This window comes from Lathyrus oleraceus, chromosome 2, assembly GCF_024323335.1.
Source record: "Lathyrus oleraceus cultivar Zhongwan6 chromosome 2, CAAS_Psat_ZW6_1.0, whole genome shotgun sequence".
Classification (NCBI taxonomy): Eukaryota; Viridiplantae; Streptophyta; class Magnoliopsida; order Fabales; family Fabaceae; genus Lathyrus; species Lathyrus oleraceus.
The window spans coordinates 22,582,907-22,654,995 of record NC_066580.1 but is presented as its reverse complement, the minus strand read 5'-3'; the positions used below and the strand labels follow the sequence as shown (position 1 = coordinate 22,654,995).

The following is a 72,089-nucleotide window of genomic DNA, read 5'->3' as shown; positions in this document are numbered from 1 at the left end:
CAATTGTTTTTAGAGCAGTTAGAAACCTGAAAGAGACTTCATCTTCTTCATCTTCTCAATATCTTTTCTTCAAGAACATCAATACATAATCATTCTTGTTCTTTGGATTAAAGGATCAACGAGATAACGTTTAGTGGTACGATCAAGGATCTAGCTGAGGTGTTCAGTGGAACGATCGAGGATATAGCTGAGTTGAAGATTGAAGGGGGTTTCGAGGAAAAACCAACTGGTTTGTCCTTCAAGAACTGGAGTGTTCTTACGGGTTTGTTAGTCACGTTTGCAGAACAGATTCAGCCGCAGCGTAGGGTTTGGAAATCGGGTGATTTCGCAAACAGGTCGTGGAACCGGTGAATTGTTTGCAATTTCTTGCAGGAAATTCTTGATCGAGCTCAGATAGTGTGAAGGTTTTATACAAGAAGAAGATCTTGGGATTTAGAATTCTGTCTGTGTTTTTGAAACCTTGTCTCAACGAATTCGGCATTATTGATAATTACAGTTCTCAATTTCATTTGAAATTGAGAGGGAGACGTACCCACACACAAAGACGACGTGGGGAACTTCCTTACCAAATCTCTGCGTATCGTATTCTTTCCTTATCTCTCTTTTCGTTTTCAACAGTTTTGTAATTCCAGTTAGTGTGTTGTGGCTGTATTTTTCATGATACAATAGTGGCAAGAAAACCTCTTTAACTAAAGTCCACCATTGTTCATCATTGATCACATACACACCAACTGTTTGACAAAACTGTCAGCTGAGTTTTATTCATTGGAATTAGGATCTAGTGATAAGTGCATTCAATTTGATAAGATTCTGGTGTTAATAATCTTTGTCATTCTAATTCAAATCCAGCAATAAACTCGCGTGTCCGGTTTTCTAGAAGCGGTTCAGAATAGACGGAAGTCGATTCAGGACTGAAATTTTCCGCTAAGTTTCAATAACTCTGATAAAATTTTAAATCCGTTTATTTTCAAAGAGGTGATCTATTCACCCCCCCCTCTCGATCACTAGCCACACCGTCTAACAAGTGGTATCAGAGCCTGGTTCGCTGGTGCTCTGTGGCTGCCTGTAACGATATGGATTATGAACCAAAGGGGGCGTATAATAGAGCGCCGATTTTCAACGGTGAAAATTACGGCTACTGGAAAGACTGCATGCGAGTTCATATAAATTCTGTGGATAGGCTAGTATGGGCTGCCATTGAAAATGGTCCTTTTCAAATTACTATGACAAATGCGGCTGGCGCCATAGTTCCTAAACCAGAAGCTGATTGGAATGAGAAAGATGAGAAAAAGTGGTCGTGTGATTGGAGAGCTCGAAATATGCTAATTTCAGCACTTGGTGTTGATGAGTATTATCGAGTATCCCATTGCACGACAGCTAAAGAAATGTGGGATGCTTTAGAAGTTGCCCATGAGGGTACTACTGAAGTAAAACAGTCCCGTATTAACACACTCAATCAAGAGTTTGAGCTCTTTCGCATGAAACAAGGAGAATCTATCTCCGACATGCAAAAAAGATTCACTCATCTCACTAATAGGTTGAATGCACTTGGAAAACCTGTTTCCAATGAAATTGCTACTAATAAAATTCTGAGGTGTCTTAGCAGGGAATGGCAACCTAAAGTAACAGCTATTAAGGAAGCCAACGATCTAACGAGACTTACGATTACAACTCTGTTTGGAAAGCTGGAAGAACATCAGCAAGCATTAGAAAGTCTTGAAAAGTTTGAGAACAAAAGTAAGAAGGAAAAGGAGAAGAAAAGAGACAAAGAGGGAGAGAAGAAGCCAATAGCTCTTGTGGCCTCTAGCTCTAAGTCCTCACGAAAAGAGCAAAGTGACAATGATTCTAGTAGTGACAAAGATTCGGATGATGAGGAAATGGGACTGTTTGTAAGGAGATATAATAGATTCATTCGAAAGAATGGAGTCAAGCATTCCGACAAAAACCTCATGAAGTTTCGAAGACAATCTACAGATTCAAAACAGGAAGAGAATAGGAAGAGTAGAGGAAAAGGATCTTGTTTTAATTGTGGTAAATCTGGACATTATAAAACAGATTGCCCTATGAAATATAAGGATCAAAGAAAAACTCCACCAAAAGAGTACAGCAAACAAAGAAGAGCTTACATTGCATGGGAAAGCGACAGTGATTCATCAAGCACACAAAGTTCAAGTGATAGTGATGAAACCGCAAATCTGTGCCTTATGGCTCACACCAAAAATCTGTCCTACCACAAGAAGAAAATCAATGATAAAAAGGTAAAACAAGCCTACTATAATAATTTCTCTTCTATGACTTTTTCTGAACTGAAAATAGCTTTTGAAAAACTGCATAACGAAGTTGTAGATGCTTTTAAAAGATTATCTTCCGATAAACAAATTTTTTCATTTTTGGAAGGTAAAGTATACAAAGCTGAAACAGATTTAGAAAGGTTAAAAGCTAGTGTTGCAGAAAATTCAAAAATTATTGACATTGATGGATGTAGTAAAGTTAGGTATTGTGAAGCTTGTCACATTTGGCAAAAAGAGGTAAACACTCTCAAGGTCAAATTGGAAAAAGCTTTACAACCCAAGGTTACTTATGCCGTTGACTCTAGGTTGTTTAAGAAGTCATTAAATCCACCATATGCAAAATACTCTTTTATTCCAAAGGATTTAATGAACAAGAATAAACAAACACATCATCATGGTTTATGTCATTATTGTTGTCATGCTGGCCATACCATTGAGAAATGCAAGTTTAGGAGATTTCTTGTTCCTAAAGGTATTTATCAATGGAAGCCAAAAGGCAACCATGTTAGCACTTACCCACTTGGACCCAATGAAAATTGGGTACCAACTTCTCTCTTTTGATATTGTAGGATGAGTGCCTTGCTTCCGTAGATAGGAGATGGTTTCTTGACAGCGGTTGCTCAAGGCACATGACCGGTGACATATCACTTTTCATAGACTTCAAAGCAAAGAAGAAGGGATATGTTACTTATGGAGACAATAACAAATGAGCTATACTTGGCAAAGGTAGTGTAGGTAATCCCTCTACCACTACTATTTCTGATGTCCATTTAGTAGAGGGGCTTAAACACAATTTGTTAAGCATAAGTCAATTGTGTGACAAGGGGTATAAAGTTTCTTTCACAAAAACTTGCTGCATAATTGAACATGCTGAACAGAACGTTGTGTTTAAGGGAGTAAGAGTAAACAATATCTATATGCTTGACCTTTTTGATGTATCTTTAACAAGTACTAAATGTCTAGTCACCTTGAATGATGATTCTTGGCTTTGGCATAGACGTTTAGCGCATGTTAATTTCGATTTGCTTAATAAGGTTGTATCTAAGGATCTAGTAGTCGGTCTTCCAAAAATAAAATTTTCAAAAGACCACCTATGTGACGCATGCCAAATGGGAAAGCAAACGAGGGTCTCTTTTAAATCTAAAAATATAATTTCAACTTCACGACCCCTTGAGCTTCTCCATATGGATCTCTTTGGACCTTCTAGGACAAAGAGCTTAGGTGGAAATTATTATGGTTTTGTAATCGTTGATGACTACTCTAGATTTACTTGGACTATATTCCTCTGTAGCAAAGATGAAACTTTTTCTGCTTTTAAGAATTTTGCAAAACTGTCCCAAAACAAAATGAATTCCAAAATAGTTACAATTCGTAGCGATCATGGTGGTGAATTTCAAAACTATCACTTTGATAAGTACTGTGACAAGTATGGTATTGAGCATAACTTTTCAGCTCCTCGAACTCCACAACAAAATGGCGTTGTGGAGCGTAAAAATCGTGTTTTAGAGGAGTTGGCAAGAACAATGCTAAATGAGGGTGGATTACCAAAATACTTTTGGGCTGATGCAGTTAGCACAACTTGTTATGTTTTAAACAGGATCTTAATTCGTCCTATTTTAAATAAAACTCCTTATGAGCTTTTAAAAGGAAGAAAGCCAAACTTGTCACATCTTCACGTATTCGGTTGTAAGTGTTTTGTTTTGAATAATGGTAAGGAAAATATTGGGAAGTTTGATGCAAAAGCGGATGAAGGTATCTTTCTTGGATACTCACAATCAAGTAAAGCATATAGAGTGTATAATAAGCGTTTACTTACTGTTGAAGAATCTGTCCATGTTTCTTTTGATGAGTCTTATCCGAAAAGTGTCGGAAAAGGTATTTCTTTTGATGACGCAGGTGTATCTACAGAAGACATACTCAAGGAAGCTGTTAAGGAAACTGATCAGTCCAGAACAGCTGCCCATGAGAAGGAGGAAGATACTAGTCATGAAGAAGATAAGGAAGAAAGGACAGTTGAAGTGGATGACCTTCCACCAGCTTGGAAATCTTCAAAAGACCATCCTATCGACAACATCTTGGGAGATATTTCAAAGGGAGTAATGACTCGTTCTAAGATAAGTAATTTTTGTTCTCACTTCGCGTTTGTTTCACAAGTAGAACCTAAAAATGCCAAAGAGGTCTTGATTGATGAATTTTGGCTAATGGCCATGCAAGAAGAGCTTAATCAATTTAAAAGAAATGACGTTTGGGAACTTGTCCCTCGTCCGCGAGATCATCATATCATAAGTACTAAATGGGTTTTTAGAAATAAGCTTGATGAAAATGGAGTGATAACTAGGAACAAGGCACGTTTAGTAGCACAAGGGTATAACCAAGAGGAGGGCATAAACTATGAGGAAACTTATGCTCCAGTTGCTCGCCTTGAAGCTATACGTTTCTTGCTTGCCTATGCGTGTTCTAATAATTTTAAGCTTTACCAAATGGACGTAAAGAGTGCGTTTCTAAATGGTGTCATAAATGAAGAGGTATATGTCTCACAACCTCCTGGTTTTGAGAATGCTGAAAATCCAAATTATGTTTACAAATTAAAACGAGCTTTGTATGGTCTTAAACAAGCCCCTCGGGTTTGGTATGAAAGGCTTAGCAAATTTCTAATTGATCATGGATATTCAAGAGGTAAAGTGGATAATACTCTCTTTATTAAACACAAGGGAAAGCACACTCTTTTAGTTCAAGTTTATGTAGACGATATAATTTTTGGTTCAACTAACATACACTTGGTTGAAGAATTTTCTAAGGTTATGCAGGGTGAATTTGAGATGAGTCTTATGGGGGAGCTGAATTACTTCCTAGGACTTCAGATAAAGCAACTTGATGAGGGTACAACAGTATGTCAAACAAAATACTGCAGAGAACTACTCAAGCGCTTTGGAATGAATGACTCAAAATCAATTGACACCCCTATGCCTACCAACGGAAATCTAGATAAAGATGAGCATGGTAAGAGTGTAGATGTCAAAAAGTTCAGAGGTATGATTGGATCTCTTCTGTATCTTTCTGCTTCTAGACCTAACATCATGTTTAGTGTTTGTATGTGTGCACGATATCAATCAAATCCTAAGGAATCACACCTAAAAGCTGTTAAGCGCATATTTAGATATCTTAATGGAACATCTAAATATGGGCTTTGGTATTCCAAAGGAAGTGATTGTAGCTTAGTAGGTTACTCCGATTCTGATTTTGCTGGCTGCAAATCAGATAGGAAAAGCACGAGTGGTACATGTCACCTGTTTTCAAACTCTCTGGTAAGTTGGCATAGCAAAAAGCAGGTATCTGTGGCTTTGTCAACTACAGAGGCTGAGTACGTTGCAGCCGGTAGTTGTTGCGCTCAGATTTTGTGGCTAAAGCAACAACTACAAGACTTTAACATCCAACTCAAACGTATTCCAATAAAATGTGACAACACTAGTGCCATAAACCTTACTAAAAATCCTGTTTTACACTCACGCACTAAACACATAGAGATTAGACATCACTTTCTTCGCGACCATGTTGAAAAAGAAGACGTTGTATTTGAGCATGTTGATTCTAAAAACCAGCTTGCTGACTTTTTCACTAAACCTTTGGCAACATATACGTTCTTCAACATTCGTCGTGAATTAGGGATTTTAGATCTCTCGTCGTTATTGTCTTAAGCATGTTTATTCTTATCTATATTATGCTTCACCTTGGTTGATGAGATTTGTTTTAGATTTCATTTATACCTCACAAGATTACATCAACAGAGGTAATATCACTCCTTTCTATATTTCTCTTACAACTATGTGATTGTGTATGTTAGAACAAAATTCCTCACTCTCGTTTATGTGAATTTCTTTGCATATATTGTTTGAACATTGAAATCTGATTTGTGAATCATACTTGGGCATAATTATCATGACATACTTCATAATGCATATCCATACTGCATAAAATTAATTAAAATTTGGTGTAGCATCAGTATGTATCGATACGAACATGTATGTATCGACACATGCTGATTGTTTTTGGATTAAATGCATTTTATATCACTCATGGATCGCCACATCAGCAGCTCTTATCATATCTTCTCATTAAACCATCATCATTTCATCTCACTGCATTTCATTGCATATTGCTTAAGTTTTTTCTTTCGGATTAGTTGTACATTATATGTCTTGGCTTATGTAAATTTTAAACACCTTCTACTAGTTAAATGCTTATTAATTTTTGTTCACTTCTGTGGTTATTGCCTTTATTTGTCATTCTTTGTGAGTGATTCTTCACTTTTTAAGCTTCCTTCTTGGTGATTGTTAGCTTCTTTATCATTTTTGCCTTGTCCTGCTACAACATGTTGCCTTGATAAAAATGTTTCTTCTTCTTTTTGATGTTGACAAAGGGGGAGAAATGCAGATGTTGACAAATATGCACAAACTCAGGGGGAGTATCACACATCTTGCTAAAAATTTGCCATCATCAAAAGGGGGAGTTTGTGAGCAAATTCTTTACTTTGAATAAGTTTTGAATGATAGCAAATTGTGTGATCATTGTCCAATTGTTGGTTGTGCATTATTTTACATGATTCATGTGTGTTTTTAGCCTATACTATTGTTTCATGTCTATACATAAAGATCCACATTGATACATCTCTTAAAAGAACTCATAAAAACTATTTTGTGTCAGTATGTATCAATACATGTTCATATGCATCGATCCATAAATTTGTTGTAAATCAGAAAACGTTTTTGCTTCAGTATGTATCGATCCATACTAGTCTTGTATCGATACATGGTCAGTTAAAATGCTCTATGTATCGATCCATACGAGTCTTGTATCGATACATGCTTAGTTAAAATGCTCTATGTATCGATACATACGAGTTTTGCATCAATACATGCTTACATTAATTCTCTAAAATTAAACAAAGTTACAGTATGTATCGATGCATAACCTTTTGTATCAATACATAAGTCTGTTTTGTCTACTAACAGCTTCTGTCTTTCATATATAAGAAGTATTTTGATAGCAGTGGAAAGTGAAGAATTCTGAGAGGGAAAAATAGTTGAAACACCAATCAAAGGAGTGTGTAGCAGCAATTGTTTTTAGAGCAGTTAGAAACCTGAAAGAGACTTCATCTTCTTCATCTTCTCAATATATTTTCTTCAAGAACATCAACACATAATCATTCTTGTTCTTTGGATTAAAGGATCAACAAGATAATGTTCAGTGGTACGATCAAGGATCTAGCTGAGGTGTTCAGTGGAACGATCGAGGATCTAGCTGAGTTGAAGATTGAAGGGGGTTTCGAGGAAAAACCAACTGGTTTGTCCTTCAAGAACTGGAGTGTTCTTGCGGGTTTGTTAGTCACGTTTGCAGAACAGATTCAGCCGCAGCGTAGGGTTTGGAAATCGGGTGATTTCGCAAACAGGTCGTGGAACCGGTGAATTGTTTGCAATTTCTTACAGGAAATTCTTGATCGAGCTCAGATCAAGTGAAGGTTTTATACAAGAAGAAGATCTTGGGATTTAGAATTCTGTCTGTGTTTTGAAACCTTGTATCAACGAATTCGGCATTATTGATAATTACAGTTCTCAATTTCATTTGAAATTGAGAGGGAGACGTACCCACACGCGAGGACGACGTGGGGAACTTCCTTACCAAATCTCTGCGTATCGTATTCTTTCCTTATCTCTCTTTTCGTTTTCAACAGTTTTGTAATTCCAGTTAGTGTGTTGTGGCTGTATTTTTCATGATACAATAGTGGCAAGAAAACCTCTTTAACTAAAGTCCACCATTGTTCATCATTGATCACATACACACCAACTGTTTGACAAAACTGTCAGCTGAGTTTTATTCATTGGAATTAGGATCTAGTGATAAGTGCATTCAATTTGATAAGATTCTGGTGTTAATAATCTTTGTCATTCTAATTCAAATCCAACAATAAACTCGCGTGTCCGGTTTTCTAGTAGCGGTTCAGAATAGACGGAAGTCGATTCGGGACTGAAATTTTCCGCTAAGTTTCAATAACTCTGATAAAATTTTAAATCCGTTTATTTTCAAAGAGGTGATCTATTCACCCCCCTCTCGATCACTAGCCACACCGTCTAACACAACCAATAGCAGTCTTTCCCTCAGGCAATGGGACTACCTCCCATGTCTTGTTCTTATACAGAGATTCCATCTCTTCCTCCATAGCAACCAACCATCTCTCCCTATCAGAATCTTTGATAGCTTGTTTGAAGGTGACCGACTCATCATCCTCCACCGAGAGAGCATATTCTAACAAGTTTACCTACCCATAATGTTTCAGAGGCTCATCGGATCCATACCTCTGAACTGGTTTATAACCCCGCCTTGACCTAGTGGAAGCCAAGGTCTCTTGTTGTTGTTGTTGTAGCACTTGTGCATTTTCCTGCTGGACCTCCTCACGTTCAAGATCATCATATTCTTCACAATGTGTGTCATCATGAGCCTCTTGATCATGAGTAGAATCTGGTTGGTCTTCAGATTCTTCTATCTCAACTACTTGAGATTTTGATGTTACAACATCACCACCTTTGGATACATCCGCTTTTGGTAAACCAACCATGGAGTTCTCATCAAAAGTAACATCTCTGCTGATTACAAACTTAGAATCCTCTAAAGACCAAAGTCGATAGCCCTTGACTCCTCTTGCATATCCCAAGAAAATTGCCTTCTTGGCCCTATTATCAAGCTTGTTATCTTTGACATGAAAATAAGCAATGCAACCAAACACTCTAAGTCTTCCATAATCTGCATGTTCTCCTGACCACACCTTAAAAGGAGTGTCTCCATCCAATGTCGAATGTGGAGATCGGTTCACAATATAAGCAGCTGTGGCAACCGACTCATCCCACCATTCACGACCTAACCCAGAATTGGAGCGCATACATCTAGCCTTCTCAAGTAGTGTACGGTTCAGCCTTTCTACAACTCCATTTTGTTGTGGTGTGTCTCTAACTGTCCAATGTCGAACAATGCCTTCTTCATCACAAAACTTCTTGAAAGCGTCATCTGTGTACTTTGTGCCATTATCAGACCTCTAAGTTTTTAGCTTTGTACTTGTTCTGTTCTCAACCATTGCTTAAATGTCTCAAACACTTCATTCTTATGCTTTAGAAAATACACCCAAGCATATCTTGAGTAATCATCTACAAACGAGACAAAGTACCTGGAACCCCCTTTCGAAGCAACTTTAGCCAGACCCCTAACATCTGTATGCATGTAGTCTAGTATTCCTCTGCTTTTATGGTTACTTGTTGAAAATGAAACCCTGTGTGCTTTTCCATACACACAATGCTCACAAAATTCCATGCAAGGCTTCTTCATATACTTCAACAATCCCTTCTTACCAAGCAAATTTAGACCCTTCTCCGACATATGTCCAAGGCGCATATGCCAAAGCCTAGTATACCCTGTTTGATTTTTCTTGCTTCCAGCTGTTCCAACCGCTATGTCACCTGTAGCTATACTGCCAACAAGATGGTACAAATTTCTTTGGTGAATCCCCTTCATCACCAGCAAAGAACCACTAACAACTTTTAGAATCCCGTTCTCGCCAATTAGCTTGCAACCTTTTGATTCTAAGACACCAAGAGAGATAAGATTCTTTCTCAAATCAGGGACATGCCTTACATCCATTAGTGTTCTGACAATTCCATCATGCATCTTGATTCTGATTGTACCGATACCCACCGTCTCACAGCCTTGGTCGTTTCCCATCAAAACGGTTCCACCATTTATAGCCTTATAGGAAGTGAACCACTTCCTATTTGGGCACATATGATAAGAGCATCCTGTATCCAGAATCTGATTGCTTGAATATTCAGATGTAATGGAATAACATTCTCCGCCCCACTCACCTGAAGCTACACTAGCTTCGTGCTTCACATCTTAATCTCCCTTATTCTTGTTGTTTTTGTCCTTCCGTTGTACCCTCTTATTACGACAATCCTTCTTCCAATGCCCAAACTCACCACACTTGTAACAACGAGTTTCTGCTAGAGATCTAGATTTTGATCTAGACTTTCCCCTCTTGCTATTTCCTCGATCATTACCCCGTCCTCTTGCAAACAAACCTTGTGCTTGTTCATTGCTCCCACTTGTCATGTTACTAGTTGCCACCTTCCGCAAATCATCCGCTAAAAGTGCAGTTCTAGTTTCATCCATGGTTAATGTATCACCCACAAGCATTAATGTTTTAACAAGATTCTCATATGATTTCGGCAAAGAAAGCAAAAGCATAAGAGCTTGATCTTCATCTTCAACCTTCACATCAATATCCTTCAAATTTGAAATTATCCTATCAAATTTGTTGATGTGATCACGGAGTGAAATACCTTCGTCCATCTTGCAAGTATACAACTGTGACTTGATATAGATTCTATTTGTTAGGGTCTTCGTCATGAAGTTCGCCTCCAACTTTTTCCACACACCCGATGCGGTTCCCTCATCATCCACCATAAATGCGACATCTCTTTCAAGAGATAATATTATGGCAACACGTGCTTCCATATCAAGCTCTTCCCAATCACTATCCTTCATATCTACGGGTTTCTTATCCTTACCCAACAACACCTTGTGTAACTTTTGAGATATTAGCAAATTTTTCATTTGCATCCTCCAATAGGAAAAATCATTTTTCCCATTGAACTTCTCAATCTCATATTTCCCAACTTTAACGGTTCCACTAGTATAAGCCATTATCTTCCTTGGCCAAAATAAATAAATAAAGTTTTACCACTCTATAATTTTACAATTGGCTCTGATACCAATTGTTGAGTTAAAGTTGCGGAAGCTTCGTCAAATAAGGAACAGTAAAGTTAATATGAGACACAGGAATTTAACGAGGTTCGGCAAATTGCCTATGTCCTCAAGGTGAAACACTCTTTATTATATGAAGGATAATATCCGACAACTTGTACAGATCACAAGCTTGTCATAGAAAATAATATATTCTCACAAAGAAATATAAACATCTCTTTGTGTTTAATATCCTCTCTCAAAGATGAACAATCTATCCTTTGTGTTTAGAAGATGATTTGATAATGTTTCTCTTCCTCCCTTTTCTCTCTTATATAGAAAATATCCCATATCTCAATTACCAATGAATAAATAGAAAACTCCTCCTATTTTGATGTTGCTATTTCCACCGATGATGAATAAGAGATATTCCTCTTTTCTTGGCTTCCTATTCTTAACCATGAATTATGCTCACAATTGGCTTCCTATTCTTAACCATGAATTATGCTCACACCTACAATTTTTTTTTGAGGAGTAAAATTCTTGTCATTAAAATATTAGATAAAAAATATAATTTGTGTTAAGAAATGTGGTTGGACCTAACTCAACCCTACAAAACTGGTTGGTAGAGTGAAAGTTGTCCCCACTTATAAAATCATGTTCAGGTCATATATTGTCCGATGTAGGACTTTTAACACACCCCCTCACGTCCAGGACTGGACATCTGGAACGTGGAAATAAATGGAGGGTGACCCGATAGCGGAAACCATAGTAGGTGACCCACCAGATCTTAAACGAGGCTCTGATACCATGTTAAGAAGTGTGGTTGGGTTTAACTCAACCCTACAAAATCGGTTGGTAGAGTGAGGACTGCCCCCATTTATAAACACATGTTCAAGCCATATATTGTCCAATGTGAGACTCTTAACGCACCCCCTCACGTCCAGGACTGGACATCTGGAGCGTGGAAATAAATGGTGGGTGATCCACTGGATCTTAAACCAGACTCTGATACCATGTTAAGAAGTGTGGTTGAGCCTAACTCAACCCTACAAAACCGGTTGGTAGAGTGAGGGTTGTCCCCACTTATAAAGTCATGTTCAGGCCATATATTGTCCGATGTGGGACTCTTAACAATTTGTAAGAATTGACCAAACTTGTATCAATTTTGAGACGATTCGATTATAATTTTAAAGTTTAGAAAATTCAAAAATCAAATCAAATTTACTTAGGGATATTAAATGATATTAGCAATAGTATAAATATTAGTTTTATGTTATTTTTCTCTTTCCATGCATATAGGATAGTTAGTTGTATTGTTGCTTATGAAGCAAGTAACTTCACCCTATATAAAGGGTTGCTCTATGCCATGTATTACCAAGTTCATATAATGAAGTATACCATTCACCTATGAGTTCTATCAATAATGTAAAACCTAGAAGAATTGTCATTTTTCTTCCTTATTTAATCTGAACTTCCTCACAACCTTTTACAATGGCGGATCATCAACAAGATGACCACTCCCCATATCAACTCCTACCAAAAACAATAATCAAACTAGCAAAAATACACACACAAATCCAACTCTTGATCAATCTAGCCCATATTATGTTGATCCTTGTAGAAAACCCCAATGCCATCCTCGTTTCTCCGCCTCTCTTCGAACACAACTATGAATCTTGGAGCCACTCTATGAAACAGACACTCTTGAGCAAGAACAAAATCAAATTTGTCAACGACAAGATCACCACATCCAGTGAAGATGACTCGTTGTTTGATGCATGGGAACGTTGTAACAATATCGTTCTTGCATGGATTTCTCCTTCTCTTGTACCAGACATCACTCAAAGCACAATCTATATCGGCAATGCTGCAAATCTTTGGACATACCTTGCAAATCATTTCTCCAAAGGTGATCATTTTTGCATCTCTGATTTGTTGCATCAAATACACTCTATTCATCATGGTGACAAGATTGTGACAACCTACTTCAATGACTTAAATACTCCATGGAAAGATTTGGAATCTTTAAGACCTCTTCCTGCATGTACTTGTGGTGCAAGTCTTAATTTCAAGAAACAACGAGAAAAGGAGTATGCCATATGTTTCTTGAAAGGCTTGAATGACAACTTTACCAATGTCAAGAGTAATGTCCTCACGATTGATCCTCTTCCTGATGCTGCCAAAATTTTCTCCTCGGTTCTTCAACAAGAACGACAATTGAACACTTATATCCCTCATGATCCTGCCAAAATCTTGTACAGCAACAACAACAACACACCCAACTTTGGCAAGTTTCAGCAGAGGCAAGTCAAGGGTTGTGGCAAGCCAAACTTTCAAGGCAAATGTCTCTCAAATTTCAAATTCTTCTCTTTCTGTGGCAAAACTGGCCATACATTGGATACCTGTTACTTAAAACATGGTTTTCCTCCAGGTTTCAAATTCAAGGACAAAATTTACTCCACCAACTATATAAAATGTTGTGCAGATGATTCAGAATAATCCCCACAACCTAATAGTGATTTAGACACAAAGTTGGATCTCATACCTACCTTGTATAATAAGCGCATAGCCTTTCTGAGCAAACATGATGATTCCAACTCATTTGCTCCTCATGTTATCAATACATCCTCTTCGGGTTTGAGTTCTTCTCTCATTCATAATGCTCACATCTCGTTAGGTAAGCAATGGATTATTGATACAGATGCCACATATCACGTATGCTCCTCTTTACAACTCTTTTATTCTTACCATGCCATCAAACTTATTACAGTTAAATTTCCTAATGGATCACACATTCTTTCCAAAAAATTTGGCACTGTTAAATTAAATGAATATTTAACTCTCTACAATGTTTTATTTGTCCCTGCTTTCAATTGTAACCTTATTTCTGCATACCAATTATCTTTTTCTAATCAATGTAGACTGCTTTTTTATCATTGTTCTTATGTTATACAGGAACAATCTTCATTGAGGATGGTTGGGCTTACTAAAGTTTACAATAATTTGTATCTGCTCAGTCAAGATTCTTCTATTTTTTATGTTTACAATGACCATGTTCCTATGAAATCTTGTAATTACAATGTGTCCACTAAGTTTACTTTATGGCATCATAGACTTGGACACCCCTCTTAAAATGTTATTAATAAAATAAAGCAGAGATTCTCTATTGTGTTTGACTCTTCTAATACAATTTGTGATTTTTGTCATTATGCTAAACAAGCCAAAGTTGCATTTCCTTTAAGTACAATCAAAACTACCTCTTCTTTTGAGCTAATTCACATGGACATTTGGGATCCCTTTGCACCTTCATATGTTCATGGTCACTCTTATTTCCTTACTATTATAGATGACTATACTAGACATACATGGACCTTCCTAATGAAAGCTAAGTTAGAGACTAGACCTCTAATCACACAAATCATTAGCTTGGTCCTCACACAATTAGGCAAGCATGTGAAGCAAGTCAGAACTGAAAATGGAAAAGAATTCCTGATGGATAGCTACTTCAAGGACAAAGGCGTCATACATCAAAGTACCTACATTGAGACACCTCAATAAAATGTTGTCACAGAAAGAGAACTTAGGTACATCCTGAATGTGGCAAGGGCTCTCATGTTTCAATGCAATTTGCCTCAAGTTTTTTGGAGTTATGCCATCAACCATTCAATTTATCTCATTAATCGCTTTCCATTTCCAGTCTTGATCTCTCTATCTCCTTATGAGTTACTTCATGGTTCTCAAGGTGTTTGGTTGTCTTATCTATGCTTTTACCATTCTGCAAGGGTGTCACAAACTTGACCCTCAGGCAACCAAAATAGTATTTCTAGGCTATAATGTAGGTACCAAAGGCTTTGTTGTTATGAATCTTTAAAGAAGAGAAATCTTCCTCTCTAGGGGCATTTCTTTCTATGAAGACTCATTTCCTTTTATCATAAATAATGACACAAACTCTCATGTCCCCGCCAAAATCCTTAATTATAGTTTACCTTTCCTTGACATATCGAATGACAACACTAATATGGATTCTCAACATGCTAATATGGATTATAAATCTCCTCTTTCCATCATACCTACACACTCATCTCATCCAACTTCACCTCCTACACCAGTCTCAACTACACCTATAATAACTTTGTCTCCTATTTTTCCACCAATCAATGATCAAACCTCTATATCTGTCCCAAATCCCACACTTGTTCCTACCTCTAGAACTTCTAACAGAGAAATTCATAGACATAAAAGGTTTGACAATTTTGTTTGCAACAATCTCATTTTATCTGTCTCCACACCACAAACCACCATACTTTATCCTATCTAACATCATCTTCAACATCCCACCTTGTCCTCCATGACAAATCATTACATCCTTACTATCACCTCTCAGTCTGAACAAACAACTTATAAATAGGCCTCACAATATGACTATTGGAACCAAGCAATAATCATTGAATTACAAGCCCTGTAAGCCAACAATGCCTGGATTTTAACTCCTTTACCTCCATCAAAGAAAGCCATAGGATTAAAATGGGTTTACAAAATTAAACGACATGTAGATGGTTCTATAGAGCGATACAAAACACGTTTTGTTGCTAAGGGCTATACACAAACTGAAGGCATTGAATTCATTGACACCTTCTCACCTGTTACCAAAATTACCACCATTCGTCTCCTTTTGGCCATAGCTACTGCAAAACACTGACATCTTATTCAGCTTGATTTTCATAATTCCTTCCTTCACGATGATGTTGTTGAAGAGGTATACATGACACCACCATATGGATTCACTCCTTCTTACACTACTCATGTTTGCAAGCTTCAAAAACCATTGTATGGCCTGAAACAGGCCAATAGACAATGGTTCTCTAAGTTATCCACCTTCCTTCTTTTCTTGCACTACAAATAATCTCCTTCTGAACACTCTACTTTTACTAAAGTGAAAAATACCAACCACACTATCTTACTCATCTATTTAGATGATTTGATTATATTCGACAATGACTCTGAAGAAATTAAACGTTTGAAGTCCACCCTCAACACTCAGTTCAAAATCAAGGACCTTTGTAACTCCAATTTTTCCTAGGTATTGAGGTGGTTCATTCTTCTCTTGGTATCTCCATTTGCCAATGTAGGTATGCTCTTGAACTAGTTTATGATGCAAACCTTCTTGGTTCCAAACCTAGCCTTACACCCATGACTAAAACTCATAAATATACCATCTCAGATACCTATTCTCCCACTGATCTTACTGCCTATAGAAAGCTCATTGGATGGTTAATTTATATGTGCAATACAAGGCCTGACATTAGTTTTTCTGTCTAACAACTAAGTCAGTTTATGTCATCACCTACAACTCTTCATTTGCAAGCTGCTCATCGCGTTCTTCGTTAAATCAAATAATCCACATCCCAAGGATTGTTCTTTTCCTCTACTCCCCTTACAACTAAAGGCATTTAATGATTCCAATTGGGCCTCCTGCATTGATACTTGTCGCTCTATCACATGTTTTTGCATCTTCCTCGGAGACTTTCTCATCTCTTGGAAATCCAAAAAGCAAATCACCGTTTCTCGCTCATCCTCAGAAGTTGAGTAACGTGCTCTTGCCTCCACGATTTGTGAGATCCAATGGTTAACTTACTTGCTCATGGATCTCAACGTCCAGATCATCACTCATGCACTCCTCTATTGTGATAGCCAATCTGCACGTCACATTGTTGTCAACGCAACATTTCATAAACAAATTAAATACATAGAGATTGATTGTCGTGTAGAGCGTGAAAAACTCAATGCTAAGTTATTTCAACTTCTTCATGTTCCTAGTTCTGCCCAGCTTGCGGATCTCCTCACAAAACTGCTTGAACCATAATCATTCTCTTCATTTTTGTCCAAACTTGACATGTCCAACAATTATGCTCCAGCTTGAGAGAGGCTAGTAAATGATATTAGCAATAGTGTACTTATTAGTTTTATGTTATTTTTCTCATGCATATAGGATAATTAGTTATTTTGTTGCTTATGATGCAAGTAACTTCACCCTATATAAATGGTTGCTTTATGCCATGCATTATCAAGTTCATACGATGAAGTATACTCTTCACCTATGAGTTATATTAAGGGAATTTAGAAAACTTGAGCCAATTATTAATAGTAGTCACGAGGGTTGTTCATGGAATGTTTAGTGAGAAAATTGAACTAAACAGAATAAAACCATAGAAAAAATGTATTCGAATTAAACTGAACTGTTTCAATTTATTTGAAATCGAACTGATTCATAATCATTGGTTTGATATACCTTTCAAACGGTAAAAAGTTAATTTTTCTGAAATCAAACTATTTATTAAAAAACCGAACAAACTATTTTTAATTAAAAAAACTTGTTTTTAGTATTTTTCATTTTCAATTTCGATTTGTTTCGGTTACAATCTTAGTTTGATTCAGTTTTAATTTCAGTTCGATTTTAAAATTGTTTGTGCAATGTGGTTTGATTTACTAACTAAATATAACTATTTGATTATTTTAACTTCAGTTAAGTTAAGTTCGGTTCGAAAATTCGACACTGATGATGGTTTGGTAGTCATCATCTCATAAACTATTTGGTTAACTTTTTAGGACCTAAAAATGCAATATCGTAAGAAGCAGGTTGTGATAATAGCTTATTGACTTTTCCCACATAAGCTCTTTTTGCAAAGTTATCATAATCATTTGCTTCAATAGAATCATAAAAAAAAACATTCCTACTCTCTTTATTTGTCCTTTCATGAAATTTCTCAATTTGTGTTACTTTTCTATGCATAATGTCTTCATTTGATAAACCAACTTGTGCTAACTCATCTTGGGGGAGATAAACTCTTCCTCTTCTCGCACACTATTATGATCAACAAAAAGAAGCAACTAGAATAATGCACAATCCATATTTAAACTATTTGAGAATTTTAATTAGATTGAACAAGTTTGTAATTAGATCTCCCAAATTGTCAATAATTTATAATTAAGACATTTAAAATTTAATCAAATAACTAAGGCATTTAAAATTTAATCAAATCACCACGCTGTGTTGAGATGTGAAATCGTCCATTTATAAATATTAAAAATTAACAAAATATAAAAAAGAAAAACAAATATTCTATTTTCAATTTCAAAAATATTTCTATAATAATTTAAAATGTGTAAATCATATAGATATCTTGAACGTTTATTAATGTCAAAATCCTAATTATAATATATTAATAAAAATAATCTATAAAATTCTATTAAATTAATTTCAATTGATGTCTAACTTCCGACTTAAAGTTTAATTCTATAATAATTTAAAATATCTTAGTGTCTACTAAGATTAAAAATTCTAATTACAATATGCTAGCCAAAAAGTTACATGATCCCTCAATTTTTCAATAGGCATGAATTGAATTAGAGACAATTAGATATTTAGAAACCTAACTAAATAGTCCGACTAAAATATTTCATAAAGAATTAGAGACAATTAGATATTTGTAAAATGATTTATAATTTATAATAATCTTTTTAAAATAAATTGTAGTATTTTTTTTTTGGAAGGCGAGCTCATCCTCTGCACTAGGTGTCGCACAAAGCCTTAAACACACGTGAGTTGTCTCTTTTCACTAATTTGAAACACGTCTTTTCACCCCTCTAATCTGCAAACCAATGTGCATCATTGCTTTGCCATCATGTTTGGAATAATTTGCTTTCTAACATTATCATCATTGCTCATAACTTTTGTTTGGAATAATTCAACTTCAGATAATATATCATCCGAATATATGTTTATTAGCTCAAATAATTGTCACATTACAAATAAAGTTTGTAAGATTGAGTTAAATTCCATAATAAATTAAAAATGATAAGTTCATGGATCTCAATTATTAGATTCATGCTATTTGATCACCTATAATTTAAATTTTCTTATCAATTTCAATAGGTTTAGTAAGAATGAGTTAGTTTAGATGATAATTTTATAACTTTTAAATTAAATAATTAATTTTTTTTCTACTGAAGAACATGTTGGAGAAAGGAGGTATTAACTTGCCACCCTCTCACAATTAAACATGACACCCCCATATTGTGATTGTTATTACCTTTATCCCTTATTAAATTTTTTTTTGGACTTTTTTATTGTGTTTATCATAAATTTTGAGAAAATACTAGAAATTTCAAAAAAAATACCTCAAAATTTCCGGTAAAAAAATTCTAAAAACTTTAAAAATTTTGTTTTATATTATCGGAATTTTCAATAAATATGACAATTTTTAAAATTTTCAGTAAATTACAACACTTTTTAAAATTTTCGATAAATTATATGAAAATTTCGTTTCGAAAATTCAAAAATGAACTACTGAAAATTTGAACTATTATCAAAAGTTTTGAATGAACTATCAATAATTTCATTCGGATTTTTGACTCAAATTTTTCATGAACAGTTTGAAAATTTGAAAAAATATGTGTGGGTGTCAGGTTTAACTGTGTGACAGGTAAATTAATACCTTTGAAAAATGAAACTCCCCAACAAAATTTCTCATTAGGCTTTGTTTGGATATTAGTAACAGGAGTGGATAAATGTGAACCGTCTATTTGAAATCGATCGACTCATTATTATTTTTGTACAAATGGATCAGATCAGGTGTTGGATTGATTTAATTATTTAATTTGGATAGTATAAATTTGATTCGGTCAAATTTTATTGATTATTTTAGATTTATTGAAAACAAAATCCGACGAAACTCAATTAATATTTATTTATATTATTATAGAGTTGATCAATAATATTTTCAGATAATTATCATTTTAATAATATAATTATGGTGTTGTATACTCACAAGAATATAATGACCTTAAATATAAAATTTTAAATGTTATTTAGTTTGTAGTTTAAAATACGTTAATGATCAAACAATGTCAAGTGATATCGGAAATATTATCATGTGATAATCTTTTTCAATAAAAAATAGTTTTTTTATTTATTTTCTTTCTCTTAAAAATTACAGAAGTAAATGTTTGTGGATTTTATAAAAAAATTGCAATTTTTATGAATTTGACCTAATAAATATTAAACCAACCAAAGTCATTAATTTACTCACTAAATCGAATTAATATAATTTGTTAAAAACCTAAATTTCAATAGTCGCAATTAAACTTTTAGAATAAAATTACGATTTGGGTTGAATGTAAGTTTTAAGCTCGATATCAATTTAAACCGATTGATTATCCAATCATAATTAATAATATTACAAATTTCCATGAAGATTCATATGATAAAGTAAAAAAGAAAAATGTCTATTTGTGAGGTCAAATTATTGTTGACTTGACTTACCTCCATTGCCTAGAAAATGGAAGAAATTGTAATGTAGATTAAATGAACCATCAACCATGAAGAAATATTGTTTACTATAAAAGTCACAAAAGAACTAATTGTGTGCTTCCATCAGAAAGAGACGGAAAATAAATCATTATTATTATGAATGAGTCATAGGACAGAAGACTGACCCACATTCACACTTTATCTATACACACACCCACACACATAGCGGCTTGTATGACCGTTAGATCTCAATCATGTGTATTTCAATCTAACGGTTATAACTTTGTAGTTAAGCTCTCAATCATGTGTATTTCCATCTTACAAAAAGATATGTGCATCTTATTAGGAAGTCAAATGGGAATATTTGTTTGGACTATAAAGCTATTATGGGGAGAGTTTAACTATCGAACATATAATATTAGTTATGGATGTAAAAATTAAGAGGAGAGGAAAGAGAAGAAGTCACATGTGAGTGTCACAGATCAAGTGGTGACATTCACTATTAGAAAATATACATTCGGTGACATAATATCACAACGGTCATTTTTCCACCATAGCCATATCACATTTTTTACGTGCATATTTTTTTATCATCTTTCCTGAAAATAACCGTGGTCATAGAACTTGGATGACAAACTTTGAATCCCAGCATCAACATTTTTCTATTTTTTCAATAAAAATAAGCATGTGACATTTTACATTTTTTGTTATTTTAACAATGAAAATATAACAACTACGGTTGTTTCATTTAACCGTGGTTATAATTTCCATATTTCACTACAGTTGCTTCTTGCAACCGCTTTGAAATTATTTTCACTTAATAAAAACATAACAGACACTTTGTTGTGTTCATAACATACAATGGTGCCATAACAAACGAGATGACAACAATAGAGAAATCATTTCTAGAAACGAATATCGTTTCTGGAAACAAAATCTTTATCCTCTTCAACTTACGGTACAGTACCATTTTGTGTTTGTTACTCTCTCTCTCTCTCTCTCTCTCTCTCTCTCTCTCTCTCTCTATATATATATATATATATATATATATATATATATATATATATATATATATATATATATATATATATATATATATATATATATATATATATATATATATATATATATATATATATGGTATTGGTACTGCTTTCTGAAAGTTTATGTTCTTTGATGACTTATCAGCAAGTGTACCGATAATGTTGTAGTAATAAAAATGATCGAACCCACAAAGACTGCTAATTAACAAGACAAAATTGTGCAATGCGTAGAAAATACTAAATGGGGGGGGGGGGGGAGAGGGGCTCAGGTTTCAAATACGAAAGGAAAATAAGTTGTTATGACAATAAGATGAAAGTGGTCAGGTTGTGTATAGACTCCCTTATCTCTATATTGATGTTCGGTACATTACATGAATGATCTCGTCACTATAATCTCACAACGAACTTACAAGACTGCTATACCCAATCCCTTGCGGTATAACTTACTAATCTGTACTCGGAGTTGTTTATCTCTAATCCACCAGCGTAAGCAAGATTAGGCACTGCAATAGAGCGTTAATTTCTAAGCCATTACTCGAAGTTTTCTATCCCTAGTCCATCAATGTAAGCACAATAATTGCCATAGGTCCAATACATAGACTAACGGTCAGTATTCTCCATGTGCCTAAAATCAGATTAAAAGAGTATCTCACATATAAAAAAGGATTCATGCAACATCAAATCAAACATATGTCCCAATATTATCAAGATAGATTCATCAAATACAACATAACCTAGAGAGAATTAGATACTCATAATTCAAATTGCAAATGTTCATAATGGATCATAACACTTTACAAGAGGTTTTCATAAGAATTCCCTTGAATAATTGGTCTCCAATAGTTTCAAATGTTCTCCAAATATGCCTTATGGTGTTGTAAATCGTCACTTTTGGTGTAGAAACTCGTAACCCTTAAAAAAGTACCAAACTTCCCCTTAAAAGAATTCATAATGGATCATAACACTTTACAAAAAACCCATAAAAGGGTTCATCGCACGCGTGATGATCCGCATCACACGATGCAACTTTTACTTCTTCATCGCGCGCGATGCTGCGCGTGATTGTTACAGTAACTGCACGCTTTTGCTCCCTTTTTCACATGATTTTCACTAAGTCCATATTTCTCCATACTTAGCTATTTTTTCATTTTTCTTTGGCCTTTGTTCTTCAACTTTGCTCCTCTTTAACTTGTTTTGATCTGTTTCTTCGATTAAAATCATGCAATGACAGAGTGTCATCATTATTCGTTGTGGTTACGTTTCATTTCTTGGTTTATTTTTTAACATAATGACATTGTAATAACTTTGTTTTCATGTTTTGTGACTATAACTTTGTGTAGTTACAAACTCATTATTGGATTGTTAATTGTAGTCGTGGTTATGAATATGTGTTAGGTTATGGTGTTGTTAAAGAAAGTAAATGGCAACAAACACTAAGAGAAGGAAATTCTTTTATTCATTAAGAAGACATTACATTTTGGATCCTAAAGAAATTAGATAATGTTATTCTTCATACCAATTTTCTTTCATTGGATCCTTCTTCCTCTTAGGCTTTATCATTATTTTCTTTATTATATCCACTTTGGGACCCAGCAGTTGTGCCTACTCCTTCTGAGACTTCCTTGGACTTTTGAACCTTTGAAGCTTCCTCAAACTTATGCTTCTCTTCCTTTGCTTTTTTCTTCACCATCTTCCTAATATCCTTCTCAAAATCTCTCTTTTGAGCCTTATACTGCTTTGGTTTACCCATTTTAGTTGATGAGTAATGTGATCTGGATGGTTATGGAAATGTATGTTTTTATAAGAAGAAATTTTGGATAACATACAATCTTCCTTGAAGACTATGCATCTTGGAAAGCTTTGCCTTTCAAAATCTGACTTTGATTATCTTGGATATTGTGGATAATTACTTACCTTTGACTCCAGCCATTGAGATTTTATGAATATTTTATTTCTGTTTTTACTCAGATTCTATCTTATCTTTTTTTTATCTTCCGTGTGTAGATTCTTGTTCTTAAGCAACACAAGTGCATATGAAGAACATCAAAAAGGAATATGGGAAAAATAACAAATAAGTATTTTATATTCTTCATTCATAATTTATTGTAAGTTATAATTTCTATGGTTATTCACTCACAACTTTTTTTATTTGGAATTATAGGTGTTTAAAGTCAAGACACCAAGACAACAAGATAATCTTATTTCTAAGGTTATTCACTCACAAATTGGTGTATTGTTGTTTCTAGTCTGATATGATTCAAAAATATTCAATTTAAAAAAACAAATAATGTCACAACGGTTTTTTAATTCAATCGTTGTTATTCGTAGCGCGCTACTTAACTTTTAAAAATGGTCACATGCCAGTTGTGAAAACCATCATACATACAATCACACCTTACCTAAAAACGAACATACAACTGTCATTATATATGTTTTTCAACCGTCATTATATTCTTTTTTCGTAGTAGTGATTGGAAGGGTGAAAACAAGGAAGTTTCCAACAAAAGATCTTGGAGGGATGGTTTGGACAATCACAAGAAAATGCAAATGATATCTGGAATAAGATGACCCAAAATATTAGAAAAGTAGCTAAAGAGACATTGGGAGAATCAAAAGATTCTGAACCTATGGGTTAAAATATCATGGTAGTGGAATGAAAGTGTTTAGAGTAAAGATAAAGTGAAAATGATTGTTTAAATGAATAGTCTAGGTGTAAAAATGTCAAAACTTGAGAAAAATATAAGAAAGTTAAGAAGGAGACCAAGAAGGCAATGAATGTCAAAACTTGAGAAAAGTATAAGAAAGTTAAGAAGGATACCAAGATTTTGATTGATTAAACCAATCTTTAAGAATATATATATATATATATATATATATATATATATATATATATATATATATATATATATATATATATATATATATATATATATATATATATATATATATATATATATATATATATATATATATATATATATATATATATATATATATATATATAATGGTGAGTCTCAAACAAGAGAGACTCCAAGGTCCCCCCGCCTAGGGTACATAGAACGTGGGGGGTTTCCCTTGGGACAAATGACATAAACTTTCATCCTCACTAAGATCACCATACTCACTATCATCCTCCATTCCTATACCTAAACTTTCACAACTATGGTTAAAAGGAGGGTTGCATCCCTTACGCCATAGGATATTAGTGGTAGAGGTGAAGCGAACTCCTTGGCGAGATGCACGTCACGATTGACGAATTTCACCATCATAATTAGACATTGGAAGACAATGTCCATAACAGCAGACAACACTAATAAGAATCCATTCCTCTAAAAGAGATTGAGGTGTTAGATCCCCAACCACTCTCAAACAAGATATAGGAAACATTTGTCCCCGAAGGATTAAAACCTCCATATCTGACCAATTTTGATGGGCACAATGCTCTTTATGGTAACGTCGCCTCCATCAATACACAAATGCCCATCATTGGGGTGCCCGACTCCCTAAGGTGCAAACTATTGTATGAAACCTTCAGGGACACCATCATGTGCTGGTATATAGATCTTCCCCGTGCTTCCATCATTAGATATCAAGATTTGGTAAAGAAACTTGTGCACCAGATCGTTGCCACCCTCCTCAGAAGGATGTTCACTACCTGCCTGTTCAACATAAGACATGGTTCAACAGATTCGCAAATGGGCTATCTCATCCAATTTATCGAGGCCACCATTAGGGACGTCCACCCAAACTAAGAAATGTTTACGGGGCTTTCCAAAATGGACTCAAGGCATGACACTTCAATGAGTCTCTCGCACATAAACCAATGTTTTCGTTAGTGGAAGTGGCCACCGGAGAAAAGTGTTGTATAAAAGGCGAGGAGAGAAACACTAAGAAGGCATGAGATGTCAAAGAATGTGTTTCCAGCGTTGGAGGTTCACACCATCATAGGAAGAGCAATAATACCTCCCCCATCAAAGACAAGACAATGTTTAAGAGAATAGGCAAGACGACGGAGAGCTTCACGCCTCTGAACACTCGCCATGAATAGATTTGACATGAGGTTTTTCACCTGCACAATATTCTCACACTTCCAACTCCTAAGGAAGATATGATGGGTCTAGAACCAGGTAGATGGTGCAAGTTCCACAAATTTAAGGGACACCATACTAAATATTATTACCAAATTAAGAAAAAATTGAGAGGTTGGTCTAGGAGGAACAACTTAAGAAATATGCGAAGGGCGACTCTTTCCGTGGATGAGACAAATCCAACTCTCGCAGGCGGGATGACGCGGGAAGCCCCAGGGCTGACAAAGGAGGCATTCTAAGGCGAGGGAAGCAAAGTTGTGCGTCACACACTTAATACCATAATAGGAGGATTCACCGGGGGTCGGGAGATTAGTTATTCCCGTAGAAGGTACACTCCCCAGATTCTGAATAAAGAAGGTTTTCCCAATATCGAAAGTGAAGAGGAGCCTAAGGCACTAGAAGTCCCAATCAGTTTCTCTAAGAAAGATGCAACTGGCATCCACCCTAACAATGATGACCCCATGGTCATTACCGTTAATGCATTGAATAGGAGATCAAAAGAGTTTTTGTAGACCAAGGAAGTTATATAGACATTATATATTGGGAGGCATTTGAAAGACTATGCCTCAACACAGAGGACTTAAAGTCCTTCAAAGACCCGCTAGTTGGACTCTCTAGGGAGCAAGTGCAAGTGAAAGGGAACATCACCCTGAAGACCATTTTTGGATAGTAGGACCAAGCCAAAGAAATAAAAGTATGTTACTTAGTTATTGATGCCCCCTCTGCGGTTTCATAGGGCGGGGGTTTTTAATGAGGCTCCTCATTTTTATTATCTTAGAGAATTAGTGTTTACTGGCTACTCCCTTTTTGCCGAAAATCTCTAAGCTACGAAGACGGTCTCCCTATTGAGGCAATCACAATGATGGATCCCTAAATGGGATCATTTCCGCCCATTGAGACGATTAAAATATTAGATCCCTAACTGAGATCCTTTCCTCCCATTGAGGCGATCAAAATGTTAGATCCCTAAGTGGGATCCTTGCTGCCCATTGAGACGATCAAAATGTTAGATCCTTAAGTGGGATCCTTGCCTCCCATTTAGGATATTAAAATGATGGATCCCTAAGGGGGATCCTTTCCGCCCATTGAGGAGATTAAAATATTGGATCCCTAAGTGGGATCCTTGTCGCCGATTGAGGTAATCAAAATGATGGATCTCCAAGTAGGATCCTTTTCGTCCATTGAGGCGGTCAAAATGATGGAACCCTAAGTGGGATCCTTGTTGTCCAGTGAGGCGATTAAAATGATAGATCCCTGAAATTTTGTTCTTTATAGGACATATGTTGTACCAAATGTTTAGACAATTTGTCCAAATTTTTAAACCAATACCAAAACAGTTTGACAACAATAAGAAAACCAATGTAGGAAGCTGTAAAAATAACACAAGAGATTGGTAATTGTTGGTATAGGTTTGAGTGTCGGGTTTTTGTTATCGTCTCCACAGGGATTGTGAGATATTGCCGCCGTTCGACAGTTGTTTTAATTCTTAACTCGTAGGAACAAGGGGTGTTTTGGTTTTTGTCACGGTATCTTGCATAAAAGAGTAAGAAAATGCGGTAAAAGTTTTGGTTTTTCTATTTGAGAAATATTGTCAAAGTTAGGGTTCGACGATCACTTTGCATGTATATGTTCGATCAACAAAACTCATAAACTCCTTTAGATGATAAACTATTTCACAAAGTCCTCCCAATGTGTTTATCTCTAACACACATTGTGGGTTTTCCCATTTTGATCCATTGTTTATCTCTAACACAATCTATCAAAATGACAACTTTTTGGTTCAACTTTATGGTGAACAAAATCATTCATTACTATCTCTAGCTAACAAACAAGATTGGATGAAAACCTAGGTAAAGAGTTGATAAACGTCTCTCGATCATAAACCAACACAAAGAGTTATCAATAAAACAAAGTTTTCATCATATATTCATCATTAAAGAGTTTACAAATGAAGATCATCTCATATACACACAAAGCTTATGATCATCTACATCTAACCTTGACAAAATGAAGAACTTAGCCACTCATTTTCATGGTGGCTTGTACAACAAGTCTCGGTTGAAGGTTGATCAACATCCAAGTCGAAGAATCGAGATTGGATGGGAATCCACCTTCTTTTTGTGGAATCTTGTTAAGAGATGAAGAAAAATGAAGAAAAAGTGTTTATAGGTTACAAAAATATGATCCCAAGAAATGCTGAAAATATCTAAGTGAAAAGTAGTGTATTCCAAAAAGTAGCCCCAGCTACTTATACTACTAGTGTCTGAGCTGTCATGCTCGCTAGGCGAGCAGAATGGTTCGCCTAGCGAGCCCTAAAATAGGCACCTGAGGCACCTACGCCCAGAGAAATATCTAACTTCAGACTTCACATGTTCGCTAGGCGAAGCCCACGCTTCCACCTTCACTCCAGCGAGCTCTGAAGGTTTTGCTACTGGAATGCTCGCTGGGAGCTCGCTAGTGGCTCACCTAGCGAGCAAGTGTTGGCTGCTCTTTTGACCAAGTCTGGGAGTGTTCGCTACCTCCTTCGCTGGGCGCTCGCCTAGCGAGTTTGCTGACTTTGCTACTGTAAAATTCTGGAGATGTTCGCTGGAAACTCGCTAGGTGCTCGCCTAGCGAGCACTTCGCCACAGCACTCGCCTAGCGAGCATGCTGATGAATGCTTCCTTTTCTTGGTCCCTTTGCCAACTTTCTTGTGCCTTCATTTTCTATTATTTCATGCCTAATTCCTGCACAATAACGCACAAATTAAAGGTACCAAGATCGTTTATCATTGTATTGCAATTCATCTAAAACAAAGGCAGTTTCGAACACTTTAGCAACAAAAAGGAGTGAAAGATGCCCACATTTGATAGCTCAAATAAGCACTTTTGGGCATCTAACAACTCTCCCCAACTAGATTCTTGCTTGTCCTCAAGCAAAGTATGCCTCTTGAAGGACAAGAGGATTTGCTTAAAGAAAAAGGTTTCTCCGAAGTCGGATAAAACGGCTCAAACACAAGAAAATTAACCAGACACAAATTTCCAATGATTAAAATAACATAATACACAAGAACTAAAACTTTATAGCAATGCGAATAATGTATCTATCCACAACAATATTATCTTGAATGAATCACCCTATCTCTCCGCTTCGAATAAGGATTGAAGAAATTACGCGTTTGCAACCGCGGGAATAATCTCACTCTCCAATAAACAATGAAGAAATCAATTCAATTCATACAATGTCTAACAATTATAAATAAAAAATGAGGAAGCACGAAGATCACTAAGGACTTTTCCGGTTGTAGCTTGGTTAGGTTAACAAACAAGGGTCATTTCTAAGGCCATTGAAAACGAAATTGCCGATGCAAAAGAGACATTCACTGTATACTATTCACACATCTCAACTTTGTTCCCTTTGTTTCTCATTTGAAACCTTCACAACTCTTATTTCACAACTCAATTTTTGTTTTTCACTATTTTTCTTCCAAGCAAGCATTCATTTTCATTTTCTCTATTTTTTTCTTTTCCTTTACATCATATTTACAAAACAGATGTTTCTCTTTTCTAATTTTTTTATTTTTTTCAATGCTTGCTCGGTTTTTCAAGAGTTGTTGCACTTACCGATTCTCATTTTCGTTTTCCCCAACTTATTTCTTTTACTCACCCTAAGTGAATGCTCTTGACTTTTTACGGCAAAAGAATAATTATCAAAATTTTCCGGGTTTCAAGAAAAAAAGAATTTTGACATCTCGCTTTATTTCAAGCCGAGATTCAACTGTTTAAGCTCAAAGGGGTTAACGAATACTCTCTTTGCTCACGAGTAAGTTATATTTGGAACTGGTTGTGCTCAATAGAAAAGAAGCGCCTTGATCATTTCTAATTGCTTCCACAAATTCACAATAATAAAAGACAAAGCATGAATCAAATGAATCAACAAAGTTTATTAGAATCCAACATTTAAGTGTATAATGGAGGTTTCCTCACAATTTGTGGTTTTAAGTCCTAGATGAAACATTCATTCAATTATGTTGCAAAAAGAACAATATTCAATTATGAAAAAGAGTAAAGTTCTTAATGCATTCTAAAATTCTAACCGAAGGTAACCATGTACCTTAGCATTATTCACTTGTTTATTTTTATCATTGCCATCCAAGCTCGGATGCACCTTCATTGGATACTTCTTTGAGGAGCAACCAATCTAGAAGGTTTGACACTCAACAACCAAAAATTTATTAAACAAAAAGAAATTTAAACCAAATACACAAATTAAAAACATAAACAATACTCATTACTTAAAAATTTTAAAAATGTGCATGGGGGACAAAACACCCAAAAGTACATAACCAAAATCAAAATACAACAAATCTGAAAAATACAATAAAATAAAACAAACTTAGCCCCCAAAAGACTCAGAACCCTCATCACTACCGGCTTCAGAACCGGTAGCATCATCATCATCATCGGCATCACCATCATCCTCAGCATCACCAGAAGCACCGGCACCAGAAGCACCGGCACCCGCCCCGTCTCCGAAAATAGGCCTGTCCACAGGCCAGCTAGCGTGCTGTAGAAACTGCTCACGCGTCATCATCGAGTGCACACCGGAGGGGTCACGCACCTGCAATTGCAACAACTGCATAGAATCATGAATATCTAGCATGGCGCGCTGAGTTGCTGCCATTCAATCCCAGTTATAGTTGCAGACAACCTGCTGAAAAGGATCGGATCCATGAGCAAAAGTACCAGGACCATCAGAAGTCCCGGTAGCATCAGCAGCTGAACTACTCCTTAAGTTCTTCGGTTTGCAGTACTTGGCCACATATCTGTCATCAATGGCTGGCGGGATCCTCACTTGACTCCTGGAGGGTAGCTTCACCCTCGCATGCTGGCACAAAGCCATGATGAGACACGGGAATGCAAGGGGACAGTTAACTCGTGCCCCCGACTTTAGCCCGCTCTCAATCACGGACTTCAACTCTAAAGCAATTATCCTCGCCACATCAATTTGAATGTTCGTGAGGATGCAGTGAACCAAGTGTGCCACTGGGATCGGCACGGTTGAGGTGTGAGACTTGGGTTTTATATTTGCCAGAACCAACAAAAGGATCAGTTGAGCCAAGGGAATCATGTCTTCCCTATGGTATCTCATCGGAACCCTAGATGGGTTCAACTCAACTGATTTCCCTTCAAACAGTAGGGCAGCAGAAATCGAATCGGTATCCCGGTGAAGCCTCAAATCCCTATGGTAAGTGTCCCTCTCATTTGCCTCCAGATGGAGCGGTTCACCCAAGACACGGTTAATTGTGTCCCGATCAAAAGCAACAGTACGGTCGGAGACTCTAGTCGTCCATGTGAATGGCTCGTCGTCGTCCGACAGTGCGTTCGCGTAGAACTCACGCACTGTTTCGATATCATAGTGCTCAAGGGGAGAAATCAACCGGTCCCACTTTTTACTATGAATCAACCCGACAAATATACGGTAGGTGCCTTCTGGGTTGATTATAAACCTTTTCTCCGGCAAAATCTTTCTCTTCTCCAAAGCCACATATCTAGCCGCTTGCTTTGGCCCGACAAATTTGTCGGTGTCGAACTGTATGGGCACGGTACGGGAAGTGCTCCCGACCTTTCTTTTCTTCGAAATGCTGGACTTGGATGCCATCTGCAAAGACATAGAGAGGAAACAACACAAACACAAAACAGATTAGAAAGCAAAACAGAAAATCCAACTACTGTCATGGTCGCTGCTGCTTCGCCTAGCGAGGACCTAGCGAAGCTTCACTACAGGTTCGCCTAGCGAAGTGGCAGCGAATGCTCGCCACTGATTCGCCTAGCGAGGTGCTAGCGAATCTTACGGGTTTTTGGGTTCTTCCTTGTTTAACAACCTAATTCCAGAAAAACCCAAGGTCTCATGGTATCTATTTCAGAACAAAATGATTTATCATGAAAGACATCGTTCTAAGGTACATGCAAATCTACACCCATATGCAAAACCTAATGTACCCATTCCCCCAAATTCACCCTAAATGACATATACTTCAGAAATGTACAAAGTGAAAGCATAAAGTAATGAGATAGGACAAACCTTAGTAGAGAGATAGATTGAAATTGAAATGCACGGTTAGGTTTGCAATTCAATGTTTAGGGTTTGAGTGAGAATGAATGTGAGAGCGTGTCTTGTGAGTTCTGGAGTTCAGAGTGCAACACTAAAAAGAAAAATGGTATTTGGGCCCAAAAGAGTGGCCTGCTGAAAATTAAATGGGTTCTGCCACGCAACGCTCGCTACAGGTTCGCCTAGCGAGCAGCTAGCGAATCAGCTCGCTACTGCCTTCGCCTAGCGAGCAGCTAGCGAGCATGACAGCATTTTGTTTTTTCAAAACAGCATTCCAAGCACAATGCAGCAAGTTTCTTCAAGTTGAACACCAATACCAACATAACAAAAAAAACTGTAAATACTTACAATGTTGGGGTGCCTCCCAACAAGCGCTTATTTAACGTCGGATAAGCTCGACGGTTCGATGCTCACTGAGGAGCATCCAAGGAAATTGTGCAGCTTCCGCGATCCACTTTGTTGTTTGAGCTTCCGGGATCCATTTTGTTGAGCAACTTCCTCAAGGGCTTTGTTGTCTTCAAGAGGTTCTTGATGAACCTTCGATAAAATCTGATACCACCCTTTTTCGGAACTATTTGCACAACGCTCAACCATTCACCATCGGCGATAGAACAATTCATCCCGGCCTCTACTAGTTTGACAACGTCCTTCTTTTTCAGCACTCGCATCAATTGATTCTCCTCTTTTATGGACAAAGTGTTGCTAATGATTATCGGTTTTGTACAGTTATCTCCAAGGAACACATACTTCAAATGTGGCTCTAGTTTTGGCTCCTCCACTTTCTTTATCATATCCAAACCTTCGCTCGTGTCTTCATGATAAACAAGTTCTCCACAAGCTTCTAATTCATGCAACCATGCTTCCATCTCTTTTCCTTTATTTTTGGTTGGAACTTTGTATACTCCGATAAGAGATCTTTCGGAAGGATTAGAAACATGAACCTGGTTTGCGACCTCCACTAGCTTCTCCTTGGTGGCATCGATTCAGAAAGAATCATGCTTCTCATTGGTATGCTTTTTGGCTTCAAAAAGATGGAAGGTTACCTCTTCATTTTGGACCCTTACTTTCATCAAACCATTGTCAACGTCAATCATCATGCGTGCGGTTTTCATGAATGGTCGGCCAAGAATAAGTGGAGGATCATCGTCTTCTTCCATATCAATAACAATGAAATCAACCGAGAAGAAGAATTTGTCAACTTTCACTAACATGTCTTGAGCCACTCCATATGGTGCAGTGGTAGACTTATCAGCTAGTTCTAAAGTCATCTTTGTAGATTTGATCTCAACATTTCCCAATCTTTTAACTATGGAGAGGGGAATTAAATTGATACTCGATCCCAAGTCAATCAAGCCATTACCCGTGTAGGTGTCTCCGATGGTTACCGGTAAAGCGACTCGTCCCGGATCGGATTCCTTCCTTGGGAGAGTTTTTTGAATGATGGCACTACATCGTGCATCAAGCAAGACTGTCTCTGGTTCCGTGTACCTCCGCTTTTTAGTAAGTATGTCTTTCATGAATTTTGCATACTTAGGCATTTGCTCCAATGCTTCGGCAAACGGAATGTTCACTTTCAATTGTTTGAATATATCCATGAGTCGGGCGTAATGTCGTTCATTCTCCCTTTTAGATGGAGCATGTGGATATGGAAGGTTTTGGATTGGAGTAGCGCTCACTACCTCCTTTCCTTTAGCAACTCTAGAACTTCTCGCTCTTGGCTTTTTCACTGGCTCCACCTTCACTTCATCACTATTATTTTTCTCAATTTCCACACTTTCTTTATTTTCGACTTCACCATTCTTTTCATCCTTTTCAACTTCTTCCTCACTCCACTCCCCAACTTCACCATCAATACTATCCTCTATTATTTTCTCCTCATCATTTTTCTCATCCTCTCTTTTTTTACTCTCATTTCTCTTTTCACTCTCACTAATCAACTCCCTTCCACTTCTCGTCGTTATCGCTTTACAATACTCTTTTGGATTCGTTTGCGTGTTCGCCGAAAAAGATGGTCCGGATTGTTGTTCTGCTAGTTGATTAGCAAGTTGACCGACTTGAGTTTCGATATTTTTGATTGCCGCATCGGTGCTCTTTTGATTAGCCATCGACATTTGCATAAATTGTGTCAATGTCTCTTCCAACTTTGAAGTCACAACCGGCGGTTGTTGAGGTTGGTAAGGATTTTGGGGAGGGTTTTGACGGCTAGAAGTACCACCCCCATAACCTTGGTTATGGTAATAGTTACTCCTTGGTTGGAACCCTTGATTCCCTTGAAAGTGTTGTTGTTGATTTTAAGGATGTGGTTGATAGGGTTGTTGTTGTTGTTGTTGCCTCGGTTGGTAGTCTCGTTGGTTCGCTATGTAGTTCACTTCTTCGAACCCGGGAGATGGACAAAACCCGATGTCATGCTCACCTTTGCAAAGCTCACAACAAGCTATTTGTTTAGCTTTTGAAGGTTCTCTCAACTCTTTTATTTGTTGAGTTAAGAGTTCAACTTGTTGTGAAATGAGTTTGTTTTGGGCAAGAATGGCATCGTTCGTCCCAAGTTCAAGCACTCCCGGTTTCTTCAAAGAGTTGCCTCTACTTTGACTTTGGAGGTCATTTAGAGCCATTCGGTTAATGATATCTGTAGCTTCTTCGGCGCTTTTAGACAACAAAGAACCACCCGAGGTAGCATCCAACAAAGTCTTGCAATTTGGTTGAAGGCCATTTTTGAAAATGTGGATTTGCGTTAATTCTTCAAAACCATGCCCTTTGCACTTCCGAAGCATGGATTTGAATCTTTCCCACGCCTCATTCAATGATTCGTTGGTCCCTTGTGAAAACACGGAGATTGCCGTTTTGGATTCCACGAAACGGTTGTGGGAGAAAAATCTTTCAATGAACTTCTCTTCCAACACATTCCAATCCGTCATGACTGCAGGTGTTTGATCCAAGTACCAATCTTTCGCTTTGCCGAGCAAAGCGTGGGGAAAAAGTCTTTTGAACAACGGTAGCTCTTGAGCTTGATCAACTCCGGCCGCCAATGCTATCTCATAAAATTTGGTGAGAAAAGCAAAGGGATCTTCATGGTCCATTCCGGTGAATGGACTTCCATACAGTAAGTTAAGAGTTCCCGTCTTCATCTCGGCTTGCCTTCCAGTGTGGTTGGCAAACTGAGCAGTATTCCTTGGACTGTTGACACATGGTGTGGAAATAGGCGGTGGTTGTGGTGGTTGATCCATGATAGGTGTGAAAGGTGGTGGATGTATTGTAGAAGAGCTTTCTCCTTGCTCTTGTCGTTGTCTAGCTTGTTGCCTCCTTCGTCTCGTTCTGCTATTCAGTCTCCTTGCGGTTCTTTCGATCTCAGGATCAAAAAGAAGTTGCTCCTCAGGAATCTGCCCTCGCATAAAACGAAAGCTGCACACTAAACCAAACAAATTAACAAGCACAAGTAAAAAATTCGAAAGCTAAAAATTATGCAACTATTGTGATGCTCGCAATATCAATTCACAATCCCCGGCAACGGCGCCATTTTGTTGGTATAGGTTTGAGTGTCGGGTTTTTGTTATCGTCTCCATAGGGATTGTGAGATATCGCCGCCATTCGGCAGTTGTTTTAATTCTTAACTCGTAGGAACAAGGGGTGTTTTGGTTTTTGTCACGGTATCTTGCATAAAAGAGTAAGAAAATGCGGTAAAAGTTTTGGTTTTTCTATTTGAGAAATATTGTCAAAGTTAGGGTTCGACGATCACTTTGCATGTATATGTTCGATCAACAAAACTCATAAACTCCTTTAGATGATAAACTATTTCACAAAGTCCTCCCAATGTGTTTATCCCTAGCACACATTGTGGGTTTTCCCATTTTGATCCATTGTTTATCTCTAACACAATCTATCAAAATGAGAACTTTTTGGTGAACAAAATTATTCATTACTATCTCTAGCTAACAAACAAGATTGGATGAAAACCTAGGTAAAGAGTTGGTAAACATCTCTCGATCATAAACCAACACAAAGAGTTATCAATAAAATAAAGTTTTCATCATATATTCATCATTAAAGAGTTTACAAATGAAGATCATCTCATATACACACAAAGCTTATGATCATCTACATCTAACCTTGACAAAATGAAGAACTTAGCCACTCATTTTCATGGTGGCTTATACAACAAGTCTCGGTTGAAGGTTGATCAACATCCAAGTCGAAGAATCGAGATTGGATGGGAATCCACCTTCTTTTTGTGGAATCTTGCTAAGAGATGAAGAAAAATGAAGAAAAAGTGTTTCTAGGTTACAAAAATATGATCCCAAGAAATGCTGAAAATATCTAAGTGAAAAGTAGTGTATTCCAAAAAGTAGCCCCAGCTACTTATACTACTAGTGTCTGAGCTGTCATGCTCGCTAGGCGAGCAGAATGGTTCGCCTAACGAGCCCCAAAATAGGCACCTGAGGCACCTGCGCCCAGAGAAATATCTAACTTCAGACTTAACATGTTCGCTAGGCGAAGCCCACGCTTCCACCTTCGCTCCAGCGAGCTCTGAAGGTTTTGCTACTGGAATGCTCGCTGGGAGCTCGCTAGTGGCTCGCCTAGCGAGCAAGTGCTGGCTGCTCTTTTGACCAAGTCTGGGAGTGTTCGCTACCTCCTTCACTGGGCGCTCGCCTAGCGAGTTTGCTGACTTTGCTACTGTAAAATTCTGGAGATGTTCACTGGAAACTCGCTAGGTGCTCGCCTAGCGAGCACTTCGCCACAACACTCGCCTAGCGAGCATGCTGATGAATGCTTCCTTTTCTTGGTCCCTTTTCCAACTTTCTTGTGCCTTCATTTTCTATTATTTCATGCCTAATTCCTGCACAATAACGCACAAATAAAAGGTACCAAGATCGTTTATCATTGTATTGCAATTCATCTAAAACAAAGGCGGTTTCGAACACTTTAGCAACAAAAAGGAGTGAAAGATGCCCACATTTGATAGCTCAAATAAGCACTTTTGGGCATCTAACAGTAACCCAGTTCGGTGAAACCGCGCCTAAGTTTGGGGGGCACTCTACCCAATAAAGGAAATTCACTACTTCGAATTAGAACAATTAGTCTTATAATAACCTTCAAACCCTATGAAGTTTTATGCCTCTCCATAATCCTAGTGATTTTCTATTTAGGTCTCCCCCTAAATATGAGAACTCACTCACTTTATTTTATCACTAAACCCTAGTGACCAACCATAATAACAAATCTATTGATTGTTGAATTTACAATTCAACTAAGACAAATCAACTATGCCAAGTTACTGAAACACAATGGTGTACAACAAAGATTCAACACTAATCCAGTTATGGCATTAGCATGAAATACAAGAAATAGACTCAGCCTAAGACTCCAAAATTTATCTTTTACTTCGTGATATTCAAGGCATGATAGAGTCTCTATTTATAACAATCTATCTTGAGCTTTTTCCTTTAGATAATAATCTGATTTCGTCCAAAAATAGTGGAGATTTTGTTAAGATTTGTTGCTCCAAATCAACTCCACAAAATATGATTCCATGTAACTAAAAAATGCATGCACAAAATAACATCCTTGTACTGCAGACAAGGGACATATGTTGCACACATGATGGGACATCGCGTCGTAGGATTCTCTTAAAATGATTTTGGTTCTCCTCATATCCATCTTGCTCTTCTTAATGTGCATCCACCACTAGTTGTACTTGAAAATCTTCTCGTCATATAAGTCCATGTTGAATCACCCTATCGTCATGATCTCGCTTATGAACCACTAGTAAAAATGTATTATTAAAACACTAATATAAATAAATTTATGCCTAGATATTTTTATTAAAAGTTAAAGCACAAGTTAAGAGTTTAATGTATAAATTTTTTATTGAAAATTATGCGTTGATTTTATTAAAAGTTGATAATTAATTTCTTTATTGCTTTTTTCAAGACAAACTTTCGTATGTGAATTTCTTAACATGTGCCTTTATAGGACAAATTAACATTATCCTTTAATTATTTAGACAAGGACAAGTTGGTCGAGCCAAATAAATTGGAGGGGTGAAGGAATAATTGTTATTTCTTCCGTCCCACAATGAGTAACCTATTTTGAATAAAAGAGTGTCCCAAAATAAATGATTCATTTCAATTTCTAATGCATCTTTTCTAATTTTATCCTCTAACTAATATTACTTTCATCTTTTCCAATGCATGATAAGGGTACTTTAGTAAAAATATCATTATCTCTCTTTCATTTATTCTTTTTTCTTAATCTGTGTGAAAAATGGTCAACTAAGTAATTCATTGTGGGAGGAAGGGAGTAAGATATAGGGTGTATTCTTCCCCAATCTATTTGTCAATAGAAACTTTTGCTTCATTACTATGCAAATGTTTTGATTTCTCCTTGATATTGTTTTGACATTTAGGATATCAATGAACGAATTTTTTATCAAAATAATCCACATTTAAAAAAAAATCGCAAAATAACCCACATTTCATATAATTTCCCCAAATAACCAAATTTGAAGAACTGATGCCAGATGAATTGGCGTCGGCTCTCTAAGTTAAAGAGGTGGTGCCAATTGGATTGACTTGTGCACCTAGTGTTGCCAATCCAATTGGCGCCTATGTGTTATTTTTAAATGCAGGCGCCAATTGGATTGGCACCAATGTGTATTGTATAATTTTTTTGGTTACGAAGGATTGCCAAGGGTTATAGTTCCATTGGTCGTTAATTCTTCTTAGATGTCATTCTCCGAGGTTTGTCGGGGGATATGGGATGTGTTGAAGCATGCTGAACTGCGTGATATTCTCTAACTGAACTGTCATTTCAACACTACTGTAACAAAATTAGATTGTCAAATGCAGATGCGGGAAAATGGGTGGATAACATTCTAGTGGAGAAGTGGACAAGGGCATTTGACGGAGGATGTCGATGGGGACACATGACAACAAACCTTGTGGAATGCATAAACAGTGTCTTTAAAGGCCTTAGAAATCTATCAATAACCGCATTGGTGAGAACAACCTATTTTAGATTGGCATCGACCTTCATAACCAGAGGCGAAAGATGAAAGTGATGAAAGAGGAAACTATCAAAGCTAGCCCACACGCGATTATAGTCTTTGACCGTCATAGACAAACTTTCACTGTACAAGAAACAATGAACCACAATGAGGGGAGGCCAAATTTATCCTATGTTGTTAGACTAAATAGAAGTTAGTGCAACTGTGGCGAGTTTCAGGCCTTCCGTATACCTTGCTCACATGTCATTACGACATGTGTACATACTCGTCATGACGCTTACAACCATCTATCTGATGTTTACAAGGCCATTAACGTTATGCATGTCTACAACGAAAGCTTCGCAGTGCTAGCAATGGAGGAATATTGGCCTCCATATCAATGAGACATAGTTTGGTACAACGATGACATGTGAAGAAAAAATAAAGGACGCCCAAAGAGCACGCGAACATAAATGGATATGGCTGATAAAATGATAAAATTATGTAGTGTATGTCGTCAGCCCGGACACAATCAGAAAAATTGTCCCAATGTCAGAGCATCCACGCAGTGCATCGTGTCTCTCAATACTTCTATTTTTTTCGTCTTCAGGTATGTCCTCGTCTAACCAACGAATCAACTCCCTCCGTAGTTGCTCGAAACTACAGATGTTCTAGAAGAGCATCTCCGTCGGAGGATTCTCTCTCGAATAAATCATTTTCCTTTGGCAGCGACGAAGACGAACCATGTTTAAAATATTATAAGATAATGAGAAAAAGATGTGTAAAAATGAATTCCATTACATCTCTATTTATACGAAAAATTACACTATACACATTGGTGTCAATCCAATTGAGGACTTCATTTAAAAATAATACATAGACGTCAATTGGATTGACAACACTAGGTGCAGAAGACAATCAAACTCTTTAAATTAGAGAGTAGACGCCAATTTGCCTGACACATGTGCTTTGAGTTTTTTTTTAAAAAAAGTGAGATAGTTTAAAAATTAATCTAAAATGTGAGTTATTTTGAATTTTTTTATAAAAAACTAGGTTGTTTGAGGAAAAATTTCATCATTGAACTAGTGTTTTGGATTAAAAGTAAAATATTACTCTAATCTATTTTTTAATTAAATATATATTTTTAAAATTTAATAATAATAATAATTTGATTATTTTTTAAGTATCACTAATATTTTGTTTGTTTATGACAAAAGAAATTATGAATATTTTTCTGATACACTAAAATTAAATTGAAGATCGGAGTGTACTGCCAACAAAAATAGTTTAATTTAAATTTATTTTATAAATAAATAAATATTAAAATAATAACATGAACTCTGGCCAAAGAGAAATTTATATCTCAAAGCATATCCAAATTGAATGATCTCCCTTAAATGTAACTAATTAGCAGTATATGATCTAGTTTGTTTTGAATATTTAAACACTGGACATATGTACTATAACATAAACAGAAGAATATATAAATAAAAGTATAAAACTGGACATAAACGCTATCACACAGAAAAAGCTAAACATTGCCCTCACGCAGGATCGAACTGCGGACCTTCAGTTTACAAGACTGACGCTCTACCACTGAGCTATAAGGGCTACTTGTTCGAATAGTCTAAACGCCATATTAATTTATTTCTTAAAACAAGACAAGTCTTACCATATGGAAAAAAGACTCAAATACACGTTATAAAGTAACTAAGCACTATTATCTCTTTTGACAGATTCAACATTGGTCCACGTTTAAAGAAATTAGTAAAATGAAACTTTAAAACATATATTTGTCGGATAAATTAAAAACATACTAAAACTTTCAAAAACTAAAAAGCTCAATAAATAATAAATTGTTGTTTTTCTTTCTAATTTTAAATAACAATACTTACACGATGGACAATAATTTGATAGAGAGATCTCTTTTATCATACTCACGTTCAATGTCATGTAAAAATTCTTCATCTCTCTCTATTTTTTCTGACAAAGATTTTTGTTAATGTATGGAGTTTCTTTTATTATTATAGTTTTTGGTCTAATCTTTCAATGATTTATGTACCTTTTTTCTTGATAATTTTTTTTAATTAGTGGTTAAGGAGAGTTAACATAATTTAAATGTCTTAATTAGAGGTGCTATAAATGCACGTTCATTGCTTTTAATCCCGTCTTGCAAAACCCAATAAAAATGTGATGAGTGAAACGAGTATAGTAAAGGGTGTATATCTAAAATATTAGTTCAATTCCCGAAAAGATGAGATGGGACGGACCTTGAACCCATAAAATTTTAAAACTGCAAAAATCATGCTCGTCCCGTTAATATTTGCACCTGCAAAATTCCGCAAAAAAATGGAGTGAGGCAAACATAGTAGATGGTGCATGTATAAATTATTGGCTACGTTCGTAAAAAAAATGCAGGTAAAATGCGCAACTTCGACAAATCGTGCTTGTTTTGCCAGCCTTTAGTCCTAATTAAAACATAATAATTCTAACACCATTTTCCTATTTTAATAGTTGAAGGATCTAATTGGTTGATCGAAGGTGAGTGTTGGTAACGTTTTAACATGCTTAAAATTTGAACCATCCATTGAAAAAAGATGACGGTGACTAGAGCAGAAGATGATTGATACGATGGTGAAATTCATTTTAGTGAACTTTCAATGCGGTGATAATGGTTCTCTGGTGACTGGAAAGAGTACCTGCAAAAAGAGGTTAGCATTCCGACTCTCAAATCAGTAAGAGAATGTGGTAGAATTTTACAAGTGTTAGTTAAATCGTATCTGAGTGTGACTCGGAGTCACACTCATATAGAAGATGTCTTTGTAACTATCTTCAAATTGCTCAATGTAGATTGTGAACGACCGTTAGATTACTATCTAATGACTCAGAGTAAAGAGGGGGATGTGCTCCTAGACGGTGACACTTGAGAAAGATCAATCATTGTAGCGGCGTTGTAATACCATGTGTTTCCTTAAATACTCAAATTCATATCATTTGAGATCAACTGAGTTCCTATGTGCTCTAAAAGTTATCAGTTGGGACAAATAGAGTAAGTAGTGAACTCAGATTGACCTAATTAATATTCTTTAAGACTGATCTTTTATTAATTGGTACAAGAAGGGACATTTTGATAATATTAATAATGGGTCAATTTCTCTAGTAGAGTAAATATACCAAAGTTCATCACTTAGAATATTTATTTCTCTCACTTGTGTTTTCCCAACCACGCAATTTTCTTCCATTCATCTTGTCCATTCATTTTCCCAATCACTAGGCCTTTTCCACCACATATTCTTAAAACACATTCTCTAAGTGTCATTTTTCAACCTTATCAGTAATAGAGAAAGGAAAGTTGGAAAGAGAAGGAAAGAAGCTTAAGAAGAAAAACTAGAAAGAATAAATAGGAAGCTTGGAGTCATCATCTCATCTCAACATCTTCCAACAATCTATCTTCATCTCTTACTCTAAGGTGGGTTCTAGTTAGGACTTTTGGTATAATAGAAACTAGGGTTTATGTTGAGAACATAGAATAGATGATAATGATTCATGATGTGTTGCTATGTGTTCTATCTTAGCCATGAAAGTTTCTATGAACAAATGAATCATTCATGCTTTCCTATGGTTGTTGTGTTCTTCATGTGATAGAATGTTGTTGTTGTTATTATGATGCATATTTGTGTGTTTTTTGAATCTATACCATGTGATTCTTGTGTACTATGGGTTATTGATGTTAGAAGTAATTAAACATGGTTAGGGATGGAAGAAAACATGTTTAGACAAGTATTTTTGACAAAAGTTACAGTGGCAATCGATTGCACATGTCATACAATCGATTACATCTTCCAAAATAGTGAAAAAATACCAAAATTAGGTTGTGCAATCGATTACACACTTGCTGCAATCGATTAATTCATAAAATTTCAGAAACAGAAAGTTGAGGAAGTTGATGCAATCGATTGCACCCTTTATACAATCGATTGTATCCCCTGTTTCTTTTTAAAAATCAGGTTTTCTAAGGTTCCTAAGCCATCTTAAGGGTCATGTAACTTATCCTATGATGTGTGGCCATGGAATTATCATTGATTTAACTATACTCCATATATGATAGAATGATGAGTATGTTATGACTTGATTATTGTGTGAATATAATAATATGATTAAAAACTCACGATGATTGGTGAGAAAACCTTAGAAGCATAACTAGTTGAATGTATTAGAAAGATAATTAGGGTATGAAGAATAACTTAGATGGGAATGCTTGTACACAATGATACCTCAGTGTGTATCATAGGCAAATAATTGTTTAACTATGAATGATATGCATTGTGTGGAACATGTCTTGATGATGTGAATATTGGTGCATGAGGTCACCTAGTGGTTGACGAATTCAATCACGTTTTGTGGAACTAATCACGTATTCATATGGTTTTTCCCTTGATGGTGCACGTCCCCTTTTGAGATGCTTATGTAAAGTAGGAAACGGGATGTGACTCCAATGATTTGTGCCTCAATTGGGTTTGAGTCCCAACCATGGTGGATATGGGAGAAAGGTGGACACCTAAGTGGGCCAGAGTCCCATACGGTTTAAGATACTCTAAGTGGGTTCGAGTCCCATACGAGTGACGATCACTTAAACTGAGTTTGAGTCTCATAGAGGACCTAATATCCACCATGAAATTCGAATATACGAGCATGCGTGAATCGAGCTTGCGTGAACCGAGCTTGCCCTAGACGTAGTCCGCTCGGGGATTGATGTTTCGTGAATCTGAATAGTGATTTATTTGAGTTATGAGAACTCAGGTAACATGTTTCCATACATTGCAAGAGTTTCCCATTTCTTAAGCCGTCTTCCCCTTTTTGACTTAAGTTAGAAATCGATTAGAAACTTTGTAGAGCCGAGTGGACCCATAAGATAGGGAACCCACTGGGATTATTATCTCACCCTATACTTGTTGTTTCTTTTCAGGAAGTTCTGTGCGGGTGAAAGACAAGGACAAAGTGCTTTGATGTCCTTGAATTTTTGATAATTTGGATGGTGTTCGGCTGTGTAGATATCTATTTTGAGACCATTTAGAGAATGATCTAGCTCTTAGTTTTATTTTAGGCACCCTTGTGTATATTATGCCATAGTTATGTTTCTTTTTGGGCATGTAAATATATACAATGTTGCCAATAGGTGCTTGTGTATTTCACTACCAATATTACATTATGTATAATATATACTTCAAGACATGTATTATATGTGGGTGTTACAGGCATGAAAAGTATCTTAAATTTTTTTGGCCTTAATGAATTTGACTAGTCTTATGGTCCGCTAGCCAACCCAAAATATTAATATAATCTAAACTAATGTTTTTTTTAGATAATCATGTTTATTAGGGCCCTTATCATTGTAAAAGTGAAAATCAATTGTATAATTGTATTTTTATGCATATATTGACTTTATAAAAATATGCACACATTTTATTATTGATTTAAAATAGATATGTTGATTAAGTCCCATATTACTTGGTTTTGTAAAGGAATATAGAGCCTAATGTTATATAAATGATTCAAGTTCTTCATTACAAAAAAGCTTCAATCAAAAGCTTGTATTTGAATTTTTTTCTTTTTCTCTTATACTCTTGTGTTAGAGTGTTGTGATAAATAGTTAAATATTTGCTTTAGAGAGTGTGAGTTTAGTGTAATTGTGGGGGTGGTTGAGGGTAAATTATGTTTTGTAATAATGTTCACATTGTATTATTCTCTAGTTATCGTTTGACAACGACTATAGTTTCCTCTCTGGTTTTAGAGTTTTTACGTCCTGTCTTTGTGTTGTAATTGTGTTATTTTACTTTCTCTTTGTCAGTTTTTCCCAACAACTATTATCAAAACTTTTGGTTTAATCCAAATATAGGAGTTCTTATTATGATATATGGCTGCATATTTGTCTGATCTTCTACATTAGAAAATTTTGATCTTATACATCATAAAAGAATGATGATGTTGTAGAAGAGTTGTTGAGTTGCAATCACAAGTTTGGATGTACAATTTGAGTTAGAGAAAATTGATGGAAGAATTGTTTTTAACATGTTAAAAATTTAAGTCAAAGATATGTTGATACAATCAGGATTACACAAAGTGTTGGTTAGTGGTTAGTACATGAACATTGATTTCCATTGATGTAAAATATACTATGATATTATGTGGTGGTTGAAGAGCTTTCTGCCAACCTGGAAATTTCACCATAAGTTTTCAACCTGGTTTTAAACATTTGAAATTCCTGGACTAATTTAGCTTCAAGTACAATATATTCTTCATGATAGAGTATATGATTGTCAGTGATGACAATGTAAATTTTTTGAAGTGGTTTAACTTCAAGTGAAATATATTTTTCATAGTAGAGTATGAGAGTTTTTAAACTATGATTGTCGGTGAAGACAGTGTGAAAATTCTTGGAGTGATGTAACTTCAAGTGACTATACTCTTTATGGAGGGAATATGATAGTACTCCTTGAACTATGATTGTCGATGCATATAATGAAAAGTGATGTGTTATTTTCAAACAAGATTGAATTTTTTGTATTGGTTAAGAATATATACATGTTGATTAAGTCTCACATTACTTAGTTTCGTAAAGGAAGAGAGAGTCTAACATTATAAAAATATTCAAGTTTTTCATTATAAAATGCATCTTTCAAAAATATTTTAAGTTTGAATTTGACCTCTTTTTCTCGTATAATCTTGTGTTATAGTGTTATGAGATACATAGTTAATGTTGGAACATGTCACTATTCCAATATGGTGATGAATTTGAAAAAGTTCCTTAAGTCACACATTGTTCGAAAAAATAAGTGTATTTTTGTATTAGTTGAAAAATTCCTTAGTCCCGCATTGCTTATAATAGATATCTTGGCTAGTTTAATTCATTATATAAGGAAATCAATTGTTTCATTTCAAAATACACCAAAAAATTCTATTGAGTGTTTCCTTCCTCGCTCTCATTACTCTGGGTCTTTCAAATTGTCGAAGCGTCAACTTCTCTCTTGTTCTTTCTACTCGTTGAATTTTCCGAGTATTTTCTTGAATTTCCTTTAGAGAATTATGTTAATTTCTCATCGTTTGAGTTAAGAAACTGCAAATATTAACTTTTGGATTCTCTTTGGAGAATTATTTGAATCTCTCTTCTTTGAGAAATTATTTTGAGTGGTCAAATAATCATTATTGAATTCTTTTTGGAGAATTATTTGAATTTCTCCTTGTTTGAGAAATTATTATGACTGGTCTTTATACGAGATACTACGAGTGGTTTTAACACCATCATCCATTAGTCTTTGTGCCATCATAGGATGTATTTCTAGATTGATTATCTACACTGCAAGTAGTAATCGTATAGTATATAACTAAACTGTTTTATCTAGGAGGCGTAGTGATTGAGTGACTATTTTGCACAATTTTGGGCAGTGTCGTGAAACGTCTTAAAGAGAGCAACCTAGTCCACGACTCGACTCGATAATTTCTTCAGTGATAACTTTCAAAAAAAAAAAAATAACAGAAATTTTAAGACGTTTTGATGGCTATCAAAGAAATTATTGGTAATTTTGTGAATTTTGTCTCTGATAAACCTTTCAAGTTTGAGGGAAGTCACTTCAAACGATGACAACAAAATTTGTGATTTTTCTTAGCCTGGAAAAAATAAATTTAGTAAGAAAGCTAAGAGATTTCACAGTGATAGATGAATTGAGCATGATTCCAGTATTTTAAATGAATTTTATAAACAACATGGAATTGTACATGAAACGATTGTACCATACTCTCCTAAAATGAATGGTAAACTAGAAAGAAACAATAAAACTCGTACTGAACTTATTGTTGTAATTATGTTAAATTCTAGTGTTGTTCCTCATTGGTGGAGGAAATTTGGTTGATTGTTTGTTATTGATCAGTGCATTTTGATGCACATTCTTCTATATTTATACTTATGCATTTCCATGTTTTAGTTTGGTTATTTTTCCCTTTTAATGTGTTTTTATAATTTATCTTATTTTTACACTTATTTGTTTTTCGCAGTTTATTTTCAGCATTAGCAGTCTGCACGAATAAATTCATAATTGGAGTTAGAAGTATTAGATCAAGGCGTGCTATCAGTCGTTGGAAAGCTAAGAGAAAGAGCTACGACTTTTAAGAAGAAGTCAGAAGCTAATTCGGATTGTAGCATGGTTGAAAAATCCGTTGAAGCCTTCAACACTAGATTTATATTTTGTGTTGGGTTATTTAGTTTGGGTTTGGGTTATGTTTTGACCAAATTAGGTTTATTCTACTTTTCCTATAACCTAAGCAGCCGAAAACAATACACGGGATCACTATTCATGAAAATTTGAAAGCTTGTACGAATTCCATAGAGAACTAATCCATCTGATTCGATCTGCCGTAATTCAGATTCCAAAACTTGAGATTATTATAATATTAATTTTAGTTTAATTCCTTTCAATGATATTTTGTGTTCCTGTATGCTTAATTCGATTGCATGAAATATATTGATTCAATTTGGTTGATTGTATGATCCTAACATAGGCACGTCACGTTTGCTTAATTCATTTTTGTGTCTGATATGTTTGCTTAATCCATGAAAACTTATCCCGTTTGCTTAATTCGGACAATAGGATCATACATCTCACAAACTTCACCGCGCTTGTCATTGAGTTTGTATCCAAATAGGAATAGATAATCCGCTTAGGGTATTAAAATTATATTAATCGATGATAATGATAGTAGGAACTGAATCGGTAGATTGAATTATTTCATAATCACTTATTTCATAACAGCTTATTTCAAGAATTGCTTTTAATAATCACTTTTTCTTAATCGAACACCAAACCAAACAACCCCCTTTAATTCGATTTACCTTTGGATAATAATAATCAAGAATCCTTGTGAGAACCATATCCGAGTTAAAATTGTCGCCGTACTACGTTTTTTGAAAAACACTCATTTTGACCCGCGTACGACAGCGGATCAAATTGGCGTCGTTGCCGGGGATTCTTGTAGGTTTTAACCATTATTATAGTCTAACTATTATTATAGTCATAGGTGTTTTAACATTTTTTTTTGCCCTAACTTTCTTATGTTCTGGTGTTTTTGCGTTTTAGGATAAAAAAAACTATTTTTTTTAGAAAATCGTTTCAAAATATTCCGATTCTTTGTCGACTAACTAGGAAAAAATCAAGGATCAAAAGCCTTTATTTAGGAACTAAATAGTGGAAGTCATCCTAAAAACCCGAAATTCCTTATTTTTCTATTTTTTACGATTTTTTTTCTGTTTTGATTGTTTCATAAAATTCCGAAAAAATTCTCAAAACTTTTAATTGACGTTATTAGATTAATTTTTGTGTTTTTGTATTTTTTTTCCTTTTATTTTAATCATTTTTTTTCGTATTTCAATTGTTTTTACTTAAAAGGAATATTATCGGTATTTTCCTATTTGTTGTTGCAATGCTGAATTAGTTGTGTTTTCTCATTGTTTGTTATTTTTTTTTCTTTTCTATTGAGTTTAATATGGCTGACCAAAGAACTATGAGAGAACTCGTTGCTCCTGATATGAATTACAATGGTTTATGTATTGAATATGCTGATGTTACTATTCCTTTTGAGTTGAAATCTGGTTTAATACACTTGTTGCCAAGGTTTAGTGGTTTTGCAGGTGAGGATCCGCATAACCATCTTAAGGAATTTCAGGTTGTTTGCTCTACACCATTGAGACCTGAAGGAATCACCGAAGATCACATCAAGCTGAGAGCCTTCCCGTTTTCACTACAAGGTGCTGCCAAGGATTGGTTATATTATCTTGAGTCGAATTCTTTCACGACTTGGAATGATTTGAAGAGAGTCTTCCTAGAGAGATACTTTCCTGCCTCCAGGGTTGCATCAATCTGAAAAGATATATGTGGTATTAGACAGGGAAATGAGTCATTGGCTGAGTATTGGGAGAGATTCAAACAATTAGTATCCAGCTGCCCTCAGCACCAGATCACCGAGCAACTACTCATCCAGTACTTTTATAAGGGTTTGATACCGATGGATAAGAACATTCTTGATGCTACTAGTGGTGAAACACTTGTTGATAAGACTCCAGCTGCTGCCAAAGCCCTTATCGAAAATATGTCCCTTAATTCCCAATAGTTCACTACTAGAGACAATTCTGTGCAAAGCAAAGGCGTGAATCAAATTTAGGTTTCTTCCAAGAAAGCTTTAGAGACCAGAATTGACGAGCTCACTGCCTTAGTCAAACAGCTGGCAGTAGCAAAACCTCAAACAACAACAGTGTGTGGTATTTGTACTTCTCATGAGCACCCGACCGATACTTGTCCTATTCTGAGAGACGAGTCTATTACTGAGCTGCCTCAAGCTTATGCAGCCAACCTTTACAATCAAAACACGTACAATAATACTTCTGACCTGTCCACCAACAAATGCCATCCCAATTGGAGGAACCATCCCAACCTTCGATATGGAAACCCACAACAGAACCTACCTCAAGTGGCTGCCCCTGCACGTTCCGGACCATCCTTAGAAGATCTTATCAAACAAATGGCCGCCAACAATCTCCAATTCCAACAAAGGACCGATTCTAGCATTCAGACATTGAACACGCAAATGGGACAACTTGCTACTCAAATAAATAACATGCAAGCCCAAGGGTCGAACCAGCTTCCAGCCCAAACAGTTGTCAATCCAAAGGATTCTAATGCTAATGTGAGTGCGATTTCGTTGAGATCTGGAAAGGTTACAGAAACAGCCCCTGAAAAAAATAAAAAAATTATTGAGGTAACATTTGAACCTGAACCTACTCCATCTGAACCTGTTTCATTTGAAAAAATTAAAGAAAAGGAGTATGTGCCACCAGTCCCCTTCCCACATAGAGTTCTGAAAAATAAAAGAATTAAGGAGGGAGACAAGGAAAGAGAGATATTGGATGTTTTTAGAAAAGTTGCGGTAAATATTCCGCTTCTTGATGTAATTAAACGGGTTCCTAAGTATGCAAAGTTTCTGAAGGATTTGTGTACAAATAAGAGGAGGATTAAAGGAAGTGAGAGAGTTAACTTGGGAAGAAATATTTCTGCTTTTATTCAGCCCAAGCCTTCATCTGAAAAAGTTACAGGCGAGAAAAATGTTTCAGCCATCACTCAGCTCATGCCACAAAAGCAGAAGGATCCGAGAACTTTTACTGTCCCTTGTACCATCGGGGATAGTAAATTCGAGAATTGCATGCTTGATTTGGGAATGGGCATTAATGTTATGCCTACTTCTATTTATAATAACCTTAATCTTAGTCCTTTGCAGCATTCAGGTTTGATCGTCCAACTGGCGAACAGGAGCAATGCACGCCCGACTGGCGTAGTGGAAGATGTCCTTGTCCAAGTTAACGATTTAATTTTTCCTGCAGATTTTTACATTTTGGACATGGAAGGAGAGACTAAGACAAGCAGAGCTCCCATCATTTTAGGTAGACCGTTCATGAAAACGGAGAAGACAAAAATTGATGTTGACGATGGAACCATGTCCATCGAATTTGGTGACATTGTCGCAAAATTTAACATTTTCGATGCCATGAAACACCCCTTGGAAGAGCATTCCGTTTTTCACATGGAATTGATATCTGAGCTGGTTGAGGACACTTGCTCTGATTCATTTTCACTTGATTTTCAATCTTTATCTGGTTTCGATGATATTTACTCATGTGTTGATTGTACTGACACTAACCTTTGTGTTGTGTGTGCTGAGATTGATGCTGCCTTGCAGCCTGATAAATTTTCCTACAGGTGAAGTTGTTACCGATGAAGCTGTTTTTGCAGTTGATGCTCTTGACATCCCGGCTGCCCCAAGCATTCCATCCATCGAGCAACCCCCGTCTTTAGAGCTGAAACAGCTCCCTGAAAATCTGAAATATGCTTATTTGGAGACTAATGAAAAACTCCCTGTTATTATTTCTTCTAACCTTGATTTCGATCAGGAAGACAAACTTTTGCAGGTTTTAAAGAAGCACAAGAAGGAAATCGGGTGGACATTAGCCGACCTCCCAGGTATTAGTCCGTCGATGTGCATGCACAGGATATTACTTGAGGACGAAGCAAAAACAGTAAGGCATCCCTAAAGGAGGCTTAATCCTTTGATTCTTGATGTTGTGAAGAAGGAGGTAACCAAACTCTTGCAAGCAGGTGTCATTTATCCTATCTCTGACAGTAAATGGGTAAGCCCAGTGCAGGTTGTACCTAAGAAATCAGGACTCACAGTGGTAAAAAATGAAAAGAATGAACTTGTTCCCACTAGAGTTCAGAACAGCTGGAGAGTTTGTATTGATTACAGGAGATTGAACCAGGCTACGAGAAAGGATCACTTTCCATTACCGTTCATTGACCAAATGCTTGAACAACTTGTTGGTAAATCACATTACTGTTTTCTTGATGGTTTTTCAGGTTACTTTCAGATTCATATTGCACCGGAAGATCAAGAGAAGACCACTTTTACTTGTCCCTTCGGTACTTTTGCTTACAGGAGGATGCCTTTTGGTCTTTGCAATGCTCCTGGCACTTTCCAGTGATGCATGATTAGCATTTTTTCTGATTTCATTGAAAATTGCATGGAAGTCTTTATGGACGATTTCACTATCTATGGTTCCTCTTTTGATGCATGCTTGAGCAGTTTAAGCTTGATTTTAGAAAGATGCATCGAAATTGATCTCGTTTTAAATTATGAAAAATCCCACTTTATGGTTGATCAGGGAATTGTATTGGGTCACATAATTTCAGAAAAAGGAATTTCTATTGACCCTGCTAAAATAGATGTGATTTCTACACTGCCTTACCCTTCTTGCGTTCGCGAGATTCGTTCTTTTCTTGGTCATGCAGGTTTTTACAGGCGTTTCATCAAGGATTTCAGCAAGATAGCTCTTCCGCTGTCAAACTTGTTGAAGAATGATGTCACTTTCAACTTTGATGACAAATGCAAACAAGCGTTTGACTTCTTGAAGAAAGCATTGACCTCCGCTCCCATAATCCAGCCACCGGACTGGACCCTCCCTTTTGAGCTTATGTGTGATGCGTCTAATTATGCTGTTGGGGCTGTCCTTACACAAAGGGTTGACAGGGTTGCCCATGTTGTTTACTATGTTTCTAGAACTTTAGATTCTGCACAGTCAAATTACACTACCACTGAAAAAGAACTGCTAGTTATTGTTTTTTCTCTTGATAAATTCAGATCATATTTGCTAGGTTCCAAGGTTGTTGTTTTTACTGACCATGCAGCATTAAAGTACTTGTTGAAGAAGTCGGATGCAAAACCGAGATTGATTCGGTGGATGTTGTTGCTCCAAGAATTTAATGTAGAGATTAAAGACAAAAGTGGAGCTGAGAACTTAGTGGCTGACCACTTGAGCAGGATAGAGAGAGATGCAAATCCTTTTCCTATTCAAGATGACTTTCCTGATGAACAACTTTTTCTTTTGCATGGGATTACACCTTGGTTTACTGACATTGTTAATTTTCTTGTTGCTGGTGTTTTTCCTACAGGTGCATCTACATCACAGATTCACAAACTCAAGAGTGATGCCAAATATTATGTTTGGGATGATCCATATCTTTGGAAGTTTGGTAGTGATCAGGTAATTAGGAGATGTGTCCCCGACTATGAGATTGAATCCATTTTGAAATTTTCTCATGCATCTCAAGTCGGCGGACACTTTGGTCCGTAAATGACTGCAAGAAAAGTCCTTGATTCATGTTTCTATTGGCCAACTGGTTTTAAGGATGCTTATGAGACTTACCGCACTTGTAAAGAGTGCCAGATAGCAGGTACAAACATCACTCGCAAGAGTGAAATGCCTCAGTAGCCTATGCTTTTCTGTGAGGTATTTGATGTATGGGGAATCGACTTCATGGGTCCCTTTCCTGTATCATTTGGTTTCCTTTACATTTTGCTTACTGTTGATTATGTTTCAAAGTGGGTGAAAGCTATCCCCACTAGGACTAATGATTCTAGAGTTGTTGCAGATTTTGTCAGGTCTAATATCTTTTGCAGGTTTGGAATACCACGAGCTATCATAAGTGACCAAGGCACTCATTTCTGTAACCGCACCATGGAAGCTTTGCTCTGGAAGTACGAAGTTGTGCACAGAGTCTCTACTGCATATCACCCACAAACTAATGGGCAAGCTGAGATCTCAAACAGGGAGATCAAACAGGTTTTAGAGAAAATGGTGCAGCCAAACAGGAAGGACTGGAGCCGTCGTCTAGAAGACGCACTTTGGGCCCAAATAACATCTTTCAAGACACTCATTGGGATGTCTCCTTATCGACTTGTTTTTGGTAAGGCATGTCATCTTCCTGTTGAGATAGAACACCGTGCTTATTGGGCGGTGAAAAGTTGTAATTTGGAGATGCAACAAGCAGGTATTGAAAGAAAACTCCAATTACAACAGCTGGAAAAACTTAGACTAGAGGCTTATGAAAGCTCTAGGATTTATAAAGAGAAAACTAAGCACTTCCATGATAAAATGATTTCTAGGAAGGAATTTTCTGTGGGCCAAAGGTTTTACTGTTTAACTCCCGCCTTAAGCTTATGGCTGGAAAACTTTGATCCAAATGGATTGGCCCTTTTGTTATTACTAATGTTTTCCCTTATGGTGCAGTAGAAATAAAAAGTGCAGGTACTAACAAGACTTTCAAAGTCAATGGGCAGCGCTTGAAGCTATTTCATGAAAGTTCAATGGCTGAAGATGTCAGCATAGAGGAGCTTTCTTTGGAAGCACCTAACTACCCTACAACTTGATCAAGGAGTCTTTCTTTCCTTCTCTCTACTTTATTAGTAATGTCTTTTCATTGAGGGCAATGCTTATTTTAAGTGTGGGGGAGGGAAATCATTTGTTTCGTTTGTTTTCCTTGTTTTTGTTAGTGTTTTGTTTGTTTTCAGTCATAAAAAAAATGCATCTTCTTGAAAGTTTTAGGCTATAGACTGACTAATTTGAGATTAGTTTGCGGAGACTTGGGAAAAATTCACAAGATCGGTATCGTCTTAACACCGTAAGTCTCCTGCATATGGAAATTGATTCGAATTCTTATTATGTTTTAGCCTTAAATTCTCATTCTCTGACAGCTCTTGAGTAGTTTATTTCAGCAGTCAGCACCATCTCACACACACTCTACACAGGGAAGCTGATGAATATAAGTGAGTGTTCCAAAAAATAAAAAAGAAGAGAAAGAAAAGGGAATGCACCTTCTAAGTTTGGTGACCCTCACCCGGTCACTTAACCCAATGGATGTAGAACCTTCAATTTTTTTTTGAAAATAAGACTCGTTGTCAGTTGGTTCAGCGGTTTCTGGTACTGAACTTGATAGGGCGGATTACGGTCCGATCCCCTGCAACTACAACTGAGTAAGCAAATGGTTATGCCACGTAAGTACTAGAATCCCGTGTAAAAAGGATCAGAGTCACTAACCGATCGCCTTGCTATGGGTGTGTGGAGATAACAGGCTTAATGTGATTGCGCCTGAATGAAAAAGAGCAAAAAGAAGGATGAGTAAGTTAGGCTTTAACATAGTAACATGATTCGAGTTGATTTGTGTATTCAGGAGGTTTATGACTGCACAATTGTGGATTAGTGTTCCTACGATATCCTTAGTGTGCAAGATTAGTACCTATCGATGCAAACTTAACCGAAGAAGACTTGTAGCCTAGGATGAGTAACTAATGATGTGTTTGTGTTTTCTTTGTTTTATTTTAAATTTTGCTCGGAGTGCAAAAATTCAAGTGTGGGGGAATTTGATTAGTGCATTTTGATGCACATTCTTCTATATTTATACTTATGCATTTTCATGTTTTAGTTTGGTTATTTTTCCCTTTTAATGTGTTTTTATAATTTATTTTATTTTTACACTTATTTGTTTTTCGCAGTTTATTTTCAGCATTAACAGTCTGCACGAATAAATTCATAATTGGAGTTAGAAGTATCAGATCGAGACGTGCTACCAGTCGTTGGAAAGCTAAGAGAAAGAGCTACGACTTTCATGGAGAAGTCAGAAGCTAAGTCGGACTTTAGCATGGTTTAAAAATCCGTTGAAGCCTTCAGTACTAGATTTATATTTTGTGTTGGGTTATTTAATTTGGGCCGGGGTTATGTTTTGACCAAATTAGGTTTATTCTACCTTTCCTATAACCTAAGCAGCCGAAAACAGTACACGGGATCACTATTCACGAAAATTTGAAAGCTTGTACGAATTCCATGGAGAACTAATCCCTCTGATTCGATCTCCCGTAATTCAGGTTCCAAAACTTGAGATTACTATAATGTTAATTTTAGTTTAATTCCTTTCAATGATATTTTGTGTTCTTGTATGCTTAATTCGATTGCATGAAATATATTGATTCAATTTGGTTGATTTTATGATCCTAACATAGACACGTCACGTTTGCTTAATTCGTTTTTGTGTCTGATCAATCATGTTTGCCTAATCCATGAAAACTTATCCCGTTTGCTTAATTCGGACAATAGGATCATACATCTCACAAACTTCACCGCGCTTGTCATTGAGTTTGTATCCAAATAGGAATAGACAATCCGCTTAGGGTATTAAAATTATATTAATCGATGATAGTAGGAACTGAATCGATAGATTGAATTATTTTATAATCACTTATTTCATAACAGCTTATTTCAAGAATTACTTTTAATAATCACTTTTTCTTAATCGAAAACCAAACCAAACAACCCCCCCCTTAATTCGATTTACTTTTGGATAATAATAATAATCAAGAATCCTTGTGAGAACGACATCCGAGTTAAAGTTGTTGTCGTACTACGTTTTTGAAAAACACTCGTTTTGACCCGCGCGCGACAGCGGATCAGTTATGTCCTGAAGAGAGTTCCCAAGTATAAAAAAAAGATATCTCTTTATTATATATTGAATAAACGACAACCAAATTTGTCTTACTCTAGAACTTGGGGTTGTCTGGCTTATGTCATAATTCTAGACCCGAAGCAAGTTAAACTCGCTAGTAGAGCCTATGAATGTGTATTCATTGGGTACGCAACAAATAGTAAGGCATATAGGTGTTAGAACAAGATTTTGTGTCTACAATTCATCTCTAAGGTTTTGATGATAACAAATGATGAAACAAATTGGTACCCTAACAAATTTATCTAAGTGTGCAGGACTCTAACAAAAAAAGGATCAGATAGACAAACATCTGACATCATGCAAGTCCAAAATAGACAACTTGGAATAAAATTGAAACAGAGGCTATGACTCTAAAGAAAAGAAAGCTCACAGAGTCTGACGGAAGAAGACTCAAACACTCTGAATCTGAAGAGTTCCACACAACTGATCTGATGATTTATACTCTGAAGAAGGCTCTATCAGAAAGACATATCAAGAACTTCTAAAGTAAATCTTCTCTCAACAATTATCTGAGGTATACACGCTGAACAAAAACATCTGAACTCCGCGTACTCTGACTCAAGGTTAAACACAAAGACTTAGCTATGAAGTTTTCTACTTTTGGTATGAATCTATATTTGGAAGAGATTAAATACTTTCTAAAAATTGATTTGGAAAGGACAACGAGATTAATGACATCAAAAGTCCATCATTTCCAAGATATTCATGAATGGCTCAACTAACGTTCTCTTGTCCAAATCACTATATAAGGAAAAATCATCATCATACGAAATACGAAGCATACACACAAGAATACTGCAAACAAAAATTCTATATTCTCTTTCATTCTTGTTCAAATTTGTTCACACGAGTTGTTGCTCTAAGTGTGAAACATTTAAGTTCTTACATTGTGTCACTACTGTTTACCTAGAAGTACTAAACACTTCATTGTATTCTCAAAACAGTTGTTGAACATTTCCTCAAGTGACTTGTGAAGTCTGTAAACTTGAGAGGACTAAGAGATATTTACTCTCTAAGACGTTTTCGGTGTAATCTTTCTAGATTATTGGATTAAGTCCTTGTTGAAGGAGAAATCACCTTGGCCGGGTGGACTGGAGTAGCTTTGAATTTCAAGCGAACTAGGATAAACTTATGTGTTGATAGCCTTATCTTCCGTGTGTGTTTTATTTTCAAAAGTTTTTATTATTTGTGAAATAAATTCAAACCCCCCTTTCTTGTTTTTCTCTACCTTCAATTGGTATCAGAGCTTCAGCTCTGTTATTGATTTTCAAATCAAACACTTGACAGTGTAGAGAGATCCAACGTGAGAAAAACATTATGGCTAACACCAATGAAAGAGACAGCTACAATGCCAAACCTCCGGTGTTTGATGGAGAAAAGTTTGATTATTGGAAAGATAAAATTGAAAGTTGCTTTATGGGTTAAGACACTGACCTATGGGACATAGTTACAATTGGCTATGTACCGCCGATATCTGATGCTGATATTGTTATTGCTAGAAATAAAACAACTGATGATCAGAAGCGTGATTTCAAAAATCACCACAAAGCAAGAACAATACTGCTGAATGCCATATCCTACAATGAATATGAAAAGATCACCAACAGGGAAACTACTAAAGAAATACTTGACTCCCTAAAGATGACCCACAAAGGCAACTCTAAAGTCAAAGAGACAAAGACTCTGTCTCTAATTCAAAAATATGAAGCCTTCAAGATGGAGGACGATGAAGCTGTAGAGGTAATGTTTTATAGATTTCAAACTTTAATTGCAGGACTCAAGGTTCTGGACAAGGGCTACACAACTACAGATCATGTCAAAAAGATTTTCAAAAGCTTGCCAAAGAAGTTAAGACCTATGGTCATTGCCTTAAAACTATCAAAAGATCTGAACAACATAAGTGTGGAAGAACTCGTCATCTCCCTCAGGAGTCATGAGATAAAACTTGAGGAAGATGAGCCCTCAAAAGAAAAGCAAATATGTGGCTCTGAAGTCTAGATCTGAGAGACGTAAACGAGAAAGGAACAAAGCTCTCCAAGATGAAGAAGAAGAAAATGATGACTCTGAAAAGGATGATTCCGATGATGAAGAAGAGTTATCCCTCTTAAATAGAAGAGTCAAACAACTCTGGAGAAAAAGAAATAACAACTTCATAAGACCAAGACATAAGGGAGATCGCTCAGAATTAACTTCTAGAGGCAAACTAAACAAAGAGGTAACATGTTATGAATTTAAAGAACCAGGACACTATAGAAACAAATGCCCAAAGCTCAAGAAAGACAGTTACAAAAAAGAAGGATTCAAGAAAAATTTCTTTAAAACCAAAAAGGGACTCATGGCGACCTGGGATGACTCTGAATCTGATGCCTCAGAATCAGACTCTGAATCTGATGCCTCAGAATCAGACTCTGAATCTGATGCCTCAGAATCAGACTTTGAAGAAGAACAGGCAAATGTGGCATTCATGGCCACCACATCTGGAAGCTCATCAGAAAGAGAATCTGATCCTGAAGAGATATTTTCTGATCTCTCTCATTCTAACCTTGGATCTTGTTTATCTGAATCTCTAAGCTCATATCAGAAACTTCAACAAAAATTCAAGGCTTTAAAGAAAGTCCTCGAAGGAACCATTGAAGAATGTGATAAGCTTGAGATGGAAGTTTCTGAATTAAAAGACAACATTTTGGTTTTGGAAAGAGAAAAAGAATTTTCAACTAAACAATGTTTAAAACTTGAAGAAGCTTTATATCAAGCCCCATAAACTTCTAACACAATCATATACAAATATGAAAAAGCTTTCCAAAAGTTTCTGAAAAATGGGCTAGAAAGAAGCAGAATGGCTTCTCTGATTTATGGAGTTAGTCAGAATAAGAAAAGAGGAATAGGATATGACTTTGATGAAGACGAGAAAATACCTTCTGAAGATGATAAACCTAAATCCCCTTTTTCTTATCACTACACACATGCACAAACACAAAATTTTACTAATGCAAGAAAACCCAAAGTTTTCAGAAACTCTAGGAGAACTAATCACAGAGGACCCAAAAGATTCTAGGTACCAAAGGATAAAATAGTCTATGTTGTAGATATCCTATGCATCAGAGTTAAGACACCAATCATGGTACCTGGACTCTGGATGCTCGCGACACATGACGGGAAGAAAGCGTATGTTCTAAAGCCTGGAACTTAAAGATGTTGGCTTCGTAGGTTTCAGAGGAAATCAGAAAGGAAGAATCAGAGGCTCTGGAACCATTGGTAATGGATTTCTTCTCTCTATCTCTGATGTTCTTTACGTAGAAGGATTAATGCATAACCTGTTATCCATAAGTCAATTAAGTGATGTCATACCCCAAAATTCACCCTACCCCGATACAATTTTCATATGATCCATGACCCTACTACACATGCATACATTCATTATTTCCAAAAAAAGGGTAACCGATTACCCTAATCAGAGTAACCGATTACCCAGACCAAAAACTGATTTTTTGGCCATTTTGGGACTGTGTAACCGATTACCCTAATCAGGGTAACCGATTACACCTACGCAGACAGCAGAAATGACTCTGTTTTTTACACAGAGGACCCTTTGGTCCACCCACTTCAACCTCTTTGCTTCCCTTATAAAAAGAGCACTATCCCCACTCATTTTTCAAGCTTGAAAGGCACAAAACCTCTGTCCAAATCACATTCAAGCTCCCTAATTTCAACCTAAACCCTAACTCACCCAACCCTCTTTTCTTCTTTGAACCGCCCAACCACCATGTAAAAATCCACCATTTCCACACAACAAAAACAATAGAAAACTTGTTTCACTTACATAATCATTCACCACCACCACATAAACATACAACTTCCTTCCCTTCCATTTTTCTACCATAACAACTATAGCCACCCTCTTCCAAGCTTTTTGCTTCATTCTCAAACCCAAACACAACAACAACCTAGTTTTGACACCACAATATTGGTAATATTTTGGACTCAAACTCCTTGACATTTGTGGTTTTATTTTGTGTTTGAAAATGGCTTTTTACTCTTGGGTTGTGTTTTGAGAGAGATTTGAGTCAACTTTGAGACAAGTGTTTTTGTTGGGTTTACACCCTTTTGGGGATTTTTTGCTCTTACTACTTTTTATCCACCATTTTCAATCAAACTTTGTTTCTTGTTATCATTTATATTTATTGGTTGATGAGATCTATTAAATCATGTCTATGGTTGTATAGAGTTGATAAAACCTTCAATGTTTCAAACCTATTAATGATTGATCAATAGATCCTTCATGATACTTTGAGGCATTGATAATTTGCCTCTATTTCAACCATGTTTGGGTAATTTGATACATAGATGAAACCATTTCCTTTACATTGTTTCTTGTTATCATTTAATATTTATTGTTGACTTGTTGTTACATTTATTTGGTTTATGAGTTCTATTAGATCATGACCATGGTTGTTTAGAGCTGATTAAATCTTCAATACTTCAAACCTATTAATGGTTGATCAATAGATCATTCATGATACTTTGAGGCATTGATAGATTGCCTCTATTTCAACCATACTTGGGTCATTTGATACATAGATGAAACCATTCTCTTTACATTAACTTGTTATTCTATTTGCTTATTGTTATTCTACTAACCACTAACCATTAACTACTAACTTCTAACATTTACATTATTGCACTTTACTTCCTTGCAATTTATTTTATTGTTCATTTACATTTAAGTACTCATTATCATCATCATTGTACAAACTCATCATGCATGTTTATTTACTTGTTATTTATTTTATTGTCATCATACATTAAAAATAACAAAAACATGATAAAATGATAAAGACAAAAAATATTCACTCCACTCTATATCAACTTGGACATAGAGGATTTCATCTTAGGACCTTTGCTTGGAGGCCTTTTCATTACTCTTTCTGATACTTTGTAAGCACTTGGATTTTCATCCGTAACTTACATGCATGTTGTAAGAATGGCATCATGACACCACCATAGGGGGACATGTTTGTAAGACCATTATCCTTTGTTTAGCTTAGGTCACTTTTGCACACAAAAGGCTTTCTCTTGGGCTACCTTACAATGAGACTCTTTAATTTCTTGTTGGTTACTTTGCATTCATGTTGCATAAGCCAAATTTCATAATAAAAATAAAACAAACCCTTGATTCAACGTCAAGTGGCATTTTCATAATCAAATTCAAAACACCTAATAATTACGATTGTTATTGTGCTCCACGAGCCTTAAGTGGTGGAGAATGAGTGAGAATGGAGCATTCCTACCCTTACTCTGATTATTTTGGACGCAAGTCACTTGGCTTGTTGTCTAGGATAATCACCTCCGCCCATAGACTTTAGTATAATATAATCACAAACATTCTTTCATAAAACCCTTATTCAAGGTAAAAACAATACAACTCATCAAACTCTTTTTTGTGCCTTAGGGCATCATCCCGAAAACCCTTTTTTCAAAGGTAAAATCAACCAACACACAAACATTTTCTACTCCAAACTACGGAGCTCTGATTCCTCATCCCCGAATGAGTGATACGTAGGCACAAGGGCCACAATCCTTGGCGAGCACTATAATAACAAAAACACCCCCTTCTTTTCACACATTCTTTTGAAAATGAAACAATAATAGATAAATCCCATGTAGGTAAAACAACCCAAATGGTTCCCATGGAGTACCATGGACGTAAGGGGTGCTAATACCTTCCCCTTACATAACCGATTTCAGAACCCAAATCTCGGTTGCGAGACCGATTCCTTATTCTCTTTTAGCGCTTCCCGTGCACGTCTATTTTCTGAGGGTTTTATCGACTATTTTCCCTCTCCTCTCCGATAGAGGTAAACTAAATAAAATTCAGTGGCGACTCTTCTGACTTTTCCTCTCTTTGGCATTCTCTTTAGTCCCAGTTTTGTTATCGTGAAATCCCGGTAGCGACAGTTGGCGACTCTGCTGGGGACCAAAATTCCCTAAGCAAGTCTAGCCTAGTTTGGGTTATTTCTCTTTTACGTACGTGGAGATTTTATCTATTATCTTTTTTCTGTATATATTGCTTTTGTTGCTAACCTATACATATTTTCTTTGTTTGCCTGTTGGTCCAAAACTTTGGTTCTGTGACGAAGAATTTTTGGAAGCAATGATGATTGCAAAGAAAAAACCTTGTGTGAAGGACTCCCCACCCGAGTCTGAGGGTTTGCTTGAGATAGGAGAGGTTGAGTAGTATTGATCCGCGAGGTGCCTTCCTCTTTAGGGTTGTACGAGAACCTCACTTAGTGGTAGATTCTCTTAAGGGGATTGATGACCGTCGTGCTTTCGACGTAAGCATCTTTTCTTTTACTAGAGTCAATGACCCTAAGACCCCTTTTTAGAACCTTTAAAACTATGGCTAGCCTAGACCGATGGTCGCGTAGTATAGGCCACCGAGGTGCCTTCCTCGTAAGGGTCGATACGAAGATCTCACTTAGAGTAGATGACTTTGATGGAGCAGTCGCCTGGAAAGTAAATTGACATAAGCGGCTGAAAGTCAAGGAAGTCCATGACTCTAGGGGCAGTGTCTTACACCCAATTTTCCAAAAGCCTTAGATCATACAAAGCGAGAACCTTGGTTTAATAAACAGTCATTATTAACTCCATGCTTCGTCACGATGGTCCAAAACCATGAACCCATGCCTAAAAACCTGTGGAATATCTTCTCACCCAATCATTCATAAATAAACATCGCATTCATGCATCATTTGAATCTCATAAACAAAACCTTATACCACCTTCTGTTTCTACCCCGCTAGCTGATTTCCCGACGTACGCTTAGAACTAGAAGCATGTCTCAAGCCACTGTGGAAGAACTCCAACAAGGCCAAGCTGCATTGAAGGAAGAGATCAGCCAACTGAAGACTCAGATGAGCTTGGTTATGGAAATCTTGCAAACACTGTTGAAAAAGGAACGAAATCCCACACCAGCCTCCAGGATGGAAATGGTCTCCCCTATGCCTTTGTCCGACTCCATCTTACATCATGAGTTGCCTCAGAGATACCGTCCCCAACCTGAACTGCTGAGGTTTCTTAATCAACAGACAGTGTTCGTTCCTCAGCTAGCTATGGGGAACCAAATGCAGAATCAGAATTGGTACTCAAGTGGAAGGCAAAACTCTTATGCTCAACGAGGCCAGAAAAAATCAAAGAGGCCAGAGAAACAGTTCGACCCAGTTCCCATGTCATATGGTCAAATTCTACCTCTTCTTCTCAATAGATCATTGGTGCAGTTAAGGGTACTAGGACCTCCTCCAACACCTCTTCCCTTGAACTACGACATGAATGCTAGGTGTGAGTTCCACTCAGGAGCACCCGGACGCTCGATCGGTAGTTGTAAGGCCTTCAAATACAAGGTTCAGGAACTGATTGATTCAAAGGCTATCGCGTTTACACTAAACGGACTGGATATACTAAGTAACCTCATGCTGCCATATGAAGGAACTTCTGCAATGCCACAACCAGTGCCAATGGATGAGGAACAAGAAGCTGAATAAGAGCCTCCTTGGGGACTATCATACATAAGTTCCTACAAGCATGATGACACCGGTCTACGGTTGAAACAAGGCTAATCACGCAAGCAATTATGTTATCATTCATTTGTTTTCATGTGTAACTTTCTTTCTTGTCATTTTAATATTCTCTCTTAAAAACTTGTTTTTGCACAATGAAATGAATATGCATGTTTTAAGTCAATCCAATCGTGTCCACTCTCATTTTACTTTTGTTTAAAAATGAAACTTAGAAGGAGAATGATGAATATTAGGTACAATAGCTCATTGCATGTATGCTTTTGAATAAACACCTTGCCGATAATGTAAGGCATTGCTTCAAATCCCCAAACAGTGGAGGTATAAGGATGATAATCCCTAGTCAACCCCTTTGAGCCTAGAAGTAGGAGTTTTCTTTAAAGCAAAAAAAAAAACTCACATCTTAAACCCGGGGCAGGGTAGTCTTCAGCTAATTTGACCACGCGTTGAATTCTTAAAAAGAAAAAGTAGGGAGTGTCCCATTTGAGGATCAACCACATCCTAGGGAGTGTCTTGTCTAAAGGACAACCACAACATTTCTCTCACGAGACGTCGAAATCACAAATCCAGTGGTTGTCCCTCGCCAACAAAAAAAGTGAGACAGTCACAAATCCTTTCAAACCAAATAAACAAACGTCACACGATTTGTTCCATAAAAAAACTCTAAAGAGAGAGAGAGAGAGAGAGAGAGAGAGAGAGAGAGAGAGAGAGAGAGAGAGAAAAGGCCCGCTAAGTCGAAACTTGAAAACAAGTGGCTTAGGCAAAAATTAGGGTATCCCGATGGACTGTAAGCAAAAAACAGTCCAAGCAAAATTAGGGAAGTCGAAAAACAAAAAAATGCAGAAGAGGAATCAAAAACAAAAATCCTCAGCAAGAACAAAGTCGTGTGACTGCAAACACAAAAATAGGAAGGCAAGTGACTGTCACTCCCAAAACCTTGTGGATTCTCTTACTACCACTCCCATCATTCTAAGAGACAAACGTCTGTGTCAAACTAGTTGAACGTAGGACTGAAGGGTATCAAGAAGAATGGGCAGGCTAAATAAACTTTTGAGTCATAAATCCTTTGTTTCTTAAACCGTGAAACATCCCACATTACAACCCTCAAAAGACCTAATTGAAGCAAGGTCTATTTTGAAAGCATATTACATTGGAGCTTGTGTCGAAACTGACTCCTATTTGTTTTGCTAAGTATCAGTATGACTTTTGTAACTAGTGATCCATTCACTATATGTCATCTTTTCAGTGGACATACTTGGATTTCTAAAACTACCATAAACATAACATTAGCATAAATAGTTTTACTTGTGAATGAGCATTGACATCAAGAGCATTTTCACAATGAACATGACTTGAGAAGTTTTGGTCACCCAAAAGAGGCAAATTTCCTGAGGACTCCGATGAGCAAAGGCCATCCTCTTAGATTGATCTCACCAAGGGGGGAAAGGCATCTGATAACTCCGTTGAGCAAGCCACTTCAAGATTCAGTCAGTCTGGGACAATCATGTCGAGATTAGGCAAATCTCTCCAAAGGCAGTTGGCCAGGGGCATTCCCTCAAATGTCGAGAAGTCAGGGGCAAAATCCATTCAAGGTTTCATACCAGGGAAGACCACCTCAAAAGCATGAGAAAGTCAAAACACTCCAAGAGATGGATGAATAGGGGTAGGCAGACCCAAGACGTTGGGGCATATCAGGTCAAGATCAGTCTACCCATGGTTTGCTTTATAACTTGTAAATGGGGCAGTCCATGTAGATACCTAATAGATTGGGGCAAGACTGGCCATTGAGAGGAAGCATTTCCTTATATTTTGGATTTTTTTGCTCATATCAAGCATGGGGCATCAGAATATCCATACCAAGCTCACTACGTCATTCCAATTCAAAGCAAATGTCGGGAAGTCATGCTAAACACATCATCCCATAATTTGTCAACAATGAGCCTTGAAGCCAAGCAAAAATATTTCCCAGTTCCAACCATTCTTGGCCCACCTCAAGGACATTTGTTGAACTATCCAAAACAATTGCATCAATCATTATGCACCAACCATGTTGCTTCACTCATACATATCATGCATCATGCATAACATGAAGCCCTTCCCCAACAAGAATAATGAAGCCAAGCCTCACTTGATACCTTCCAAAATTAAAGCCTACTTGCCAAACCCAGAAATCTAATCATCATCAGATCCAGCTTGATCCCGTCCAAACCAAAAACCGTAAAGCTCAATCGTTATTGGCACCTCCCAAAACAAATCTCTATCATTAACAATAAAGCCCAATCGTTATTGGCACCTCCCAAAACAAATCTCTATCATTAACCGTAAAACCCAATTGTTATTGGCACCTCCCAAAACAAATATCTATAAAGCCCAATCGCTATTGGCATCTCCATAACCGAAAGCCCACTCCATATTAGCCATTACTAGAAATAAAAGCCCACTACGCTTGCATCTTCATAAACTCAAATCCAATCAACATTGGTACCCAGAAAGTCTCACCTCCCAAAAGGGAGATCCATCCAAAGACAATCAATATTCATCTTGCATTACCACATGCACTGCATTCAATAAACACACATGACCTTCTTTCAAAATAAGGAAGTTGCATATCAAAAAGCTCTCTCACAAAAATGAGAAATTCTCATTAACATGCACCATATACATACATAACATAATAAATCCTTCCCATCAACCCTTTCATGAGGACATAACCTGCCAAGTTCTTTTCCGTCAACCCTTTGACGATGACAAATTCTTTTCTGTCAACCCTTTGACGATGACACATTACTTTTCCGTCAACCCTTTGACGAAGACAAATTACCTTTCCGTCAACCCTTTGACGAAGACAAATTACTTTTCCGTCAACCCTTTGACGAAGAAAAATTACCTTTCCGCCAACCCTTTGACGAAGACAAATTACCTTTCCGTCAACCCTTTGACGAAGACAAATTACCTTTCCGTCAACCCTTTGACGATGACAAATTACCTTTCCGTCAACCCTTTGACGATGACAAACTTTTTTCCATCAGCCCTCTGATGACGACATTTTACATCAAGCTTTTTTCCGTCAACCCTTTGACAAAGACAAATTACCTTTTCGTCAACCCCTTTGACGAATATAAATTACCTTTCCATCAACCCTTTGACGAAGATAAATCCTGTTCCGTCAACCCTTTGACGAAGACAAATTACTTTTCCGTCAACCCTTTGACGAAGACAAATTACCTTTCCTTCAACCCTTTGACGAAGACAAATTACGTTTCCGTCAACCCTTTGAAGAAGACAAATTCTTTTCCGTCAACCCTTTGACGATGACAAAATCTTTTCCGTCAACCCTTTGACGAAGACAAATTACCTTTCCGTCAACCCTTTGACAATGACAAACTTTTTTCCGTCAACCCTTTGATGAAGACAAATTACCTTTCCGTCAACCCTTTGACGATGACAAACGTTTTCCATCAGCCCTCTGATGACGACATTTTACAACAGTTTCTTTCCGTCAACCCTTTGACGAAGACAACTTCTTTTCCTTCAACCCTTTGACGATGACAAACTTTTTTCCGTCAACCCTTTGACGATGACAAAATTACCTTTCCGTCAACCCTTTGACGAAGACAAATTACATTTCCGTCAACCCTTTGACGAAGACAAATTACCTTTCCGTCAACCCTTTGACGAAGACAAATTACCTTTCCGTCAACCCTTTGACGATGACAAACTTTTTCCATCAGCCCTCTGATGACGACATTTTAAAACACTTTCTTTCTGTCAACCCTTTGACGAAGACAAATTCTTTTCCGTCAACCCTTTGACGATGATAAACTCTTTCCCGTCAACCCTTTGACGAGGACAAATTACCTTTCTGTCAACCCTTTGACAATGACAATCTTTTTTCCGTCAACCCTTTGACGAAGACAAATTACCTTTCCGTCAACCCTTTGACGATGACAAACTTTTTCCATCAGCCCTCTGATGACGACATTTTACAACAGTTTCTTTCCGTCAACCCTTTGACGAAGACAAATTCTTTTCCGTCAAGCCTTTGACGATGGCAAAGTTTTTTCCGTCAACCCTTTGACGAAGACAAATTACCTTTCCGTCAACCCTTTGACGAAGACAAATTCTTTTCCGTCAACCCTTTGACGAAGACAAATTACCTTTCCGTCAACCCTTTGACGAAGACAAATTCTTTTCCGTCAACCCTTTGACGATGACAAACTTTTTTTCCGTCAACCCTTTGACGAAGACAAATTACCTTTCCGTCAACCCTTTGACGATGACAAACTTTTTTCCGTCAGCCCTCTGATGACGACATTTTACAATAGTTTCTTTCCGTCAACCCTTTGACGAAGACAAATTACCTTTCCGTCAACCCTTTGACGATGATAAACTCTTTTCCGTCAACCCTTTGATGACGACACCCTTTTCCATCAACCCTTTGATGATGATCTCTCATTGGAAACAAAAATCCCTGCAAAAATCGAAATACCCAGTTGCAGTCCGACATGCATTGCATGCATCACTTCATGCATAATTTTTCCCGCCGAAATGGGAAGTTCCACTAAAGCCCAACCATACTTGGCACAATCCATAGACCATGCATTTGCATACCCTAGCATCCCGAGCATACATCAACATTCTTCATACATCGACACATTGCATACATAAGATTTCATCATAGTATACTCTTCATATTGGGGCAAGTATGTTTAGCATAAGTTGGATTCAAGCCTTTCTCGAAAGTGTAAGGATCCCCGTGAACAACCCCAACAGGTATCCCCAAAGTATCTCTTTTTATTTTCCTTTTGCAAATATTGTTGGCCCTTTGTCAGTACCTTGCCTTTCGCAAGTCCCCTCTGCTCTTTGCATAGGAAAACCCCGTTTTGCCTCTTTGGAAGTTTGGTAGTGATCAGGTAATTAGGAGATGTGTCCCCGACTATGAGATTGATTCCATTTTGAAATTTTCTCATGCATCTCAAGTCGGCGGACACTTTGGTCCGTAAAGGACTACAAGAAAAGTCCTTGATTCAGGTTTCTATTGGCCAACTGTTTTTAAGGATGCTTATGAGACTTACCGCACTTGTAAAGAGTGCCAGATAGCAGGTACAAACATCACTCGCAAGAGTGAAATGCCTCTGCAGCCTATGCTTTTCTGTGAGGTATTTGATGTATGGGGAATCGACTTCATGGGTCCCTTTCCTGTATCATTTGGTTTCCTTTACATTTTGCTTGCTGTTGATTACGTTTCAAAGTGTGTGGAAGCTATCCCCACTAGGACTAATGATTCTAGAGTTGTTGCAGATTTTGTCAGGTCTAATATCTTTTGTAGGTTTGGAATACCACGAGCTATCATAAGTGACCAAGGCACTCATTTCTGTAACCGCACCATGGAAGCTTTGCTCCGGAAGTATGAAGTTGTGCACAGAGTCTCTACTGCATATCACCCACAAACTAATGGGCAAGATGATATCTCAAACAAGGAGATCAAACAGGTTTTAGAGAAAATGGTGCAGCCAAACAGGAAGGACTAGAGTCGTCGTCTAGAAGACGCACTTTGGGCCCAAAGAACAACATTCAAGACACCCATTGGGATGTCTCCTTATCGAATTGTTTTTGGTAAGGCATGTCATCTTCCTGTTGAGATAGAACACCATGCTTATTGGGCGGTGAAAAGTTGTAATTTGGAGATGCAACAAGCAGGTATTGAAAGAAAACTCCAATTACAACAGCTGGAAGAGCTTAGACTACAGGCTTATGAAAGCTCTAGGATTTATAAAGAGAAAACTAAGCACTTCCATGATAAAATGATTTCTAGGAAGGAATTTTCTGTGGGCCAACAGGTTTCACTGTTTAACTCCCGCCTTAAGCTTATGGCTGGGAAACTTCGATCCAAATGGATTGACCCTTTTGTTATTACTAATATTTTCCCTTATGGTGCAGTAGAAATAAAAAGTGCAGGTACTAACAAGACTTTCAAAGTCAATGGGCAGCGCTTGAAGCTATTCCATGAAAGTTCAATGACTGAAGATGTCAGCATAGATGAGCTTTCTTTGGAAGCACCTAACTACCCTACAACTTGATCGAGAAGTCTTTCTTTCCTTCTCTCTACATTATTAGTAATGTCTTTTCATTGAGGGCAATGCTTATTTTAAGTGTGGGGGAGGGAAATCATTTGTTTCGTTTGTTTTCCTTGTTTTTGTTAGTGTTTTGTTTGTTTTCAGTCATAAAAAAATGCATCTTCTTGAAAGTTTTAGGCTATAGACTGACTAATTTGAGATTAGTTTACGGAGACTTGGGAAAAATTCACAAGATCGGTATCGTCTTAACACCGTAAGTCTCCTGCATATGGAAATTGATTCGAATTCTTATTATGTTTTAGCCTTAAATTCTCATTCTCTGACAGCTCTTGAGTAGTTTATTTCAGCAGTCAGCACCATCTCACACACACTCTATGCAGGGAAGCCAATGAATATAAGTGAGTGTTCCGAAAAAAAAAGAGAAAGAAAAGGGAATGCACCGTCTAAGTTTGGTGACCCTAACCCGGTCACTTAACCCAACGGATTTAGAACCTTAAAAAAATGAAAATAAGAGTTGTTGTCAGTTGGTTCAACGGTTTCTGGTGCTGAACTTGGTAGGGCGGATTACGGTCCGATCCCCTGCAACTACAAATGAGTAAGCAAAGGGTTATGCCACGTAAGTACTTGAATCCCGTGCAAAAAGGATCAGAGTCACTAACCGGTCGCCTTGCTATGGGTGTGTGGAGATAACGGGCTTAATGTGATTGCGCCTGAATGAAAAAGAGCAAAAAGAAGGATGAGTAAGTTAGGCTTTAACATAATAACATGATTCGAGTTGATTTGTGTATTCAGGAGGTTTATGACTGCACAATTGTGGATTAGTGTTCCTACGATATCCTTAGTGTGCAAGATTAGTACCTATCGATGCAAACTTAACCGAAGAAGACTTGTAGCCTAGGATGAGTAACTAATGATGTGTCAAATTTATTTTTCCCTTTTAATGTGTTTTTATAATTTATCTTATTTTTACACTTATTTGTTTTTCGTAGTTTATTTTCAACATTAGCAGTCTGCACGAATAAATTCATAATTAGAGCTAAGAGTATCGGATAGAGGCGTGATACCAGTCGTTGGAAAGCTAAGAGAAAGAGCTACGACTTTCATGGAGAAGTCAGAATCTAATTCGGATTGTAGCATGGTTGAAAAATCTGTTGAAGCCTTCAGCACTAGATTTATATTTTGTGTTGGGTTATTTAATTTGGGCCTGGGTTATGTTTTGACCAAATTAGGTTTATTCTACTTTTCCTATAACCTAAGCAGCCGAAAACAGTACATGGGATCACTATTCACGAAAATTTGAAAGCTTGTACGAATTCCATGGAGAACTAATCCCTCTGATTCGATCTGCCGTAATTCTGGTTCCAAAACTTGAGATTACTATAATGTTAATTTTAGTTTAATTCCTTTCAATGATATTTTGTGTTCTTGTATGCTTAATTCGATTGCATGAAATATATTGATTCAATTTGGTTGATTGTATGATCCTAACATAGACACGTCACGTTTGCTTAATTCGTTTTTGTGTCTGATCAATCATGTTTGCTTAATCCATGAAAACTTATCCCGTTTGCTTAATTCGGACAATAGGATCATACATCTCACAAACTTCACCGCGCTTGTCATTGAGTTTGTATCCAAATAGGAATAGACAATCCGTTTAGGGTATTAAAATTATATTAATCGATGATAGTAGGAATTGAATCGGTAGATTGAATTATTTTATAATCACTTATTTCATAACAGCTTATTTCAAGAATTGCTTTTAATAATCACTTTTTCTTAATCGAACACCAAATCAAACAACCCCCCCTTAATTCAATTTAATTTTGGATAATAATAATCAAGAATCCTTGTGAGAACGATATCCGAGTTAAAGTTGTTGTCGTACTACGTTTTTGAAAAACACTCATTTTGACCCGCGCGCGACAGCGGATCAGTTATGTCCTGAAGAGAGTTCCCAAGTATAAAAAAAAGATATCTCCTTATTATATATTAAATAAACGACAACCAAATTTGTCTTACTCTAGAACTTGGGGTTGTCTGGCTTATGTCATATCACTATATAAGGCAAAATTATCATCATACAAAATACGAAGCATACACACAAGAATACTGCAAACAAAAATTCTATATTCTCTTTCATTCTTGTTCAAATTTGTTCACACGAGTTGTTGCTCTAAGTGTGAAACATTTAAGTTCTTACGTTGTGTCACTACTGCTTACCTAGAAGTACTAAACACTTCATTGTATTCTCAAAACAGTTGTTGAACATTTCCTCAAGTGACTTGTGAAGTCTGTAAACTTGAGAGGGCTAAGAGATATTTACTCTCTAAGACGTTTTCGGTGTAATCTTTCTAGATTATTGGATTAAGTCCTTGTTGAAGGAGAAATCACCTTGGCCGGGTGGACTGGAGTAGCTTTGAAGTTTAAGCGAACCAGGATAAACTTATGTGTTGATAGCCTTATCTTTCGTGTGTGTTTTATTTTCAAAAGTTTTTATTATTTGTGAAATAAATTCAAACCCCCCTTTCTTGTTTTTCTCTACCTTCAATTGGTATCAGAGCTTCAGCCCTGTTATTGATTTTCAAATCAAACACTTGACAGTGTAGAGAGATCCAGCGTGAGAAAAACATTATGGCTAACACTAATGAAAGAGACAGCTACAATGCCAAACCTCCAGTGTTTGATGGAGAAAAGTTTGATTATTGGAAAGATAAAATCGAAAGTTGCTTTATGGGTTAAGACACTTACCTATGGGACATAGTTACAATTGGCCATGTACTGCCGGTATCTGATGCTGGTATTGTTATTGCCAGAAATAAAATAACTGATGATCAGAAGCGTGATTTCAAAAATCACCACAAAGCAAGAACAATACTGCTGAATGCCATATCCTACAATGAATATGAAAAGATCACCAACAGG

General features: G+C 36.7%; 1 non-coding gene across 1 annotated transcript; it reads right to left on the bottom strand.

Annotated features, from left to right (window-relative positions):
- Nucleotides 1–40,127: 40,127 nt before the first annotated feature.
- TRNAT-UGU (transfer RNA threonine (anticodon UGU)) lies at nt 40,128–40,199 on the bottom strand. The gene has a single exon. It is a non-coding gene; the product is annotated as a tRNA-Thr (tRNA).
- Nucleotides 40,200–72,089: the final 31,890 nt, after the last annotated feature.